The sequence below is a fragment of the Ruditapes philippinarum genome, unplaced genomic scaffold (genome assembly GCF_026571515.1).
Source record: "Ruditapes philippinarum isolate M1 unplaced genomic scaffold, ASM2657151v2 ctg3086_1_1_1_1, whole genome shotgun sequence".
Lineage (NCBI taxonomy): Eukaryota > Metazoa > Mollusca > Bivalvia > Venerida > Veneridae > Ruditapes > Ruditapes philippinarum.
In genome coordinates, this window is record NW_026852345.1 from 1 (window position 1) to 54,883 (window position 54,883).

Below are 54,883 nucleotides of genomic sequence, written 5' to 3' on the forward strand. Positions count from 1 at the left end.
CATTTTAAAATTAAAACTCTCCAATCAACCACAATACAACACATAATTTCCAAACATTTATGTTTTGTTTTCTTTTTATGTCTCATTACTTTTTATCACACCAGTGGCTAAACCGGTCTCTTTGGTGGGGAAAAATCAAAGTTTCTTAACCAGTTTTACTGCTTTGGCCCAGTTTTTTTGCTTTTGGGGCCCGGTGCTACTGTCCAAACAGGCAGTTAAATGGCGTGTTTCTTCTTGTGATAGACCTTTTTTCCCCTTTTTCCATTAATTCTTTCCAATAAGTTCATCATTTAAAAACCTTTCCCTCAAAGTTCCCCAAAATTTCCCCGATAGAGCAGGCATTTAGTTTTGCTTGTAAAAACCAGTTTCTGCATGTAGGTATTCATTCGGTCAGTTGGGAAATGTTTTTTCCGAACAGATTTCAGCTATACCTCCAAAATAAAAGGGGTGAGAAAAGTGTTTTTCTTAATCTTTTAATGATGATCCCCATCCAGCCATAGCTGAACTGTGAAGTGATCAACACTTGCGGAAGTGTAAGAGGAGGGGGTTCATTTTGGAATTGGAGAAAGCACATAGTTTTTCCTTTTCAAAAAGCTTTTCAGCATTTTTCCTCGTTTTCTCCAATTTCTTAAAATGTTATTCCAGGCTTTTGTGTTGATTTTTGTTTTTGGGTGATGGACATTATTGGCCCATTTTCTAAAGTTTCTTCTGCTGCAACCCTTGATATGATGGTTTTCATTTCTATTTTGAATTTTTAACACTTTTTAAAAAAAAATCGACAGACACTAGGCTTTTTGTTGAATTTGTTTTCAAATTTGTTATCAAATCTATAACCTTTTTTCCAATATTTTTTCTCAATTTTTTTCACTATTTGCACAAAAGGACATGAACACTCATTACAACTGTGTTCTGCTCAACACATGTTGGTTTGCACAAAGATTTTGAATCTCTTGAACTGTTTTAGTTCCCAAATGGTAATGTCTGTGATCAAAAGAACGACTTTTTGTTTCGATTGTGTTACCTTTAATGAAAAAGTCGGCCTGGTCTATTGTAAGCATATTTTGTTGTATGGAGATCGAAAAGGGGATCAGCTTGTGTCTGGTAGTCTCCGCCCCTTTTCAAAAAAAAAACAGTTTTTTGCTGGGGGTCTTTTTTTTGCCCTGTAAAAAAAAAATATTATTCTTATATTTGTAAAAAATAATTTGATACTGTAAAAAATCAGATTTTTTATGCAAGACTAAATTTTCAAAATAAACCAAACAAAAATTCTAGGCAATTTTTTTTTTCAAAATTTTTTTTTTGAAAGGGTTTTTTTTTTAATTGTTTTTTAAAAAGTTAAACAAATATTTTAAACCCTTTGTAAAGTTTTGATTTACATAATAAAAAACTTTAAATGATTATAAAATTTTTTTATGAAAAAATACAAAGCAAAAAAAATTTTTTGGAAATTGTCTTTTTTAAAAACTACTTGCCCAACAGGACAACCTGATTCAAAAGTTAATGTCTAGGCCTGCGGAGTTATGTTTTTTTGCACTGCACTTCTATTCAATGAGATCTATCTATCCATAAATATTCCTGATGATATCAGAGTTATGTCCCGGGTAAAATTCAATGTGTAAAAATGAACAAAGGGCACTAACTCGAAAATTAGACCAGGCTTTGTTTAGGTTCTTGAAGCATTGCAGTTCTATCCAATTATATCTAGCTACCTACAACGTTTCATGTTGATTTCTGTAATAGTTTTAAAGTTATGTCCCGGACAAGAGTCAAAAAGTAAAAATAAACAAAGGGCAATAACTTCAAAATGAACAAAGGGGAATAATTCAAAAATTAGGCAATGCAAGTTACGGTTCTTGTGCACTGCACACCTACTCAATGAGATCTATCTACCTACAAAGTTTCATGTTGATACCTCTTATACATTTAAAGTTATGTCCCGGACAAAGTTCAAAGTATAAAAATAACAAAGGGGAATAATTCAAAAATTAGGCAAGGCAGTGTTACGGTTCTTGTTCAATGCACACTTACTTAATGAGATCAATCTACCTACAAAGTTTCATGTTGATACCTCTTATACTTTTAGTGTTATGTCCTGGACAATTCAAAGTGTAAAAATAAACAAAGGGGAATAATTCAAAAATTAGGCAAGACAGAGTTATGGTTCTTGTGCACTGCACACCTACTCAATGAGATCTATCTACCTACAAAGTTTCATGTTAATACCTCTTGTTGAAGGGGATGGACGGACGGACATTCTTATCAGAGCTACATTATGGGGTTTTCTTTTGTTATTTCTTTTTTTTTTAACCCCACAATGCAGAAAATAACCCCACAGAGAAACGGAATGAATGACTTCAAAGACATCCATTGTTATGAGAACAATAGACCAAACCCCATAATGTAGCTCTGGTTTGTATGGACGGACGGACAAGGTTGCTTTTCTAATCATAATCAGTGTGTTGTAACATATAAATAAAATGGGTTGCCTGTATTTGAACATTTTGTTTTACAGGTTTCACTGTATTGATGCACTTCTATTGGTCATGCTTGCAAAGTGAAGGATCAAAAGTATTATAAGTTTTTTTTTGCTCCATTCAAAGTTTTAGTTTGCAAAATTATGTTTCTGCCCATTTCTGGCATTTACTTTGACTTCTTGGCATTGTTTCCTGAAATTTTATTTCTTAGATTGAAGAAGAGCATTAATGTCATTCTTGAAAATTACCTGAATTTTTTCACTGCGTGGTAAACCATTGGCAGGAATGTTGTCCATATTGGTTGAAGTACCTTCAATAGCAGTTGGAGAGGAAGTAATATCAGGAGAAGTGGTACCAATAGAAACGAGGTCGGTACTTATGCTAGTAGGAGTGATACCTCTGTCAGTAGCAATGTTGTTTTCTTCATCAGATGGCCAGACAGACAGAAAGCCTCCTTTCTTGCTTCCCTTGCACTTCTTGATGGCATTGTGAATGGCTAGTGCCCGATGGGTCAGCCCCCAATTTTTGGCATACTTGTTCAGCTCAGCTTTGGTATCTATGATATTAAAAACAATAAGCATCAATAAGCATTATTATGATAGCGTGAACCTGTTTCCAACTGTACTTGATTAAGAAAGGACTGTAGATCTTTGGTGTTCTCAGGGTTTTATAAATATGTACAAATCAAAAAGGACAAAGCCCCTTCACTATTTACGAAAAAAAAAGCCTTGACAAATTTAATGATGATGATGATGAAAACGACAATGCCACTTCCACATTGGAAACAGACAAGCTAAACTAGAAATCTGCAAGTCGGTACATCTGTCGCCTTGTTAACAGTATAGCTGTCACTTGAGATATCAGCATTTTCTTCTTAAATATAGGTTATTTATAAACACCAATCTTCCTATGTACATGTACCTTGAATTTTTGTGGCATTTGAACTGATTGTAACTATCAGGATCAATAAAACTGTTCAAAAAATAAAAATACCATGGAAAAAATTTTACACAGACAGATCAAACAGAGGCTAAGAAAAAAATAATGTAACAAAATAAACAAAGGAAATAACTCAAAAATCATGGAGTACCTATATTTGAGCACTGCACTTCATCTCAGTGAGATATATCATCCTATGAAGTTTTCATGTCCATAGCTTTTATAGTTTATGAGAAATGGCCAGGACAACAAGAGCTGTTGGTAGGACAGCAATGCTCAACTATGCTAGTGCTTGATAGTAAAAGAGCCTTGATAATAAAAAAGTTTTTCTTCAAATCCATGTAACAGTTATAGTCCATGGAGAAAGTCCTACATGTATTATGCTCTCAAAGAAGAGTAGAATAAGAAGATATCTGAAGTGGTATGCAAACTTAAATGAGATATCTGAAGTGGTATGCAAACTTAAATGATAATTCTAAGTGGAAAAGGGGCATAATTCTGTCAAAATGCATAATACAGTTACCACCTCCTGTCCACAGATTGGGGTCATGATGGTGAACAATTGTGCAAAGTTTCAAAGCCAATTGCCAATGGACTTTGAAAACATTTGAGGTATTACAGAAACTTTAACATAGACAGCGACCCTAATGCTCGGGCCACAACAATAGCTCTACCACTTTCTTATTGAATAGTCAAGCTAAAAAATAAGTATGACAAGTGCCATGTCAACATGGCCATCCCTTGCTGAATGTGTTTGCTTATTGAAGAATGTATGTGTAGTAGAGCAGAATAATTCAATTTTAAGAGGTCTTTTTGAAATGAAAACTGATGGCTAAAAATAACAAAGGGCAATAACTGAAAAATTATGCAGGGAGAGTTATTATTCTTGTGTGTTGCACTCCTCCTCAATGAGGTCTATCCACCTATGAAGTTTTATGTTGATACCTCTTACACTTTTTTAGCTATGCTCTGGACAAAAAATAAGCATGAAAAATAACAAAGGGCAATAACTGAAAAATTATGCATCCCCCTCAATATGATCTATACACCTTTTAAAGTAAGTTAATACCGCAAATACTTTTTGAGATAAGCTCCAGACAAAAAGATTTCATTTGAACAAGCTTGGTAGACACTGTCTAGATGATGTTTTATGCCAAATATTTAAGCTCTAATTCTTTTGGTTTTTTAGAATAAGATTTTTTAAAGTTTTTACTATATACATATAAGGAATATCAATAACCACAAGGGCGGGCCAATTTTGACGGTCAGACCCCAGGGATTTTATTGGACAATCTTGGTAGACACTGTCTAGATGATGTTTCATGCCAAATACTTAACCTCTAGCCCTTTTGCTATTTTTTGTTGTTGTTTTTTTTAGAGTTCTGTATGGAATAAAATTCTTTGAATAATTTTTAAGGTGGACTTCCAAAGGAACATTTCTTTAAAGTTTGGATTAAATTGGCTCACATCTGTGGATGTTTCTAAATTCAAAATTTCACCATTTTCGTGTTAAATAATGAATTCTGCTTAAGCCTGTGCTAGGGGGGCTTGGACGGTAACTTGTACTTTCCAGTACCGTCCATGAATAGGCTCAATCAAACCGAGCCTGCAACATTTTCAATTTTGTAGTGTTTGACTTTCTTTAGTGATTTTGTTTTTCTCTATTTTAGCGGTTTAAAGTAAGAGTTTACAAACAGAAGGCAGCCAGACGCCTGACAAAAAGCAAATTACAATAGCTAAAAAAGATATAGTAAATAGCATTTACAGCATCAAAACTTAAATCTGAAATCTGGGCGCAGACACTGACGCAAAAAGGAAGCTCTCCATATTCTTTGTAAATTGTAAAGTGGAGCCTATAAAGTGGTGCTAAATGTGACATTATTTGTCAAGATTAAACAGTCTCAGTTTTATATATCAAAATATGAGTGGATTATGTATCTACTCTTGATTTTCCTGAAACAAATATTGTCACTGATCATTATTGCAAATTATAAAAGGAAATAATGTCACATTTCAATTTACATGTCATTTTTTCAATTTTCAACTTACCAGCAAGCTGGAGAATCTCGACTTTATATGTCTGGCCATTGGTTATTTTCAGCTTACATACTGAAGTCTGTTTGATATTCCCAGTAAGAGATGTGGATTTTTCGATTGACGTAAATCCATCTTCGTCATACAGAATTAAAGCCCAACGCATCACTGTAAGATAAAACACACAATGTTATGAATATTTTGGTCTAGATATGGACTAAATGAATTATTTAAACAAAAGCTGTCGGGAAAGCACGCTAAATATTTTAAATATATGTAAAACAAAACCCTGGACAGTCCATGAATTATTCTAACACGGCCCACAGTTTTCCCTACTGAATATAGAAGAACCGAAATTGTGTGTTATGTTGCAGTTCTATATTTAGATATGTAACATCATCATTAGTACACATTATCATTTTACATGTGACGTAACCTTTAAAAAATCTGAAAAGCTGAAAATAAGTACGGACACAAATCAGGCACAATTTTCATTGAGTATAATTATTGTTAAATGCTGACATATATGAATACATAAAATTGTCTGAAAATGTACAAAGGCCTGTTATTAAGATGTTTTATTGAGTAAATAACTGTTATATTATTACAAATGCATAAAATTGTTCAAAAAAGGCATAAACCCTTCAGTAGTTAAGGAGGTACCAGCTGGCACGCAAAAACTTAACCAAGAATTTCTAAGTCAAAAAAGGGACATATTTATGCAAAAAAGCAACCCAGAGTTATGGGTTTTAAGACGATCATGTGAGATAATCCCACAGAACAAGTGTGTGAAGTTTCAATCCATTCTTTTCAGGAGATACCAGTTTATACGCAAAAACTTAACCACAGGGACGCAGACGCCGACAAATGGATGACTGCATAATAAAATAGCTCGATTATTCTGCGGATAGTCGAGCTAAAACAAAGACTAAACTAGAACTCCGCGAGTCGGATGTGTCGCCTTGTGAACAATGTAGTTTAGGGGAAATGGCCAGGACAAAAATGAAATATGAAAAATAACTAAGGGCAATAACTAAAAAAATAATAAGTGCAGAGCAGCAGTTTCTGTACACTGCACTTCTTATCAATTAGATCTATCATTCTATGATGTTTCAAGTCCATAGCTTTCATACTTGAGGAGAAATGACCAGGACAAAAATAAAGTATGAAAATCAACAAAGGGCAATAACTCAAAAATCAGCAATGCAGAGTATCAGTTCTTATGCACTGCACTTCTTTTTAATGAGATCTATCATCCTATGAAGTTTCAAGTCCATAACTTTTATACTTTCGGAGAAATGGCCTGGACAAAAATTAAGTATGAAAATTAACAAAGGGCCATAACTCAAAAATTAAGAAATGCAGAGTACCGATTCTTGTGCACTGCACTTCTTAATAATGAGATCTATCATCCTATGAAGTTTCAAGTCCATAGCTTTTATACTTAAGGAGAAATGGCCCGGACAAAATTAAAGTATGAAAATAAACAAAGGGCAATAACTCAAAAAAATAAGAAATGCAGAGTACCAGTTTTTGTGCACTGCACTTCTTCTTAATGAGACCTATCATCCTATAAAGTTTCAAGTCCATGGCTTTTATACATTAGGAGAAATGGCCCGGACAAAAATAAAGTATGAAAATTAACAAAGGGCAATAACTCAAAAATTAGGAAGTGCAGAGTACTGGTTCTTGTGCACTGCACTTCTTAATAATGAGATCTATCATCCTATGAAGTTTCAAGTCCATAGCTTTTTTAGTTGAAGAGAAATGGCCCGGACAAAATTAAAGTATGAAAATTAACAAAGGGCAATAACTCAAAAAATAAGAACTGCAGAGTACCGGTCCTTGTGCACTGCACTTCAGGTTATTGAAAGAAGCATGCATACCAAGTTTGAAGTCATTCAGACTTATAGTGACTGAGTTATGCTCCAGACAAGCTTTAGGGGACGCCGACAACGACGCCGACACAGACGCCGCCGACACCGCCGACAAAAGTAACCCCTATATGTCACCTTTTCAAGGCGACACAAAAAGGGTTTTCTTACAAACAAAATGCGCTTTTGATTATATTATTGACATGATAATGATTATCCAACAAAAATCGATCTGCTTGTGTAATATGTTTATGTTTCTTTTTTTCTTTTTGTATTGATTACTTTTTTCCTCCATTTAAGCCTCATTCCATTACGAAATCATAATAAAATTTATTCATTCATTCATAGGGCTAGGAGAGTATCCGAGTACTCTGATAATCACAAATTAAATGAATAATTGAGTAAGAAAAATCGCAAGTCCATATATACATTTACTGTTTCTCGCAATCTTATTTGTTTATATATATACATTTACTGTTTTTAACAGTCTAAAAAAGTCCAAAAAGTTTGAGTATGCATTATGCAATGTTTACCTAAATACAATTTGTCGATTAAAGACGGCAAATAAACAAACCAGTTCCATGATGCTGAGCTAGGAAGTCATTAGTTTCGAAAAAGGAATCACTTTTTCTTAAATGAGCACTATGTTTTTAAGAAAGTAAATAAATATTTTCAGTCGCTATATATAGATTTGTAATAGGGTGACATGTATTGCAGATGGTTTTATTTTTAAGAATAATAATCATTAAAATAATAATAATCCAAAACTTGTGCAACTCAAGGTAATAATTACGTAATACTAAGTGTCACGTCACACAACCTCTCTGCAACAATAGATGAAAAGAGTTGTCCCAATATAAAATTCTACCAACAAAATTTACTTCTAATGTTTTGAAATACTTTTGTATAGGTTTCTGAATTTGAAATATACTCATGCTAAGAATAAAAAACATAAACCTTGTTTATATTTGCATATATGTTTAAGGTTTAGTATTGTTTAAAGAAAAAAACATTAATAAAGGCTGTCTTGCTAACAAAAGATCCGTGGTTAGATTTGTGAATCATTAGTGCTGAATTGTGGTCCGGATCGTCTACTATCCACACCTCTATTCATTCATTCATTCTGGTAAAAATGTGTAAAGCTAAGACAGTGGTCTATTTGGAAGAGCAAATGTCATGGGTAATATGTGGCTGAAATGACTCAAATCCAATTAAAGATGATTTTTTTCTGTTTATACATAAAAATATAGGTGATTATTCTGTCTGACCTTGCAACTGTTCTATGATCTTTTAACCTCATTGCATGTCCCACTTAGTCTCAATAAGACCAACCAATGTTACAAACTAAATTACATAAATGTCAGACTTAACTGAAGGGCAAACATCGTCTATGTAATAATAGGAAGTGGTTAACCATATGGGCCCTTACAACTATACTAAAGTTCAAACTATATGTGAGTCACATACGACTTGCCAGGACACATACGGCTAGCCATATTGTATTGCTAAAAATGCAAACAGGACATTTCGGCCCCAAACAAAATCGGCATATGTGCAAAAATCTGCCCCTAGATGTTTCGGCCCTTTTCCGCAAGACGTTTCGGCCCTTTTTTAATTACATTTAAAAAGGAGTTTTTTACTTAGAATCTTTAAAAAAAATGTAGTATATTGATTGATGGCACACAAACAATATTTATTTTATATTTATGTATGTGTTTTTTTTCAAGGTGTAACAAATTTTTTTTAATCGCTTTAATTATTGCTAATTAGCGATTAGTAAACTAATATCAAAGAAAACTTCAAAAGTTTTTAAACTAATGATTTGTTATAATTTCTTGATAATATTTTAAATTACTATTAAAACATTCTGATTGAAATCTGTCACTTTTATAGTAAAAAAAGTGTTATTTGTTAAAAAATACCTGTTAACAATGTATTGTTTGTTTTATTTCATGAAAGTATTATTTTTTAACTGCTATGTATTTTTTAACTGTTATGTGTTAATTGTTTTGTATTGCTGAAATATTGTTGTTGATAATAAATGTTTGTTTCATGTATTGTACTTTGTATTGTTTTTTAAATGTTAAAGTTTAAAAAAAATGCTTGTTGATAATAAGCAGATGAAAATCCTTTTCAGTGTTTTGTACTATCTTTTGTTTAATTAAGTTTATGTTCTGATCTGTTTGTTTTGATCACTACTACTTTAAAAGCCTCATTCAATTACAAAATTATAAATTTAATTATTTAATTAATTCTTTCATTCCTTTACTTCATTCTTTTTTTGAAATGCTATTAAAATTCTTGCATAAAACACGTAAAGGTAAAACTTATTCTGAACTTAATATAGGGTCGAGTTGGTAAAGGGCTGAAACGACTTGGGTAATTTGAGCCGGATAGGCCTACGTCTTGGGGCAGAAATGACTTGAAATGGTTACAAATTATATGAAAGTCAAAAATATCTTAAAACGCAGATTTTTATCAAGACACTGCCAAAATGGAGAGATGACAACACTAGATATAATTGTTGATCCAGACCTTTCTTAATCTTAGTGAACACTGGGCAGATCCAAGTCTTAACATGATATAAATAAAAAAGATTTTACGAATGTCCTGCACTAACTTCTGTATATTTCATCCATAGAAATTTTAAGGAAAAGAAACATTCTCAGACACCCTTCGTTATAGTATAAAAAGAGGGTGGGTGTTGTGTCCGAAGTGTTTATGTCCGAATAATTATACAGTACTGTTGTACAAAAAATATAATTTTCTTGGGCAATAAAATATCATTAGATTAAAACGGTTAAAATAAGCATTCACGAATAAATTCTACTTACAGAAACGTAACTTTTGCATGACAACAATTTCAGATAAAAAAAAAACAATCTATTTATTTCGACTGACCACAAAAGACGGGGAAAATTGAGCAATGTCAATGGGTTTTTTGAGCAGCCAACGTGGTTGCGCTGACAAAACATCACAAAATCTAATCAGATAAATCAACACGAGTAGATATTTACATCATATTCGAACTTCTACGAACACTTCTGCGCTGATGGCACCATTTTGTCCTTGTTTGAACGGTTTACATGTAAAGATAACAAGAGGATAAAATGCAGATGGGTTGTCCTACCCTAAAAGTATCTAAAGTAATAAAATAAACTTACCTGAGACTGATGTTTTAAATCCAACGGTACTGCAAACAATACTTCGAGTAGATCTATCACTAATAAACACGTATAAAATCAGAAAAGTAATAAACAGATATTTGATATATGACCTTTTATAATGCCTTAATTTCACACTTTCATAGGTCGAAGAACAATAATTTCTCACAGGTGCGCCAGAAAGATGTACCCGCGATGTCAATTAGCGCATTATACACAGATAAAAGACTCCATAAGACCCCCTCGACATTGTTTTCAGAGACACCTTTCTTATTTGTGAAGGGTAATTAACGGCCGCTTTTACTGTTATTGTAAATGTGTGAAATTCAAAGGATCAATTAAACCTGTTACATAAAGATCAATTGTTATATCAATAAAAAATAATAGAAAATATAAATGTTTGATGTTTAACAATCAAGACTATTTTAATTTACTAACTTTATTGTAATAGGTAAAACATTGCTGTTAAACGTTTTGAAACGTTTGGACGAAACGTTTTATTTTGCGTGCGTTTCAAAGCGTTTCGAGAAAGCGTATATCGTTTAGCGTATATCGTTTATCGTTTTTCGTTTTGCGTGCGTCTGCGTATTTCGTTTCGTTTTGCGTGCGTATAACGTGCGTTCGTATAGCGTGTAACGTGCGTTCGTATAGCGTGTAACGTGCGTTTTGCGTGTAAACTGACACGTTCACCCTACTGTACTTACCTTACTTGCGTCTGGTTCGACACTGATAGAGACCGCAGCGGCTACAAATAAAAAAAAGGGTTGAAAAAATAATGTATTTATTCAAACCGTATCTAAACCGTCTCAGACATCATAATACTGTATGGAAATTTTCACGAATAAAATATTATTAACTTAAATGTTACTTTAATACCGTTTGCGTAAAAGGTATGTAAAATGCATGTTTTATATAATAACGATTTTAAGTTAACTTTGATTAATATTTATTTCGTATAATACGAGTCTGTGTAAATATTAGCACTAGTTTAGTGATTTGTTCGATTCATTTTTAAACATAAATCTGAAGTTAGGATTGTACATTGTAAGGATCTTACACTGGCTGTTGGATGCAAGAAACATGTGTGCATCACTTATGTTGTTCTCTTTTATACAATCTTATTATAAATTGATATTGTTTCTTAATATTTAATCATAAGTTTATTGAATGCTGTAAAAGAATTAAATGCTCTAAAAGACTTTTCAACAAATAAAGTAAACTATGAACGATGTACATAAAATGTAGCTGATTTGTAAATCAACCAAGAAACTATTCAAAGCGATCAAAAATTTAAAACGAAACCAGAAAAAGATACACGAAGCTGCCTAAAATGATGATATACATGTATTATTCAAAACATTCCGCACAGTTTGACACTTTTTATGATTGAAATTCATACAATTAATATGATAAGGAATCAATTAAAATTAAATCTTTTAAAAGCATGTAATAACTTACTTTTGAAATACAATACCAGTAAGAAATAAATCAAGTATATCATCGTCCGCATGATATCGATGCTCGCGTATTCACACGTAAGATGGCTTTACTAAATAACAATGCGCAGTCTATATTCGTATTGTAATATATATACAAACATATCTTCAGCTGCATGGCAACAAATGACATGTCATTATCCAAGCCAGATCATGTTGTTAATCAGTAAATATAATGTAAATTTTAACAAATATGTAAATAATTAATATGAATAAGAATGCAGTTGGATAACGTTAATATATGAGCACTGTATTTAAAGTAATTTTTGATGTAAGTATATAAACGTTAAATCTATGACATATTGAATTTAACTTGTATAATGAAATAAAAAAAAAGTCACTATGACATTTGACATTAGTAAGAAACAAATATAGCGACAGGGTTTAAGGTCATTATGAGTTATTAAGATTTCAAACCTCTTATTATTTATTTTTTTCATTTAAATAATATCGTATCTTTAATTGCAACATACTTATTAAATGATTGTTTTCTGAATATTGGGTAGGAAGCCTAAAAGTTTTCTAAAAGAACTCCGTATAATATTTTGTATAATTAAAGTGAAATTTCAATGCTCGTAACTGTGTATTTAGCTAGACAGGTATATACATTTCTGTAGTGTACGCATTTTTGCAAGTATACTGAAACATTCGTAACATCTGCATGAGGGATGCAATATCTAATAGTAGTCTTATGGAATGACATAAAAGAATCTCACAGAATACGTATAAGTTTTGAAATCTATATAATAGATCAACATTTGAACTTATTTTTGAATAGAAAAAAGAAGTATACGATAACATTATTTTACATGTACATGACAATACATTGCATATTTTTGTTGTATATTTTGCACTGATGTCTTTATATAATGTTGATTCCAACACTGTATTAAAATAAATTGTTATATCTACTACTATTTACTTCATCAATTCTGAAATCATTTATTACAGTCCTGGATTAGGGGTTTTTACATTACTATTTGTATAAAATTCGTCCGGTGTAACGAAGTAAAATGACCACATATAATATTGACCCTCCCCCAGCCCTGGTCAAAATTTAACGGCCTCCTTAAACGAAGAAAAGAACACTTGCTAAAATGATGACCCCCTTTTATTTGTTTGTCATGTGTTAAAAGAAAGGTAACCTATTTGATAATAGACGAAAAGTTGATGAAGATTTGCTTAAAATAGAAACATGAAAATTTCCTTTTCAAGTTGATAATGACTGCATAAAGATATATTATTCCTTTTCTCAATTGCAACAGTTGTAGGAGAAAGTATCCTGACTGTAACAGAACAATAATTTTGTCATTTGGTTTGGATTGTTTTAGAAAATCACAACATGTTTTTACTTTGTTAAACAATGTTTAAAAAAACAATTAAAAATAAGTTTTTTTGTTTTATACTATTTATTGATAAAATTAGGGTTTAAGTACATGGGAGACAGAGACATATATATATATTACCAAGTCAATTTCTTAAGGGAAGCGATGGGCGAATGGTAATAGTGTTTTTCACTTACTCCATAGATCATCGGTTCGAGCCTTACTATGGTCACGACTATGGCTCTTCAAATAACGTCAGTGCAGTTTAGTTCAAGGACAAGGACTTATAAGAGGTTCTACGAAGCTTCTTTCTTTTTTTAATTTTATTAATGTCTTAGATTTTATTAGTATGAGTGGGGGGGCATGGTTATAGTTTCAGATAAGGCAGAGGCACATCGTGTCCTTTGTAGAATTTCTTAGTCCAGGTAATTATTTTTCAGGAGGCGTAAGCACGTAACATAGGAAAAGGTAATTAATTAACATATATGTTGTTCAATAATCTTGAAATAAATTTCTTTTGAAATATATTACTAATATAACTGAACTTTACAGCAACAGTGAACATATTGTCACGTATAAATCTATATAAAATATGACTGCATTTGAATTTCTGTTTTTTACTTTATATAAAAAAAGTTTTATGAACATTTACGCGGTGAAACATCTTTTAACGTTGACAGTTGCTTTATTTTGATGTCATTATATAATTATTGTTCAAACATCTGTATTATTATGGCTCTTCATATATATGGTTAAAAACCATTTGAAAATTATTTGTTATACTAAGATGAATAACTTATAACTCATATGTACAGTGACGCACCCGCATTGTTTAAGTTTTAAGTCTTATCTCCACAGCATGTCTTGAGAACAAATATGTACGAGTGTATACTAAAACAGGTTTAACACTGAGTTACGTTGGAAGAGAAAACTAAATATGGTTTTATAGGGTTTTTGACGTATAATATGAAAATGGGACCAGATTTAAAATAAATGTATATAGTTCTTTTGGACATTTTTGTATTAGATAACAAGGCTATAATATAATTTTGTTTAAATCTAAAATTCAAAAAAAATGAAAACAAAGTGAAAGTGTATTGAGCATTTGGAACACCTGGTTAACAAATTAAAAGGCAATTGTAGTGACTCTTTTTAATAAATTGTTTTAATTGCATCTGAAAACATATTTACATATACATTATGCTCGTAATGGTTCATTAAGTGAATTGATAAAAAAGAAAGCCTTTTACATATTTCAATCCAAGTTCAATTTTACTATTTGTAATAATTGTTATCTTCTCTTTAAAGATAAAATCTAACACAACACATTATAGATATATAGTTAATTTGAATTCAAAGAGAAACAAATCTTCTTAATTGTGCAGCTGTATTAAACGTTTATATGTTTTGTTTTATAGCGTCTGTGATTTGCACAGAACCAAAAATGATGCGTTTCCCATGACATCTTGAAACATCTGGTCTTGAAGCCTAACTGAAGTGATAAAATCCAACAATATCCATGTAAAGCTTAAAGTAAAAGCTATCCGATCAGTTCCCATAAATAAATAAGGAAGTGAAATACAAGATCTTCTGCTTGCAATGCATGCATATAAATAATGCCATATATTAAAGGAAGTGGTCACTTCGAAATCCTCTATTTGAAGTAAAATTTTCGGTTCAGTCAAAGACTGTTTAGATATAACTGCATAATCATAAGTTTTGGCAAAAACGACGTCTTTCCTTTGTGTTAGTGTGCCATAAAAGTAAGACCAACAAAAACAACAACAATAACAACAAAAAAAACAAAAACAAAAATCAAATAAGATAACCTCTTTAAATTGTTTGTAAGGCTCCTTTAAAAAATGACAAAAATCCATCCATATAGATGAATTTAGCAAAACAAGGATTTTGAACTGATATACTTTCATTGATATTGAAACAAATACGATTTCAAAACAAACAAAAAAGCCTATCTCGAATTGGTTTTGATTACACTATTTCGAATTGTTCTCATGACATTAAATTATGTTTAAAAATAACAAAAGCATAAACACGAAAAGATCTACTGTTTCACATTTAATTCGGAATCTGTTTTCAGAAATTCTTTAAAAGAAATATAGTCGTAAAGCAATATATCCGAAATAAAGATTAAAAAAAGAAACAACACATTATTTAAAAACCAGAATCTAATGCGTTGTTAAAGATGTCTTGAGTCGACTCATTTGTCTCCGTTACAAAGCGTATGAAATATTTAATCATCGCTTTAACAGGAAACCGTCCGTTTACAGGCTTAAAGGCCAGAAAGAATTCGTCGTCTACTGAAACTTCATTATGCCGACATGCAAACATGTTAGTAAGAAATTCTTCTTTTGAAATGAAATAGTCATCGTTCAAGTCCATTGTTTCGCACCAATCCAAAATAAACTCGCGCATCATCTTAGTAAATACTTTTCTGTCTGCTTCATATTTTTGCTTCAGCATCTTTACAAAGTCGTCTGTAGTGACTTCCATGGTGTTATTTAAAATTATTTTCCTCCATACTCGATTCATTCTTTTTTCGATTTCCTTTAAGTGATCATCACTCAGGTTATCTTGATCTTTGTAATAGTCCCTGTTATAAATAATTATTTCATTGAACGACTTAGGAGCATTGAAATTGTCCTTAAAATATATAATAATTACACTGCTTTTTTAAAGTTTTACTTTTTGAAAGATTAAAATAGTACCATACATTTTGCTTCTGAAAAGATATTTGAAGAAAATAGCATTACTGTCAATCATTGTCATTTGTCATTACGACTCTAATATGAGTGGTTTGATGCCAGGTTAGTTACTAATGCATTGCATATATATCAAAAACTCCAACTTTGTATTGTTTGTTAATATCGAATTAACGAATGAAAAACAAATTGCTTGTATTCGAAGTCTAGTTTTTTTCTAACAGATATATTTCACATCCTTTTTATTAATTATAGAGTTTATTGCTTACTTTCGCTACCTTAAAATTGTGTTGTCATTGTGTTACATTTGGCTCTGTCGATGTGATCAGAACCTGTGTGCTGGACGAGTTCAAAATCTAATTTTTATAAATTGAGTATATTCATTTTTCTGCGTCGTCAATAAATGTTTAAGGTTGAATATTATTTTCTTACTTACTCAAAGAGTATAATGTCATCCATTGACAGAACACCATCATGATTGAAATCATTTGCGTTAGACCACTTTGTCCACTTTTCTATAAGGTATCTGTTTGCCTAAAAAGGAAAGCTATATTTAAAAACAAAGAAGTAATGGAAACATCGATTTCTGACGATTCATTAACATGTGTCAGTGATATAAATAGTTATCAATTTTATAAACAACATTTGTGCTGTAAAATATGATAAATTCATTTTCTTGGTAGACAAATATTTGTAATTAAAACTTTTCAAGTAGATGATTTATCTTAATTTTCCGACACTGAATATAATGTACATGACAGTGCCATTTTTTGTGCAATCAAAAGTCAGAAATTAAGATTATTCAGAAAACTTTCTAGAATGCACTGAGAAAATTAGCTTAAAGATCCACATAAAGAAAACTGATGGCGTTTTATATGATCAGAAAATTGAAACAGAGAAACTTAGTGTTTCTACTAGGCAAAGCTGTCAAAACAAAAAAAATGAACAAACGGTTAAGTATATAGTATAAAAACTGACGTTGTCGGTGCTACGATGGTATGATTTGTGAAACGCCAATAATCGGATTACAGATGAGTACTTGTAAACAACATACACAATTGTATATACTTGTAAGATCATTATTATTCGTGGGGCACGAATTTTCATGTTTTCGTGGGTAGGTCAATCCACGAATTTAAGATCCGAAGAAATTTTATCCCAGCAAATACTTCTTGGCATGTCTCTTTTCAATACATTACAAACATGCATCGGCGCTTTTCTGTCGATTTTTGTGTAATGAATGCCCAGAGGCAAGGATTAAATTTATTGACAAGCGCTGTGTGATACGGAAAGATATGTACATGCGGCAAGTAAAATGCGCGTCGATTAAGTGTAAGATTACTTTACATTAGGATATTTACTTTATTTTTTACAAGAAATTGAAAAAAACACGAATTTAAGAACTCACGAAAATGTGCGTTATGATAAAACCACGAAATTTCATGCCCACGAATATAAGTGAATTCGCAGTATTAGTTTATATACATATATATCTAACTGTATGCGGATGGGTGAGCTGCACATACTTCACAAAGTGATGTTAACAAATTGTAAAAAAGATTTACAATTTAGCAGTTCTATTAAAACATTCATTCAAAGCGAGGAACCAACTGTTTTCGAGTATGTGCCGCAAGTGAGACGGAAATCACTTCTTTTGGTTAATACCTCGGAATTGTTTATAAATACGTATATAATAATCATTTACCTTACTTGTGTCTAGTTCGCCACTGACTGAAACCGCATCGGCTACAAATGTAAAATGAAGGAAGAAAAATTAACAGAAAATAGAAAATCGTACAAAATATATGTTTATGTTTCTAAGACTTCAAAATAAAAGATTTGTATTTATCCGAAACAGTATTTAACTGTCTTAACCAACACAATATTTTATGAAAGTATCTCATAATTATACAACATAATAAAATTATGTCTGAAATGGCATTTATGTGAAAAATTGAAAAATTCATTAATGCATACAAAGATAGATTTAAAGTGATTTGTTATTAAAATTTATTTGGTATAATGTTTCTTGTAACGGTATTACAAAATATCGGTCTGTTCCAAATACAAACAGTTAGTGACCAGTTTGATTCGTATATAAATTTGAAGTCCTTAAAAGGGGTTTACATTGGCCTCGGGTACAGGCCGGGATTTCTAGCTTGAGGGTACTTGTTTACGGTGGTAACGATACTGTGCTGACCTTCCGCTAAATAGTTACCCGGGAACTAGATATTTTTTCCTGTCTGTGACGTCAGATACAAATGATATTTCGAAAAGAAATGAAGAAAACTAATCTTTTCATTTAGGAATCATTTCTTATAGTAGCATATGAATTCACGACGTCCTTAAATAATGACTTCTATGAACGGAATAGAATAAAGTCATTCTTAAACACGCGACTTGTATAACATCGGGGTGCAAGACATTTTTTTCTGGCACGGGAGATAGCCCTGTTTGAAATGCAAGAGACGTGTATGTGTATCATTTATTCCCTTTTTACAATCTAATGAGGCAGAAAAAATAATTATTCTTTATATTTTTGTTTATGAGTGTATTGAATGTTTTAATAAAAATAAATATGTGAAATAAGCTATGTAATGAATGATGTACATGATATAAAGTTTTTTCTGTTAATTTGTAAATAAATAACGAAACTATTCAACATAATCGAAAAATATAAAACAAAACAAATTATATCCTTTAAGGAAAAGAAACACGAAGCTGCCTTAAATGTAAATAAAAGTTTATATATTGTTATTATCAATTCGGCAGGACTTGTAATTTTTCAAAGATATTTGACTTATACAAATTAAATGTTAAGGAATTAAAAGAAATCAAATTAAAACTTTTGAAAACAATATAATGACTTACTATTAAAATACGACACCAGTAAGATATAAACCATGAAGTAAATCATCGTCCGCATTGTAAAGATGCTCGCGTATATAAGTGTTCACGTAAGATGACTTTAGTAAACAACAATGTGCAGTCTATATTAGTTTTTGAATACATATACATACATATCTTCAGCTGCATAGAAATAAATGACATGTGATTATCCGATCCGGATGACTTTATTATGCAGATAAAAGCAAATGAAAACTTTTACAAATTTGTAATATGAATAACAGTAAAGTAGAATTATGCTAATATATAAAAAATTTACGTAAGGCATTTGGTTGATGTTAGTAATATAAACATTACATCAAAAACACAATGAATTTACCTTGTTTTATGAAATAAAGACTGTCTGTCACTATGACATTTGACATTAGTAAAAATAAAAATCAGAGACAAGGGTTCAAATTCATTATGACTTTTTAAACTTTTGTCCTTCTAATAACATTTGATTAATGTAAACAATTTACTATCTATGATTGTGTCATACATATAAAAAATGACTGTCTTCTTAAAATTGATTAGGAAGTTAAATAGGTTGCCTAAACAAAAACCGTTTAATATCTTTAATATTTAATGTTAATTAAATATCAATTTCAATGCTAGTAACTTTGTATATTTGAATTACAAAAAAAAAACGTCAATCTCATAGATTACATCTAAGTTTTTGAAACCCATATAACTAGTCATTATTTGGACTAACTTTAGAAATGAAAGAAAGAGTATTTTGCATGATATTACATTTCATACCCTTAGCAGTACAATGATAAATTATGATTTGGTGGCCTTATATAATTGTTATTCTAACACTGTTTTACCCTGGCCAAAGTATTACGGCTTCCTCCAACGACGAAAATTACACTTCCCTCCAAAATGGTGACCCCCTACATTTTTATCATTTGTTTAAAGAAATGTAACCCTTTTCATCATAAACAATAAGTTTATGAAGATTTGCTTAAAATAGAAGCATTAAAATTTCCTTTTCTAATTAAATAGCGAATAAATATCAAACATATAATAAATCCTCATCTTAAATGCAGCAGCTGTAAGTGAATTTATCTTTACTGTAAGAGAAGAGTTTTTCTCATTTTGTTTGGATGGTATAAAAAAATTACGAAACCAAATCCAAAACAAAAATAAGTTTAATGTTTATACAATAAATTCATTTGATAAAATAATGGGGACAGACATTTCTTTAAGGGAAGCAGTGGGCGAATGGTAGAAGTGTATTTCTTCTACGCCATGGATCATAAATTCGAGCCTTACTTGTGGCACAACTATGTTTCTTCAAATTACAAAATTATCATATAGTTTCGAATAGGTGGGGGAACATCGTGTCCTTTTTTTCAAATTTTTAAGGCCGGGTTATTTTTTTCACAAGGCATAATACGTTACCTAGGGAAAACATTTTTTATGATGTCAGTGTTCTATTTCGTGACAAGCGACTTCGTGACGCATGAAAGGAAGACACGTTAAGCACACCTTCGATGTGTAATGAACACACAAAAGTCATGTTTTTTGCAGCAGTTCAATAGTATTGAACTTAATTTGTTTCTATATGCAAAAATAGTGAATATCTTGACATATATCACTTATTAAACTGAACCTGACAGCAAAAACAAAAACATAACGTCACTTTAAGATAGGCGAAAATCTATATAAAATAGTCTTCAATCGAATTTCTTCTTTTGTTCTTTTTTCTTTACAATAGAAAAAAAAACTACTATGATCATTTACATGATGAAACATCTTTTAACGTTGTTAGTTTATTTTTACTTTGTTGTCTTATGATAATTGTTCCAACAAACCGGTTGGAAATAGATTGTTATACTCTAAAATGAATAACGTATATCTCATCTTTACAATGATGCACCCCGCATTGTTTAAGTTTTGAGTCTAATCTCCAAAGCATGCGTTGAATATGAATATGTTCGAGTAAATACTGCCCCTCACCGCTGTGGGTTCGAATCCCAACAGAGACTTTGGATTCTTTCATGTAAGGAAGCTACCCAGCTTGCTTACGGAACGTCGGTGGTTCTACTCAGGTGCCCGTTTGTGCCTGAAACAATGCACGGAGGGGCACCTGAGGTCTTCCTCCGCCAGTAAAGCTGGAACGTCGCGATATGACATACACTGTATCGATGTAATGTAAAACCCCAAACAAACAAACAAACAAACGAGGAAATTCTATAAACAGGTTTAACGGCAGGTTTGGAGTCTTAGTAACGTAGTATGAGAAAGATAAAAATGTGGTTTATTAGCATTTTTGACGTGTAATATGAAAACGGGACCAGACGAAAATTAATGTAATATGGTTCTTTTGGACATATTTAGAAAATGTGATTAGGGCTTAATTATAACTTTGATTAAATTACATGTTATGAAATGAATGAAATGAATCAGAGAAGGAGGAGATAAAATGCACTAAGAATTGTGTGTAGAATATTGCAGGCAAGATTAAGAATATTTTAATCATAGTTTATTTCTCTTTTTTACAGTAAGAAACAGGATTTGGCAGATAAACAAAGCGTTCTTTGATCCGAGAGACTTAAATCGACATTTTAACTATCCGAGAAATTGTGAAAATTATTTTCAAATAACGTTTTGTTTTTGTTGATGTTATTTTTTGTTTTTTTATTGTTTTTTCTTCAAATAAGGCTGTTTCTATATAACAATATTGAAAGTGATATTGAGCATTTTCCACACCTGTTCAACAATTTAAAAGACTGTTGTAGGGATTATGTTAAATAAATTGTTTTAATTGCAACTGAAAACACATTAAGTTATACATATCGCTTATAATGATTAATAACGTGATTTTGTCAACAAACGAAAGCCTTTTACATGTTTCAATCGAAGGTCAATTTTACTCTTTTGAATAATTGTTATCATTCTTTAAATATAAAATCTAACATAACACATAATAATAGATATATAATTAATAGTTCTAAGACATGTAATATGAATATCAGCTAGCGAACTTACTATAATTGGAATAGTGTATGCATGAAATATTACAATCTAGTTTAATAACTATGTAATGAGTAATGTATACGCATAGCAGGACATAAAACCAAGTTACTTTTCAATTAAACCACAAATAATGACAGTCCATAAGGTGTTATTCATTTTCATGTTGAAATCTAAGAAAAGTTGCATAGCCAATACAGGGTCTCACTTTATCAAAATGCAACGCAGGGTTAGATACTTAGGAAGAATATTCATTCTGTGACAATATTGATGGTACAATTTATGTTTTATTTTGATTGCATTATTGATAACTTGCATATAGACATATTTTAAGACGATATGATTTCAATGTAGCAAACGTTTCTATTTATTTTGTAATGCTCAATCCGACCACCAACAATCCATAAGCTAGCTGGATAGCTTCCTTACATGAGATTATCCAAAGTCCAATACGGAATGTGAACCCTCGACTTTGAGGGGCAAGTGGTTTGATGTCAACGACCTTCACTACTAGGCCACGAACGCCCTATTTTGAAACGTAGTCTTTAGTTCATTGTCAAACGCATTGTTTTTACACCATTATATGTTAACGTAACTATTTTAGGTTATTTAATGTTTGTATAGGAAATCTTTGCTTACCAGCTCTTGTATGAGTTTCTTTTCCTAAATTGAGTATGTTATTCCACGTGGGGCAACATTGGAACTCATATATATTTATCGTACAAAAAGCTGAAATTTTCCGATTTAACTTTCTTCAGTCACACAATTAAGTATACATTAATCTACAATAGCAAACCTATATTTACACGATCAAAAACAAAATTATGTATAACATCAATTTCTTATAAACCCTAACTGTCTCATGTTGTTAGTTTTGTTTGAATTACTTTTTATTTTGTTTTTATTTTAAAGAAATGTTCATGATGGTAGTTAAGTTTGACAATGTTAAATTACATACATGTGTTTTCAACAAAATCTTGACAATTCGGAACTGATAGATTAAAATCTAGGGTTGAATGTATTGCATGAATATTGCTACTTTCATCATTTTTGACGTCTTATCATTTTAAGAATAGTTAAATGGCAAACATATTAGATATTTATTCTCTTCACGGTTAACGTAACTTTTACTAATAACATACGCATCTATGAATTTGACACACAACTGTAAATAAGCACTGCCTTTGTTTCTTTGCAACAAAGTCGTCTTTATTTACTTTTTTACATTTTATACCGTTGCGGATGAATCTGAAGATATCCGAACACAAATGTAATTTGAATAATTAGATATCATGAGAAATCCATCCTCAGTCGAATAAAAAAATCCTCTATTCACAAAATCTAAGTAAAATGATTATGAAGTTATCTACTGTTATTCCAATCATCAAGAGAAAGTTTAATTGAATATTCTAGATGATGCCTTTTTAACTCAATAAGATTTTACAAGTAATGGCTAATATTCGTCATTTAAAGAAATAAGCACATTTGAATAAGTTCCCTTACAAAACGTTTTCATCAATTTAACAATTCTGCTATAAGGTCACAATACATTTTTAATCTAACGCCATGTTCAATCTCTTGTGAACGTACCATCTCATAAAGGGATGTTTGGTCTGCATCATATTTCTTTTTCATTACCTGTACAAACCCATCTTTTGTCATTTCGACTTGTTGTTTAAAACAATTAACCTCCATATTTCATCTATTGTTTCTTCGATATTTTACAGGCGTTTGCCACTCATTTTATATTATAAAATGCCCTGTTATAAATATTTTTGCGATTATTTCTATTAACGGATATAATTGTTAGTCAATATTTTAAGTATTTCTAATTATTTTTAGAATGAATCTTTTTGTTTTTGTTGTTTAGAATAGCAAAAATCAAAATACAAGAATAATTTCGTTAAAATTTGAAAGAAGTAACGTTGACAAATATTTTGGTATGTTATAATTGAATGCGTCGTCAAAAAAGTTTAACACGTCAGAGTTTCTTATACTGGGTAAGTTACAACATAACTGAGAAAAAAAATAGCTATTTCTTTTTCAGATATTGACATATGAACATTATTTCAATTATTCCGCTTTGATTTCATTTATAATAAAGTTTCATTTTTCTCATTAACCTATATCTTACAAATCATTCACCATATAATCATGTCGTTATAGAACACTGTAATATTTTTTTAAATAATTCTAAAATTGATCAGATTGTGCGTACGTGCGTGTGTGTGTGCGTGTGTGTGTGTTTATTTGTGTTTGCTCACTACATAAATTCTAATCATTAATGACCATGTGTCACATTGACGCCTTTTCAATACGATAACTTTTTGCCTGAAGATAAAACAAATGTATCTTAAAAAACAGAAAGTTCATAATATGTAAGCTGCCAATTTACAAGTGATTGAGGTGAATAATTAATGATGTTTACAACCTTATCACAATATTTTTCTTTTTTAAATTATGGAAATAATTACCTATAAGAAAATTACAATAGCCTTAAAATTTTCAGGAAGATTTATCAACTCTCAGACAATAAACATTATACATGTATATTGTGATGTTTAACCGAAACAAATATTGAATATGATAACAGATGAGTATTTTCAGAGAATATACATTTATACAGAATAAAAATGCAAATAATTCCCTTTTTTATAAAGGTTTGCACGCTCTTTGGACGCCGAAGGTTCTGAAGCTGATTACGTGATTTTACATTTTTTGCATAACATGAAAAAAAATAAATAAAAAAGTACGTGTTCGATGAAAAAAATGATCTGAAGCTAGGCAACTATATAGCACAGCAAAAAAAAGCACGATATAACGAAACGACGGCAAACGATAATACGCACATCGTTCCGTCGTGTCATCACAATTTCGTCTCTGCACTTCTACAAATAGATTTGCCGCTTCAGTATATTGTATCTTACATTTCTACACATTGTCTTATCACGTTTACAGTTCTCTTGGTCAATTCAGTACATTGTCTTTTCACTTTGCTTTATTGTTTCATCACTTTTGTATATAGTTGCGTTGTGCTATTGTCCTGTTCCTTCCCTTTGGCGTATCGTGTCGTCGTGTTTTATCTTTTTGCTCAGGAAGACCTCCTAACATTTCGACGTGTCGTCTCTTGGCTTCGGTATATCATTCTTAGATGTTATCTCGATTATTTTGCGAGTCAGCTGATGGCTTCCATCGATAAAATGTCTCATTGTTTTAGCGTTTAGACGCCTACAAAGTTAGTGCATAAAATACTTATGTTGCACATCATTATTACACAGCAATAATTTGACCATTGTAATATAAATACCCATAAGTCGGTTTAAAAATTTCAGTGTGGTCAACGTACAAGGGTCTGTAGTTTCTCTGACTTTTATATTAAGAAAGTCTCTCAAGTAGTTAAAACGTTAGAAAGCGACCACCATTTCTTTAGCTCAATTTTTGTTCTTAAACTGTGATTGCACGTCTGAAGCACCTGCAGTTCATACAGAATTGATAAATATCCCTCATGCGGTTCAGGAATAACAGAACAGACCTTAATCCTTAATCATAAATTGTGATCTTGCAAAAAGGTTTTACAAAAATTGTTGTTGTTTTTTTTCATTCCTCCTGTATGAGCACTTACTATAAGAACAATAACACTTTTTAATGTTATTATCGCAAATTGTGTGTTTTACAAACTTTTTATCAATACGCCCATATTCTTAGAATCGTAACAAATAACAGAAACAACAAAACATGTAAAATTAATATTCTATATTTTCATATACAGTATAATAATGTGTTTGTCCTTTATAAATCACTTTGAACCCTATCAACAATTTCTTTTAAAGAAATATTTTAACCACTTTGATTATTTTACAATACGTGAATGATAAAATAATCAATAATGATGATCTGTTTACTATAGTAAAACATAAAACATAATAAATACAGCAAACAAAGTGATAAAATGAAGCATATCAAAGAACACATTATTCACTCAATAAATGTAGAAGGCATTAAGGATGATATTGTGTTGGATTGTGCAACATAACCTTATCCCGTTGCAACAATAGAAATGAAATAAAGATTACTTGATATACTTTACACAATAAAAAAATAATGATATGACATACATGTATGCACTCCCTTCCTTTTAACTACCACCCTTTTTAATAGAAAAAATGCTAACGTTTTTGGCACATTTCTTTTGCCAATACCCATTGAATTTATATTTCTTAATGAACACTTATCATAACAATTAAGCTTTTCCTTTTTTATCTTATCATTGCAAAAAGTGTAATTTACAAACTTTTCATCATAAACCCCTAATGCTACATTGTCGTTACAAACAAGAAAATCAAACATAATACATGTAATATTAAATTCATTGTTATATTTCAATACATGTATATTTTACTACTGTCTGCGAAAAGTCGCAGTCGTCCGTTAAAATGTATGCGTACGTCTGATACAAACATCATTTTCTTTTTTGTTGGAAAACTACCTTTGAGTTCAAAAGTAAAGATGGTTTTAATATTTAAAATTGAACAATATAACATTGAGTATTTTTAACTGTAACATGAAAAATACTTAAGTGGAACACTATTTTGCGCACTTTAGAGGATGACATACTGTTATCAAATGGCCGACCTATGGTCTACGTCCGGCACATTAAATCGGATTTTGATTGAATATGTTGTTGTTTCCTTTTGTCATACAGCAGAAAATACCTAAATGTTATAGCGTATGTGTATTTTTAGGAGGGTGATTACATTGTTTATTTTCCTTCTGGTTTCAAAGCGTTGAATTTCCTGAACTAAGAGGAGCACAGTGTACCAATCATTCATCAATACTTGGCACTAGCAATTGTTATCTCTTCGTGCAAGTATTTTAAGTCAAACTTGGTATCAATTACTCAGTTTTATAGAAATTAAGGAATCAATATAGTAAAATATGAAGAAAGATCAGACATTTTTATCATGCGTTCTTAAATGTTTCTAAAATTTTACAACTGCACCCTCTATTTTACACTTAGTATCTACATTAACGACTCTAGCTGTACATTAGCTGTATTAACAATTCTTATAATTCACAATTTTATTCTACCTTCTGCAGTAATCTAATTTTTTTTGCACATTTTGATACATACTTTTTGATGAATGTTTTTGAAAATGCCTTATGCCTGCCGAAATATTTATTAAATTTGTATATATATATTTAATAAATATTTCGGCAGGCATAAGGCATTTTCAAATATATATATATGTAACTCGTTCCAAATAAATTGGATCTGGATATCCAAACCTATAAAAATGAAAAGCATGGACTTAAATTTAATTTCTCTAATTTAAGAGTTATCTGCCCCAGAAAATGATTATCATTTTACTCTTTTAAGTCATTTTGAAGGATAGATAATCCAAAAATATGGTATTTAGCAACATATCGATTTTAAATTTGTGTTTGACATGTAGAATGTTAAAAGATGCTTGATTTATCTTAGCCAATAACTTTGATAGCTTTAAAATTTGACAACTGTTGCTGTTACTTTTTTAAATCATCATCATCAATATTATATAAATTAATCATAACTGTTTATTTGATAATGTAGACTTTAAATGTGAATAAGACATTCCTTCTTTATTTTCCTAGCTGACTCATATCAAGAATTTAGAGTATGCTTCGCTAGGTTGAGGTTAATTGAAATAGCCATTCTGACAAACGTTATGTAATTTAAATGTGCCCTATAGAATGTTATCAATCACAATAGTAATAAAAGCAGAGTTTTCAATTTTAACAGCGCCTCTTTGAGTACTTTGTATTTTTTTTAATTAAAAACTTTACATACTGTGCATGAAGTCTTAAATCCGTTTTATGGGGAATGTCATTCTATGTGATAAGACCTTCCTGGCCTGTAATTCTACAGCTACCAATTGTAAACACAAGCTTTCTGTCAAATGCTACTTTCAGGATTTTAGCAATCTTTCTACCTTCTTTGTTGTCAGATAGGAATGCTTGCTTCCGTATACCTTTGTACCATTTGCCTGGATTAGAATGTTCTTCCTAAATAAATCATTTTCAGTAATATTGAAATATGATTTGCTTACCAAAGAAATCCTGGATATTTCAAATTAAGATATTATACTAAAGGCTTACTTTTAATAAAGTGTGTTATTTTAGATTTTACAGAGCGGATGACTATTATTCTGGGTACTACACAATAGAATCTTAATATTCTTAAATGTAAATATATAATGTTTCTTGGAATACCTATTCATATTGATTTGAAATATTCATACATATATGTTTCCTGGGGTTTCTTAACATTATGATTGAATACTAACTTAATCAATCTTTCAATGCTAAACATCAATCTAAATATTTTTTTTCAAAATATATATTCCAAGAAACTTTTTTTCTCAAAAACTATTCTCGACCTAATACTGAAACTAATATTATCTGAAACTGATCCTTCATTTTCTTTTACATTTCAACAATCGCTTATCCTATATTTCTTTTCCTAAAGCACAATTCAAACAACATTCATACGTAATAATTCATTAATCATTTTCTTTATAAATATAGCATCCTTAGTACCAGACATCCGAGATTTTTGTACATAAGAAACTATTAGCTGAAACTTCCCCGACTCATCCTATAATATTTCAAATAAAACGTTAGCTTGAGAGGTCTTTTTAATTTCAGTACCAGATAATTTCCAGGATAACTTTTTATACAGCAAAAAAAAAGAAACTTTACATCATGTAAACCTTAACTTCAGTGTGTACTCATCATGCGTAATAACAAGTCTACCTCATCTAACTGACCTGTTGATATACTTCACAAACAAAAAACATATCGTACAGTTGTATCATGCACGGGAGACTTAAACGCCGATTTCCAGTTTCTTTCATTCAGAGCGCGCCTTAAATAATCTGATGTCATACTGAGTAAATAATATGATAAACAAGATCAACAAGGAAAGGTGGCGTTCAATGAACACAATACACAGTAATACACAATAAAACTTTTTACACATAAACTTTTGCTTTTATTCACAACTTAAAAAAACCCAAACACTATTATTGAATCTTAATACTTTCAGCAGCCATGCCGTGGCTCTCTGAAAAAACAACATATATTGAGATGCTGCAAGTGGGTGCTAGGGTTATGGATCTTGCACAGCATTTTGGCTGCTCTAAGCAAACAATTCATAATTTTAGTACACAATTCGGTAATATTGGATCCATTCATGATCATCCAAGATCTGGTGCAACTAGTGAGACATCACTACACGCACTAAGGGACAACCGAGTCATTAGACTGAACCATCTTCGCAACCGGTTTTTGCCTCCTACAGCTTCTGCTCGGTAGCTTCATATCCGAAATCGCAGTCCATGTTCCAATTTGTGCCCGCAGATCATATACTGGTCAATTACTGATACCCCGCCACAGGGTGCCAATCTATTATGATCGCAGAACTAAACATATCGTACAATGTTGCAACAGGAAAAGGGATAGGTAAATTGTTTGAGGAAGAGTGATGGTATGAGGAGGGATTATGGGGGACCGAAAGACAAAGCTTGTGGCAATCTTACAGCACAGGGCTATGTGCATATTCTGGCAAACACTCTTTGACCATTCTTGCAGGCTCATGGTCCTGGGTTAACTTTTCTGACAGGACAATGCAAGACCACCAAAGCCCATTTAACAACCAATTTTCTCGCTCACAACCATGTTAACGTATTGCCCTGGCCCGCTGTCTCCCCGGATAATTATCCCATTGAACATATATTGGAAAAACTTATGCAAAGAGTGAGGAAAAATCACATGTAGACAATGTAAACGAGCTTGAACGAGTACTGCAGGTGGAATGGCGGAACATGCCTTACGTCTAAATCAAGTGTTATGTTTCTGAATTGTTCTGGTAAACAATATTGTTTTAATTCAAAGACTCAAAATCTCAAAAAATTGGTTTACTATAGACTTTCACTCCTGGATTTTATATTTGGACCCCTATGTCAGAATTTGTAGGTGTACAACTTGTTTCTTTTGGTTAGATCGGCAGAAAAAATATGAGTAAATCAAAGCAAAATCTCAATGTAATAAAATGTAATCAGATCAATCCGTATACACAAAAAAAAATAAAATTTGCTAATTTCAAGTGCATGTTAAGTTTTTTATAAACTCTTAAGACATTATTTTGTTAATAGTGTCACCTCATGATAGCCAGTTGCATGTTGCATCTACCTGTGTAAAATCATTTACAGGGAAAAATGTGTTTTTCATTCAAGGGCCATAACTCAGCCAACAATAATTCAGCCAGAAAATCCTTGTAATATGCTCAAAAATTTGAGCTACCAATCAATCAAGAGAAGCTTTCTTAACACCATTTTTATTCAAAGACAATTACTCATGCTTTTAATGAGTCAAATGATCTTTAAGTAGATTCTGTTCAATTCTTCTTGTATGACAAGCACTAAGTTCTGCAAAAGTTACCGACCGTGCTGCATGCATGCACAGGGGAGACAGAAAATGCCCTTTTCTAAGCATGCCCTACATAATTTTAATCGGCTTAAGGTCTTGCAATCTAGCAGGACAAGGCTGGAGCTAGATTTTTTCTCACGCAAGATTTTTGGTTATGAAGCAGGCAGTGTGTGGTTGAGCACTGTCCTGTATAAGAATAGATGCACCTGCAAATGGTTGTAAATGTAGGTATAATTTAATGACAAAATTTCTAGCCGTTGAATACAAAATGCGTAACAAAAATAAAGGGCGATAACTAAAGAAAATTAAAGATATATTTATAGTAAATATATCAAGTGTGATTATTACGAACACTCTGTCAGGGAAAACGAAACTTAAATCAAACTGTTTATTTGCAAATACAACTATTGCAATTTTAATGATAACATTAGAGCATCTTTCATGCATGTGAACACATTCAAAGACTATAAAAAAGATGACTATGTAATTGACATATGTCACACAAACTGATCAGAAATCATCTGTGCAGCCAAAAAAGGTGGGAATAATTTCTACAGATGAAAGGTGTCAATATAATCAAACGACTTCGACCATCTGTTTTGAAAAAGCTGTTCCGGTAAGGTGGTTTCCTGCTTACATTTGTTAGTGCATGATTAAATGGGAAACCAGCTGCAATCGTGCCAATCGCATCTTTTTGGCCCTTTCCGCCACTCTTCGGTTTAATGATAATAGCCGATGTACTTCCGATTGCAATCGTGACAATTCGGGCGATTCCGTCATACTGCGGAATCAGACGAAGTAATATTACGGAAATCTAAGCTATATTAGTTACTTCGGTAATCCCAGTTTGTTTATATAAATAGGATTTCTATTTTTACTTGATTTATCGGTTTAAACCGTAATAAATTATAAACGAAATTGTTCCGTTTCAATTATTTTTCAAGACGCAAAAGTTAGTTTCTTTTGTAATTGTTTTTGTCTGTATTAGTTTTATACAATAGAGAATGGTTACTGTAGTAGTATTCCGTCTCACTTACCAAATCACACAGAATATTAGTGCATGATCGAGTTATATTTAGATCTAATGAACGCAGTGAGGTAATCTAAAAATAGCCCATGCATATCATTAACTATACCACGTGCTGATCTACAAATAGCGCATCGTATCTGTGGTCGTGTAACATAGTTGATACATGCTTATTAATTGGTACCACGTAACGAAGTATTTTAGTGCATTTACTTGTCCATAAAGATGCTATATAAATGAAATTAGCAACTGCCAAAACGAATGATTTCTCTGCGAAAAAAGTGGAAATTAAATGTGCACACTTGTTTCTTTCAGTATGATAGATAGATCTCCACGTTTGTATTTTTACGATGATTATTTTCTTTATTAGTTTTATAAAATAGAGAATAGATTTTAAATCGTTTTGACAAAAAATATTCGTTTTACAAAAAAAAAAAAAACTAAATAAATCCTTTTTGATATACCAATACCGTAATTCAAAAAAATTGTGATAATAAATTGAAACAAAAAAAAACAATTTTAAAGGGTTGGGATGAAGGCACAACTGTGCAAGCCTTTCCTTTTAAAAGGAAACTTTATTATGGAATGAGCTTGATTATTCTTAATTTTGATTCATATATATTTTGTTTCTTTTAAAAAGTACATAGAGGGGGAATATAACTTTCATTTGACTTTAACACGTCAAGGAAATCGACAAAGCAAGGTTCGACTCATAGTTGTTCTACTGAAAGTCTGTTCTGTAATTGACACTTAATCCGCCCAGTACCATAAGAGAGACCCTCGACCATTTGTACTGTTGAAAATGTAAGCAGATGCAAACCATTCATTTGGTATCCTCTACACTCTTGTTAATTGAATGCTTTCACAAATGTTGAATTGCAAATTTTAAACAAAAGCACAGATATTCAGCAAATATGCCATCAAAATCTTGTTGTTTTTTATTATTAAATTTACGAAGTTCTTGATCTTCGTTTGTTGTCATACTTATAGGAAACAACAATTTAAGTGCATTGCCACGCACAAATTATAAACTTTATTTAGGATATCCCTGCTCATATTACTGGTGCAGTGCCATTGACCATTTAAGAGGCTCAAACTTGATAAAGCAGACAACAAAATAAAACTGACAGACAGACAACAATCGATTTCTCATAGCTTACATGAGCACTGCATGCTCAAGGGAGCTTTAATGGTAGAAAATTTAAATAAAATTACAATCCAAAACGCATTCATACCTGAGGGTTTTCTGAGGCACTTGTCTTATCCATTTCCTTGTCTTTTTGTTCTTGAACATACTTCATGAAAATTTCACATACAAGGCCATGAGCATTCTCTGTCTGGCATACAATTGTATTTCAATTTGTAATGACGCCTTTTAATACGTTTTTGCTTACAGTATTCTAGGTAGCTCTTTAGGAAACAATTTGCAGCAAATTTGACTTCATCATCACTGTTTGATTCTATAGAAAAAGAAAATAACAGCTGGTTAATTTGGCTTAGAAACTATACAGCAGTTTTTTTGTTTTATTTTTTTAAATGTGATATAAAAAGAAAGTAAGTCATGAAAGATTTTACCTATATGCCCAAACATGCATATATAAAATATTTTTCCATAACTACTAAGTATTTACACCAAATTCAATTTTCAGCGGTCAATTGATAAAGATTTTGTATTGAAAGGTATCCAGCAACAAAGTGAAGCAGTCCATTTCATTATAAAACCGAGGTAATATTTATTAAATCATATTTCCTATGTATTAACATACACATTTATAGTGATGTTTAAAACTAAAAACAAGTCCATAGGACACGGGTGCCCTCACAATCCACTGTTTTGTCAATCTTATGACACTAGGTCAAATATTTTTGGGCTACATGTACCGCAAATTAGAAACTAAAAATCTTTTACTAAGTAAATGGCAAGATTTTTACAAATACTGGATAAATCCACAAGCTAACCCCTAAAGTGCATAACTACACATGCTGACCATCATTCTTTTAAATGTTCAGGCCTACACCTATACTTTTTGAGCATGAACAAGTTGATAATTGCCAAATTTACACGAAGTCAAGGCCAATAACTCTAACAAAACTGAACAAAATCCACATGCAAAATCTCAGGTGCATAGCTTCACAGTGATGTTGATTATTACTCCTGTGAAGTTGGTTGATTCTTACTCAAGGAACAAATAACATAACATAATGAAACGGTTTTATTAAGTCAAGGGCAATAACTCTACAAATACAGGATAAATCCACAAGCGAAACTAAAGGTGAACAACTATAAATGCTGATCAACAATCTAGTGAACTTTTAATGACTCTATGTTAAATTCATTTTATTCTTCGCACCACACAAATTGAAAATTGCAAATTTTCACTAAATCTTTTCATTATCGATTTTGACAGGGGCTTTTTGTTATTACGTCTGTTACTGGCTTATATTGTTAAGAACAGTCTATTTTGATGATAAGCTTGATGATATCCCTTTAAAAATGAGTGACTTGTTTTGATTTGCTTGACAGGTTTTTGTATTCATCCGCGGTTATTATAAATAAGTCGTTCAACTAGTTTTTGGTACAGTTTGTATGGCACGTTTTTCATGGAATGTTAAATTTTAATATTAATTTTGGCGGTCTTTACTGTGGCCATTTTGAAAAAATATAATATTTATGTAGTTACTTCGTTTTTCTAGGATACAGTTATATATATTTTACATTTTTCTGAGGAGTTTCCCAGTTAGGAAAAGCTTTTAATGTCGCGTATTTGTTGTTTTTTCTTTTGACTTTTAATACAGAGCTTAATGTGTAACATAAGTTTCTGTTTTGAATGAGTTGTACTAGGGCTAAAAAAGTTATAGACTGCAAAAAATGTCTTCGGGTTTTATTTTTCCGTCAGCGTTACTACGACTAAGCACAGTTTGACAAGTTTGATGGAAGATTCGAGTCTTAAGGTGTCTTTGAAAATTGCGGGCAGTAAAGGTACGGTTGTCACAGTTCTGGACAAGATAAATACGACCAGTGCGATTAAGTCTCATGGGAAAAATATTCCGGGGAAAGAGTGCTCCGCTCCGGTTCCAGTTAAATTGTGTTTACCTGTCGGAGCCTCCGATAAATTAGACAAGGATAAAACTACTGCCTCACCGACTAAGCTTCTCAGCGATGCAAAGGAAAAAAGGAACTGTTGGCTGATCTTGCAGAAGTGGACGAGAAACAGAAGATATTACAAGAGCAGAAAGAGTTGCTCCGTAAACGTGTTAAGGAAGTTGAAGCAGTGGTGGGTGAGTTTAGAGAGGTCGCTGTTAATGCCAAAGACTATTTTAGTGAAGGAAGGTGTGAAGAAGAAGTCTAGTGTGGCTGCTGGGTTTCGGGTGCTTTTGTCTTCTTCTACTCCAGCTGGAAATTCAGATATGGATTTATTAACTATTTAACATTTGAGAGATATGACTGGTTTGAGGAGAAGGGCGAGGAAGGAATTGGCAAAACTTGGTGTTATTAGCTCAGTGTCTTCAAGTATCAGTGTTTCTACTACAGGTAATGAGTCAAATGATTCTGACTCAGATGATGGTGGTTCCGGGCTTCACAGGTCTCCTGGTAGTTTTAAGACGCATAAAAGACATAATAGTAAACATAAGAAATCTGGTACAGTGTAACTTCTGAATTCCGTAGAAACTTCTAAAATCCGAACATTTTACAGGGTCCCGAAATTTATTCTTTTGTTTAATATGTAATAAATACCTCTGAATTCCGGAACTTCTAAATTCTGAATTCCGAACGATTTTTTGGTAAAATTTTATGGTTATATCAATTCAAATTTACTTCCAAAATCCGGAAATTGAAAAAGGTGTGAAGGAATTTTATAATTGAGATTGTAAAGCCTTCAAAATGTCAGTATCTTCCATTTAGCAGAAACCATTTATCTGTATTATAAATATAAATAAGTATATTGTGATGAAAAAAACAAAAACAAAAACAGGTTATTAATTATAGCTGGTACAGCATGAAATCTTGCTTTTGTATCAACATATTAAGTTACATTTACTATACAATGCAGTTATGACTTTTTTATTGTCTAATATTTTTCCATTTTATGAATTTAATAAGGTTCCTAAATTTTTTATCATGGCTTATACAATTGATGTTTAATGTTTCTACCTGTTCAGATAATTCCGAACTTCTGAATTCTGGAAACTTCCAAATACCGAAGGTTTTGGCTAGTCCTACAGGTGTTCGGTTTTCAGAAGTTACACTGTATAACTTTAAAATGATCTGATTCTGTTAGAAATATGAAAGAAACTGCATTTTACTTTAAGGTTTGACTTTGTCTATAGAAATATTACCTTTAAGAAAATAGGTGTTATTTTGTTTGCAGGAGAATTAGAAATTATCTCTTCACCTAAGATAAAGGAAAAAGAAGCAAAAGCTAGATTGGATCTGTTAAAAAGATTGATGTACTTAAAAAGTTCGTTTGATTTTTCTGTTGTTAAGTCACTTTTTGCTGCTATTTTGTGGGAGATTGAATAAGGTCATAGTAACTGGAAAAAGAGTTTTCCATTATGTGGAATCTGCAGTGCTGGCTAGACACAAAGTTAAGAATTTTAGAAATGTAGATTTTGTGTAACTACGTCTCAAACCATCTTTTGATCTTCCCCAGGAAAATTCAACTACTGTTGGAGGTGAAGATTACAAAATTTGGTTTTGTAATAGATATCAAAGGAATAAATGTTCGCAAAAATCATCACATGTTATTGCTTTGAAAGTAGAAAAACCCGGTTTGCAAAGCATATTTGTGCTACATGTTGGCAATCAGATAGAAAAGAGTTGACACACCCGGAATGTAACACTGCTTGCCCTCATGCAAGAGTATGACTTACTAATGGCTTGTGGGCTATGGTCTCAGCTGATAATACATCAGATAATACTTCTTTAGATGGTTTGGCCGATATTTTCTTGCCTAGTTTTTTGTAAATATCAAAACATAGGTTTGTCTTCTAGAGTTATTGAATTCTCTTACGTTGAAAACTCAATTAAAAATTGTGTTTGTAATCATAAAAAGTTGTAAGGTTTGTTTTAGTTTGAAAGAACCATTATCTCTTTCATCTCAAAAGGAAATTGAGATAAGTCGGTAGATTGAATAGGAGGATAAAAAGTTTCTATTTGATAAACCACTTCGTAAAAGAAATTTAGCTGGTGCAACCGCTTTCCCGGATCATATGTTGAATTATTTACAGAAAGAAGCTTCTTTTGATGCTATAATTGGTCCTTTTAGCTCCTGTCCTTTTGAGATGTTATGGTCGTTTCTCCTTTAAATACAGTCCCTAAGTCCAATCCTAATGAGAGACGTATCATTTTAGATTTTAGTTTTCTCAAAGATGGAAAAGGAGTTAATGATTTTGTTTCAGAGGATCAGATGTTGGCTGGTTTATCCTAAAATAGATTATTTTTTTATTATTATTTTATATACCACATTTCTATAGTACTCTTTTCATAAATAATAAATGTTCAAGAGTGCTTTACATAAATCTGATAAAACATACATAATCATAAATATATATAAAACATAAGGTATAATATTAATTAAGTAAACCTATTAAACAATAATGATAATCTAAAACCAGTAAAGGATGGTAAGAAATACAGACACATTTAGTTTAAAATCAAGGCTCAATTATATTATCCTATAAAAGATTTGACCGAAATAAGATTGTTAAAAAAGTAACAAACAAAAGTAAAAAAGAAACGAAGTATAAAGTAAAACCCTAAGACATAAAATCAAACACACAATTTACACTGATAATATAGCAAAAGTAGTACATGTATGTTGTTTTATGAAACTAGCGTCCATAGACCTTTATGAAAAAATATGTTTTGAGAGCTCTCTTAAAACTTGGCAAGGTATTACTGTCTCTAATGCCAGTGGGTAACTCATTCCATAATTTCGCTGCGGCTGTCTGGAAGCACCTGTCACCATATCGTACTGTCCGAGATTTAGGCACAACTAATGTCATTGAGTTATTTAGGGACCTCAGATTCCTGACTTGGATGTACACGTTTATCATGTCTTTTATATAGGCTGGTGATTGATCGATGAGGGATTTATATGTATAAGTCAAAATTTTATATTCGACCCGAATCCAGTGAAGTTCACGTAAGATAGGTGTTATGTGGTCATATTTGAGTGTTTTGGTCGCAAATCTTGCTGCTGTATTTTGAACATGTTGTAACTTGGTCATTGACTGCTTAGAGACTCCATATATAACAGTGCATTACAGTAGTCTAACCTAGAGGTGATATGTGAATTTACTAGAGATTTGGTTGCTTTAACAGTAAGATAGGGTCTGATGTGACTAATTTGTCTTAATTGTGCATAACAGTTCCTACAGACATTATTTACATGTTGTTCCATCCTTATGAAGTAGAGTCAAAAGACAAATTTAAAAACCAGGCCACATATCCTAAGGGTGATTCAACAGTATTCGAGTGGGGAATATTGAAACCACCCAACAAGAAAATAGCCGAATAGAAATAACTAAATTACCACAAGCACAACAATAATGTCGTGCAAAACGATCTTTAAGGATCGGAAATATAGCATCTCTGATTGAATGTACGGGGCGACTTTTTACAGCCTCCACACGGCACAAACAACGCTGACGTGGCGATAAAATAGAGAAAATAAGAATCCCTTAAGAAAGCCCAACACTGCTAAACTGGAAATGTTGCAGGCTCGGTTTGATTGAGCCTGTTCATAAGTTTCATCTTATTTTGTTTATATTTTGGACTTTGTTATTTACCTGCATCTACATCAACTGTACAATTATATGCTCAATTTCTCAGTAGATCTTTTAAATCGGTACAGAGTATTAAGAATTATATAAGTGGAGTGAAGATATTGCATATATGTTTAGGTTATAAGATTGATCTTATTAATACTTATTTACTTAATTTATCACTAAGAGGAATTACTAGGTTAAATCCTTGGGCTGTTCAACTTGCAGAGCCCATTTCGTTAAATATTTTGTTGAGGATTTTTGACAAGTTGGATTTTTCTGTGAAAGATAATATTGTTTATTGGTGTTTTTTAGTCCCCTACCGGTTTACCGGAGGGGACTTTAGGTTTACCCTCCGTCCGTCTGTCCGTCCGTCTGTCCGTCTGTCCGTCCGTCAGTCCGTCCGTCCACAAAACTGGATCCCGCAATAACGCAAAAAGTACTGAAAATATTTTAATGAAACTTGATATATGGATAGATGGCAGTATGGAGATTATGCACGTCTTTTTCTTTTCTTCCTATGTTGAAAATTCTGGTTGCTATGGCAACAAATAGACTGAAAATATGACAAATTTTACACATAAACTGGATCCCGCGATAACGCAAAAAGTACTGAAAATATTTTTATGAAACTTGATATATGGAGAGATGGCAGTATGGAGATTATGCACGTCTTTTTCTTTTCTTCCTTTGTTGAAAATTCTGGTTGCTATGGCAACAAATAGACTGAAAATATGGCAAATTTAACACATAACCTGGATCCAGTGATAACACAAAAAGTACTGAAAATATGTTTATGAAACTTGACATTTGGGTAGATGGCAGTATGGAAATTATTCACATCCTTTTCTTATCTTACTATGTTGAAAATTCTGGTTGCTATGGCAACAAATAGACTGAATTTCAAGATTTCTGATTCTAGTTTTTAAGTTTTTTCACTATAAGTTCTTTATTTCTTAAGGTATTTTCTTCAAACTTTAAATATAAGTTGCTTGTCATCAACCACATCATATGTGACAAGGTTTACAACTCTAGCACAAAATTTATCAGAATTACCTCCCTTGAACTTGAAATTTTCATGGAAAAAACATTGTTTTTTTTTTTAACTTCTTTTTTCTGAATGTATCTACTTCAAACTTCATATAAATGTTTCTTATTGTCACTCAACATTTGTGAGTGTTCAATACTCTAGCAAGACTATTTCCAGAATTATGCCCCTTTTGAACTTAGACTTTTTTTTGAGAAATTGGTAATTTTTACTCCAACTTCTTCAATCATGATAGGATTTTAAAAATGTTATATTTTGATAACAGGGATGTTTAAAAAATAACTGTAGAGTGTCTTTCAGTCTGTCTGTACATAAAAACTATTTCCTGTGATTACTTTTAAAGAACTTTTTCAACAAATTTACTTTGAATAGGAACCTAAGTGAATGGCCAATGGCCCATAGAATGTTGCTTGGGCTCTTACCGGTAGGGGACTTATGGATTGCTTGCAATACTATGATAATTGCTTGTTTCTTTTAGCATTTTTTCTTTGTGCAAGAAAATCAAATTTGGTTCCGACGTCTTTGGATGATTTTGATAAAGGTAAAATTTTGAACTCTAATTGTATACGCCATTGTGTTTATTATATTTAAATACATTTTAATTGGTCAAAAACTATACAATTTGGAGAAAGCGAGGTTATATGAACCTTAGTAAGACTAAATAATAGGAGGTCCTGTAACAGCTTATGACTTGTTTTTAACTTTGAAAATTCGTCAACATCGTCATGTGTTATGTACTTTACCAAATGGTTCAGTGGTTACATATTATTTGTTTCAGAAAAAGTTATGGGAATGTATTCAAATGATTAGTTTGGATTGTGAAACAAATCCAGTCATTTTTAAGACTGGGTTTTGCAACTCTTGCACATAGGTCAAATATCCCCCATGACCGTATTCAATTACTAGGTGATTGTAAATCGGACGCTTACAAGGTTTATTTTGATCTTAATTGGAATGACAAAATTGATATTTTATCTAGAATGTTTGTATTAAAAACCGTATGTATTGAGTTTTAATTTGTTTGTAGGATACCTGTTTGTGAGTGTTTTAACCTACATATTTGATTATCTGTTTTTCTTGTCATTCCAGGTCTGATGGTTTATATTATTTCTAATTCTATTGCCAAGGACGTTGGCGGCATTTGACATACCAAGGTGATTGCCTTCCCTGAGATTAATATAGCTTGTCTCTTAGCTAAGATACAGAATGCTCATTTTTTACTGTCAAAATCTTTCACAATTATTCATGTTGGCACTAATGACATTGATTCTAGGGAGAAATATTCAGTTGATGCGATTGTTAGCCTTTTCAATAATCTTATAACTTTGATTAGGAGTATTAATCCTCACAGTCATATTGTTTTTATCCATTTTGCCTCGCCCTTGTGATTATTTGGATACAAGTGCTAAAGTTAAACAAGTAAATAAGTTAATAGAACGTCAATGTAAAGAAAGGAATTGTCAATTCATTTATTTATTCAGGCCTTTTTGTCAAGTTTGGTAAACCAGTTTGTTCCCTCTTTGCCGTTAAAGACAAAGGTCTTCATTTGAATTTAGAAGACTAATGTTTATTACGTCGTGTTTTCATTAATACTGTATCGCATTTGATTACAGGTAAAGTGGTTCTTGTTCAGCATGTAGCACTGTAAGTTATTTATGTATATATTCATGTTTATATGTTAGCTTATGTTTGCCTCCTCTTTGGGGAACCTCTACGTGGTGAGGATGAGTAACATATGTCCGTTATGGGGATGCACTGTTGTGCGCCTGTATGACGGACATATGGCCAACACCCTGACTGCCTGTTTGCCGTGGGCAATGTCCCGTAACCTAGAAAAGAGGGTCCTGGCAGTTGAAGGATACCCAGGGATCTCCAGTACTCCTAACACACTGCTTTGGCCTCTGATTTAGGGTAGACGGCTTTTTGGTCAATCGGCTGGTCGTGCCTTGCCCTTGGATATAAATTTCTTAATTACTTAAAGATTTCATTGAACTTACACGGTCCCGAAATGAATACAATTCAATGCACATTCATTATTTTAAAATCTTAGTTTAAATTTTGATTCCTACATGTGATTCTAGTATACCTTTAATTCCTACTAAAACTGTAGTGATCGGTGCCGTTATGTTAAAACAAGCTTTCATATTATGCATTATAAATACAGTATAACATATCCAAGAAGGCGGTGGCTAATGGTCTAATTGTGTAAATTGTACATATTTACAATCTATACGAGTATATCTCTCTGGTATCCTTGTTGTGCGGAGACTGGATATTAGTCTCCATCGCACATCCCCATGTTGGGGTCCGAGGTGGCTGGGGAACCCGGGAGACGAATTTTCATACTTTTATCATGGATACACAAACAAAAAAAAACGAAAATCGCAAGAAGATTTAAGTTGTAACATATCAGTTGATGGAAGTTTTCCCCTTTTTCTGATAATCAAATAAAACAGCTCCAAATCACTCACTGAACTTAGGCCCTTCATTATAGAAATACAGCTTTCGGCTTCAATTGGTACGCCTACATCTGTCAAAAAACTCCGCAATGGTGGACTCTCGATAGAGATAGAGCGGAAACAACAAGCAGACATTATTCTGAAATGTACCAGTTTTTTTTCGCCCCCACTTTAGTGGCGGGCATTATTTAGATTTACCCTTGTACGTCCGTCCTTCCGTCCTTCCGTCCGTTCGTTCACTTTTGTGTCGCACGTAACTCAAAAAGTATTTGACCTAGAGTCATGAAACTTTACAGGAATGTTGATCAGCATGTGTAGTTGTGCACCTGGGAATTTTCGTCTGGATATTTATAGTATTTTTAGAGTTATTGCCCTTGACTTAGTAAAATTTTGCAATTTTCAACTTTTGTCGCATGTAACTCAAATTGTTTTTGACCTAGAGTCATAAAACTTTACAGGAATATTGATCAGCATGTGCAGTTGTGCATCAGGTATTTTCATCTGGATTTATTTAGTTTTTTTTAGAGTAATTGCCCTTGACTTAGAAAATTTTTGCAATTTTTAACTTGTGTCGCAAGTTACTCAAAAAGGATTTGACATAGAATCATTAAACCTTATGGGCAGGTTGCTCAGCATATTTAGATTTGCACCTGGGGTTTCACTTGTGGATTTATCTAGTATTTGTAGAGTTATTTCCCTTGACTAAGTAAAAAGATTGACAGAACAGTGGCGCGGTGGGGGCACCAGTGTCCTATGGACACATTTCTAGTTTAACATTGATGTAACTGCCACACCACACCAGTCTCTGAACTCCAGCAAGGGCGTTATCAAATGTTCTGACCTTGCAGGAATGTTAGAGATAGATATTGCTAAAGAGTTAAAATCACAGCAGGTGTCAAATGTCAAGCGCATTCATACTACAAGAGATTGTAATCGAGTGCCAACGAATAGCCTTTTGTAATAGCCTCCGCACCCATTCTCCCATCATCGATTCGAGTAGGTTACCTTAACGTTCGCGTTGCGGTTTACTTTCCAAACCCAATGCAATGTTACAGATGCTTCAAATTTGGTCACCATGAATCAAATTGCGTAAGGCAGACTATTTTCCGCATATGCAGCTCAAACCATGACAAAAATGAGACTTGTTATGTTCCTGTCAAATGTGAAAACTGTGGAGGAGAGCATTACGCCACATACCGGTCATGCCCCTTGTGGTATAAGGAAAAAGAAATTCTTCGTCAGAAGTATACGCAAAATATTTCCTTTCAAGATGCACGAAAGCTTGTTGAATCACAAGGACCAAAACATGTTGTATTCAGCTGTAAAGATGACTCTGCAGTACAAATCAACTTATGCCAATGCCCACCACTTAAGTTAACATTACCATAAAAGCATGCAGCTTCACAAAGTAAACAGTCTACCTCTGTGCATTATCAAAGTCTTCTCCAAAGAAGCAAACTGCAAACATTCAAATAGCATCGTCTGAGACAGTTTATCAAAAACAATCGCCTAAAGAGCGAATTGTCATCACAGATCGGGTGAAAAAAGCAATGCGGAACCCGATCAACACGGAAAATTGGTTCGACCTACTTCTCGACACCGAATGGATGGAGGATGAGGATTTATACCTCTCCCCTCCTCGAACTCCGAATGTCAGAAGTCCAATAAAGTTTCCTACGTAATATAAATATTTTTTTAAAATGGATTATAGAAGTCATTCTATCTTACAATGGAATTGCCGAGGTCTAAAGTCAAATTATAATGATCTACTTCTACTTTTATCAAAATTCTCTCCAAATGTGTAATGTCTTCAGAAGACTATGTTATCTCCTAAAGATAATATCTCTATAAAAGATTATATACTTTATAACCATTTATGCACAAGTAACGCCAGAACATCAGGTGGTACAAGCATTGCTTTCGCAAATTGCGTTCCTCAAAAAGAACTAAAACTTAAAACAAGATTACAAGCTATAGCTGTGCAGGTGACCTTACATTGACCACTAACGATTTGTTCTCTACACCTTCTTCCAAATATAACGGCAACAAGTGATGAAATTTATGAAGTATTATGAAGTATAATGAAGTATTATTCGACAATTACCATCACCTTTCCTTTTCTTAGGCGACTTTAATGCTCATATTCCTATCTGGGGCAGTATATCTACAAATAATAAGGGTAACATAACTGAACAATTGATAGGTAACTTTCAGCTTTGTTTATTAAACAATCGGTCACCTACATATTTACATCAAGCTACAGGTACGTTTTCTTGCATCGACATCCGATTGTCCACTCTGCTAAATACATGGACTTCGATTGGAAAGTTTTAGCTGACTAGTACGGCAGTGATCATTATCCATTGTTACTAACATCAAATGACTCTATACCAGATGAAGGTTTCTTAAATTTAAAAAAGCAGATTGGGAAACATTAAATAGGTTCTATTGATCTAACAAACAATGAATTTGATTTCAGTTCTGCTGATATAGCTGAAACGTTCTCTTCAGCATTACATACGATTGCCTGCAAAGTTATTCCATTAACAAAATATAATAAAAGTAACAAATTAAAAAACCATGGATTAACGATAAATGTAAAAAAGCTGTTCGTATACGTAAAGCTTCACTTAAAAAGTTTGAACATCGCCCTACAAAAGAAAAACTTGAAAATTATAGAATATTTAGAGCCAAAGCTAGAAGATCAATTCGTCAATCTAAACGCCAATCATGGCAATCGTATGTTTCAAATATCAATTCAAATACTCCTTTTAGGAAAGTCTAGGATGCAGTACGAAAAATAAGTGATAAGTACAAAAAGAGTCCAACTGTTCACTTAAAAACTGGTGATGGTCAATATACCAAAAAACAAACAAACGCATATTGCAGAAACTTTGGCTAAAACTTTTGAAAAGAACTCTTCTTCGAACAACCATTCAAATGAATTTCAACAACATAAATGTTAAGCTGAGAAAGAGCAGATAAATTTTACTTCAACAAACGAGGAAGACTATAATTTCCTTTTCTCTATTGATGACTTAATCTATTCAATCAAAACTGCAAAAGATAGTGCTGCAGGCCCTGACGAAATTAACTACCAGTTTCTTAAACATGTACCACCCCAATTTCTTGACTTGCTTCTGGTAAATTTCCCAACACTTGGAAAAATGCGTTGGTTATTCCTATCCCTAAACCTGGAAAAGATTCAACTGACCCTACAAATTATCGTCCAATTTCACTCACAAGTTGCCTCTGCAAAACATTCGAGAGAATGATAAATAATCGGTTAATTTGGTATCTAGAAAATAATGGAATTATCATTAATTTCCAGTCAGGTTTTCGTAAACAGCGAAGTACAAACGAGCATCTTGTACGACTTGAAACTTTTATTAGAATAAACAACACCTGGGTATCAATTTTCTTTGATCTTGAGAAGACGATACTTCTTGGAAATATGGTATCCTAAAAGATCTAAAGGATGCAGGACATAAAGGCAGACTTCCTCTTTTCATTTCTGGATTTCTAAACGATAGGCACTTTAAAGTAAGACCTGGTTCAACTTTTTCTGAGGACCACCAACAAGATGATTTTCTTACCTGCTATCGATCGAAAAGTATGAGAACAATTGAAAGGCAACTTCAACAAAATTAAGATAAAATTCAAAAGAGGGCAATAGAAAATGGTTTTAAACTTTCAAAGTCAAAAACTCAATGTGTTCATTTTTGTCGATTGCGGAAACACCATAATGACCCTGAACTTTACATATCTGGTTCTAAAATTCCAGTAGTCAAGTCATTATACAGAAGTCTTATTCGATCAAAATTAGATTATTGTTCTGTAGTATATGGGTCTGCAAGAAAATCATATCTTCAAATGCTAGATACCATCATCACCAGGGTTTACGTTTAGCTTTAGGTGCTTTTCGCACCTCACCTGTAGAAAGTCTATATGCGGAAGCTGGGGAACCATCGCTTCATCTTCGTCGAAAAAAGCTATCACTTCAATATGCAACTAGAATTTCATCTAATAGCAAAAATCCAGCTAAAAATATTATTTTCAAACCAAGTTAAACTGAAAAATTTGTTAACAAACTAAAGGAAATTAAACTATTAGGTCTTAGTTTAAAAGATGATTTAGATAAACTTAAAATTAATCCAGAGAGTATCCTTCAAAATGACGATGAGGATGTTCCACCTTGGACTTATTATTACCCGAAAATAAATATTAATCTTTCAAATATAAAAAAGTCATCAAATTCACCTGAACATTTCAAAGAGAAGTTTCTAGTAAGTAAGGAAGAACAGGAAGATTTTATACATATTTATACGGACGGATCAAGAAGGTTGCAAGGTAGGTACGGCTGTGTTTGAAAATAATTTTACATCTAGTATGAGGTTACCAGATAATGCATCATTTTTTACTGCTGAAGCAAAAGCTATAGATTTAGCATTGTCTTACATAGTACAGCATACCTATAATAAATTTGTGATATTTTCTGACTCGTTTTCTGTTTTAATATCCATTAAAAATAAGATATCTGACAATATCATAATAAAGAAACTTCTTCTACGATTTCATGATATACTTTAAAAAATCTGTTAAATTATATTGGATTCTTAGTCATGTAGGTATACGAGGAAATGAAAAAGTAGATGCTTTAGCTAAACAATCATTAAATTTTCAAACGTCTGACTTATTGTCACATGCTTGTGATTTTAGACCGGCTATAAATAAACTCGTATCATGCATCTGAATGGAAAGCAAATTGGGACAATGCCGTTTTAAATAAACTTTGCGATATAAACCCATCTCTTGATGTGTCACCATCTCTATCTCTGTCAAACCGCCATGATCTCTTCGATGCCGAATTAAACACACAAAGCCCCTTTCTCTGTAGGTTGTAATGAAATTTTACTGTCAAGCATTTTCTTCTTGAATGTCATGATTTTTCACACGCCCGTAATAGATTTTATTCTGTAAATTCACTCAAAGAACTCTTTAATACAATTCCATCAAAAAACATCATTGATTATTTGAAATATTAAACGTGTATTCTAGGATCTAATTGACTCATCTTTATTGTCATTTAGAAAGTTTTACATAACATTTTAAGCCTATCATAGCATTCGGCACGATATGGCCAGTTATGTGTTGACGTGCCGTAAAAATCCAAACAAGCTTATGTTTGTATATAAGTTTGTTAATTTGATGAATGTAGCTTTGTCAAAATTGTTCATGGTGCTTTATTTTGATTCAGATACATAGTTTTTAAAGGGAGTTATTTTTATTTCCTTAAGACTTACACGTGAATAAGAACAACTTTAAACACTTATTTTCTTAATCAAAACCTCGAAGAAGTGAGAATACCCCCTTAAAAGAAAATAAAGCGTAGTTTGATAGTATCTTTATGTCTTACACGTTTTATTTCCTTTTCTTCGAGGTTAGAAAACTTGTGGTAATGGTTTTCTTGACGTTACTCTAGTCTTGTTGAGATTGATAAAGTTTTGATGTTGTTGCATTCTTTTTATGACTATTAGATTTGTTTAATTTGTATGTTTTTGTCATTGATTTGTATTTTTGTTTTATGTTTTGTTTGGCGGGTTTTGGCGGAATCTGATTAATGTAAGCTCTTTTTTATATTGACTTGGACATTATACATTATCATGGATTATGTTCTATAATGTTAGTGCTTACATTAATCCATTATTAAGTAATATTGAGATTACTTTACTTAAGTGTCATACATTTATCAATAAATATATTTTGGTACATTATTTCCTGGCGTTTTCAGATAATTTGAAGTATTTTTTGTTAAACATAAAATCTTTTAATTATCGATATTGACAGGGGTGTTCATTATATCGTATGTTACCTGGCTTATATAGTAAAGAACAGTCTATTTTGATGATAAGCTTGATCCCTTTGATAATAAGTGACTTGTTTTGATTTGCTTGACTGTTATTTTGTATTCATCCGCTGTTATTATAAGTAAGTCGTTCAACCTGTTGTGGGTACAGTTTGTATGACACGTTTTTCATGGAATGTTAAATTTCCACCCCGCCCGGCCTTAATTTTATGTTTTTTGTTTAGGTACAATGTATATACCTGTTGGTAAGTTTTTTGTTGTTTAAGTAAAATGTCATTTAAGGCAATTTTGTTTATATGTGCTGTTGAATTTATAGCAGAATCTGATTGATGTAAGCCAGTTTTGCTATATTGACTTGGACATTTATAGTTTATCATGGATTATGTTCTATAATGTGCGTTCTTACATTAATTTTATTATTGAGTAACATTGAGTTTACTTAACATAAGTGTCATACATATATCAATAAATATTTTTGGTACATTATTTTCTTGCGTTTGCTTCTAAATTTTGAGAAAAATTCAAGACCATAATTCTGACAAAACACATAAATTTACAAGCGAAAGCCAAGGTGCACAACTCCACATGCTGATCAACATTTCTGTAAAGTTTCATGACTTGTCAAATACTTCTTAAGTTACATGCGACACAAGTTGAAAATTCCAAGGACAATAATTCTACAAATACTTAATTAATCCACATGAAAATACCCAGGTGCATAACTACACATGCTAATCAATATTCCTGTAAAGTTTTATGGCCGTATGTCAAATACTTTTTGAGCTTCGTGCAGCACAAGTTGAAAATTACAAATGTTTATTAAGTCAAGGACAATAACTCTGACAAAAACAGAATAAATCCACAAGCAAAACCCAAGATGCACAGCTTCACATGCAGAGCAACATTCCTGTAAAGTTTCAGGACTCCAGGTTAAATACTTTTTGATCTATATGCGACGCAAGTTGAAAATTGTAAATACAGTCGTTTCTGAGGCACTTGTGTTTTTAAATGTGTCTTACATTATTTATCAGTAATTACAAGAATCATTATTTCCAGAACATTAATAAAATTAAAGATAATAATGAATCATCATTATTAGAGTGACTGCCAGACTTAATTTTGATAATTATATTATGCAATCATAGTAGTCTCCCTTAGAAACTGACATTCTCAAATCAAAAAATGTACTTTCACTTTAGCAGTTTAAATATTTTATATTTCAAGGTAAGAACTATGCTTTATTATTTTCACATTTTACCAAATATTAGTACTTTTTGTAGATTTTCATTCAGACCTAGACTTTGGTGGTGATTTTCAAGCTTAACTGGTGGACAAAACCTTACTGCCTCTCTGTACAGTATGAGAGAAGATAGTCATTTCATTTTTAAAGCTGAATCCTCTATACTTACTTCCTGTAAAGCATTTAAACATTCTACTGAATGCACAAACTGACATCTCATATATACCAGCAGAGTTTTATTTCCTCATTCAGTTGAGAAAATATTTTTATGTACACCTACAAATGTTATATTTGTTAAATGGTATTTACCCCTTTGTTCTTGAAATACAAGCTTTATAGTTTATCTTTATATTTCTATATTTCTTCTAATACATTTTTATTGCAAAATAAAAATAAAAATAAAAATAAATAGTGTTACAGTTATTAGAGCTTACATATAAAATTAATAACATGAATAAACATATTAACATTTTTTAGATATAATTCATCACTGTGATTAAACATTAATCTTGGACAATTATCTCTTTATTATCTATTACCTTTTACAGTTACCTTTTTTGTTTCATTTTTCTTTATTGTTTTTTTTTTCATATTTTAGAACAATTTATCTGATTAGTAAGTTACAGTTTAATTTAAAAGAAAACAAATCTAGAAAACCCTTGAGGAAAGCAGCTTTTAATAATGACTGATACAAACAATGAAAATGTCTTTGCTATTACAGTAAATATGTATTTTGTTTATTGATTGAATACATTCTGTTTATTGATGGAATACAAAGAGTTAAAGCTAAAAATTATATCAAAGTAAGAATAATTTTATACTAAAGATTTTCAAGAAGAAATATCAAAACTTTGTAACACTGATAAATGCATACAAACTGCAGAAAACACATACTAAAATACTGTTTTGATTTTTTATATCAATAATCATTCTAAAACTTGATTTTTTCTAGCTTTCTTGATTTTTTTACAATATTACTCCTGAAATGTCATTTTCTGTCACTCCTTTTGCAGCCAGTTCATCCTTAACTCGTTCCAGATAAGTTGGATCTGGATATCCAAACCTATAAAAATGAAAAGCATATAAAATATAATTTTTACTAATTTTATCTGCCCCTGAAAATAATTTTTGTTGCTCTATAACGTCATTGTCAAAGGTTGATAAGCCAAAACTGTGGCATTTAGCAACAAACTGATTTCAAATTCGAATTTTAGAATCTTAAAAGAGTTTTCATTTATCAAAGTCAGTGACTTTGTTTGGTAATTCTTGATGTTATTTTCATAAGAACTCTACCAGTAAGTCATTAGTATCAACATTTTATAGACAAGATATGTTTGTAAAACATGTATGTCCCCTATCATCAGCCAACTAGTCATGTGCTCAGGTTATTATGACTGACTTTTGACCTAGTGACCAAAAAGTCAATAAAGGTTATCTACTGATCATGACTTGTTACTAGGTTGTGTGCAGCAATTTAATAACAAAGAAATCACAAATCTTACCAAATAATACATTCATGAATTTTATGAATCATATAGGCCGCATTAAAGACAGATAAGACTAAATCACCTGTGAAGTTTGAAGGTAAAGGGTCCATGGGTTGTTTGGATATTGATCAGACAGCATTTTTACCTATAAGGCCAATGTGATTTTGAACTCTGACCCCTTTACCCCAGAATTTCATTGAGGTCATCTTTTGACCAAAGACAATGCATATGTAAAGCTTGAAGGTCAATGGTCCATGGGTTGTTCAGTTATTGATAGAAAACCGTTTTGACATAAAAGGTCAATGTGACCTTGATCTTTGACCCCTGACCCAAAAATCACTACGGGTCATCTACTGGCCAATGCATCTACAAAGTTTGAGAGCCAACAGCCCATAACTTGTCAACTTATTGATCGGAAACCTTTTTAACTACATGGTCAATATAACCTTGACATTTAACCCCTTGACCCAAAAATCTAAAAGGGGACATCTACTGGCCAAGTTTAATGCATCTACGATGTTTGAGGGCAACAGGTTATGGCTTGTCAAGTTATGGATTGGAAACCGTTTTTCCTCCAATATAAATGTGGCATTGACCTTTGACCAAAAAATCAATAAAAATCATTTACTGGTCATAGGCAATCATCATACCAAGTTCGAAATTCCTAGGCCCAAACATTCTTTAGTTATCGAAAACTGTTTTTACCCACAAGGTCAATGTGACCTTGACCTTTGGCTCCTTGACCCTAAAATCTATAGGGGTTATCTACTGGTCATTAACGATCATCATACCAAGTTGGAATTTCCTTTGCCTAAGCGTTCTTTAGTTATTGATCGGAAACATTTTTACTTACAAGGTCAATGTGACCTTTACCTTTGGTCCCTTGATCCTAAAATAGATAGGGGTCATTTACTGATCATATACAATCATCATACCAAGTTTGAAGTTCAAAGGCATATGCATTCTTTCGTTATAAATCAGAAACAGTTTTTACCGACAAGGTCAATGTGACCTTGATCTTTGATCCCTTGACCCCAATATCAATAGGGGTCATCTACTGGTCATGAAGAATCATCAAAGCAAGTTTGTAGTTCCTAGGCCTAAGCAATTTTAAGCTATTGATCGAAAACCGTTTTTACCTACAAGGTCAATGTGACCTTGACCTTTGACCCAAAAATCAATAGGGGTTATCTAATGGTCATGAACAATTATTATACCAAGTTTGAAGATCCTAGGCCTAAATGTTCTTCTATTATTGATCGGAAACCGTTTTTACCAATAAGGTCAAGGTCACCTTGACCCCAAAATCAATACGGGTCATCTATTGGTCATTAGCAATCACAATACCAAGTTTGAAGTTCCCAGGCTTACGCAAACTTTAGTTATTGATTGGAAACCTTTTCTACCTACCAGGTCAATGTGAGCTTGACCTTTGACCCATAGATCCAAAAATCAATAGGGGTCATCTACTCGTCATGAACAATCATCATACTAAGTTTGATGTTCCTAGGCCTAAGCGTTCTTAAGTCATCACTCGGAAACCATTTGGTCTATGACCGACCGACAGACAAATGCAAAGAAATATACCCCCAGTTTTTTGAAGGGCGGCATACTAACTTGATACTGTAGCCATTAATCAGTGTAAGTGTCAATAAGACATTCTTACGTTTTTATCCTAGCTGGCCCATTTTAAATAATAGGAGCATGTTTTATTAGGATAATAATTGAAATAGCCATTCTGACAAATGACATTTGATTTAAATGTTACCCAAAGAATGTTTTAAATCCAAATGTTAATAACAGAATAGCTTACAATTTTAAACAGCTCCTCTATGAGCTCTTTTTATTGTCTCAAAATTATACACTTTACATACTGTGTATGAGGTCTAGAATCCGTTTTATGATGAATGTCATTCCATGTGATAACACCTTCCTGGCCTGTAGTTCTAGAGCTACCAATGGTAAACACAAGCTTCCTTTCAAATGCCACTTTCAGCATTTTAGCAATCTTTCTACCTTCTTTGGTATCAGGTAGGTATGCTCGCGTTTGTATACCTTTGTACCATTTGCCTGGATTAGGATGATTTTCCTGAATAAATATATTTACAATATTGATTTTTTTTGCTAGCCATAGAAAGCCTGAATATTCTAAATTTGAAAAATCTCACTTACTTTTAAAATATGTTATTATTGTACATGTACTTTGGTTTTATAAGCAAAGTGTTTAGCTTGATGTGTTGAAGCAAAATACTCCAACATTTTCATCATTTAAATGCTAAATGTCTGTTATTGCCCAACAATGTTAAGACTGATATTAAGTAATAAAACATCGAGACATTAAAACTGAAACAAGCAAATTCGTTTATTTGTATTCCCCGCCGAGTACTGGTTATTTACTAAAACAAAAACTGGAGACATAAGGCTTTATTTATATATTTATCATGGCATTCACAGTAAAAAAAAACTTCAGTAGGTCAGGTATTTAAACCAGTCTTTGATGAGAAAATTTATCGATTGACGTAGATATGTTGAAATCCATTCAGTTGTTGTAAAAAAATCCAAAAAAATGTTATACTTTGTCCATGAAAAAAAATGCAGGTACATAACAGGAATCATAACTCCGTGTTACATAGTATAATTGGAACAGGCCATGTGATGCTAATTTCCTTTCCAAATTGACGGTTCTCATAAAGTTTTGTTGAAATCAATCCATCAGTTGCAAAGAAATAGCAATATTGCTCTATATGCATACTGCACAACTAATCATGGGCCATAACTTTGTATTGAAGGGTGTGACCAGAACAAGACAACGATGCACATCTCCCCTTGGCATTGATTGTACAAATAAACTTTCATTGAGTTACAGCCTGTAGTTGCAGAGAAATAGCGTGGAAACAGTTATTGCATACTGCATAACTATTCAATGGCCATAGCTTTGTCTTAAAGGGTCTGACCCGAAAAAGGCAACAATATGCACATCTCCCCTTGGTATTGATTGTTCCAATAAAGTTTCATTTAATTCCAGCCAGTACTTGCAAGGAAAAAACTTGAAAACAAAATTCAGACGGACGGATGGACGGACGACCGAACAGTATTCCCATCCAAATCCCATCGGCAGGGGATAACAAGAAATGTGTTCATAGGACACAAATGACCGACATTTCACTGTTTTTGTCAATCTTCAGCAGATCTAACATGACAGCAGAACAGGATCAATGGAATCGATAATTGAGTCTTTTTCATGCAACCCCCTCTCCCCTTGGTATTGAGATAGATGTATTCACGTAACAATTATAACCTCCCTAGCAGCAATATTGAGGGTCTTGTCCAAAAATAATATTATATTCCCAAGAGTAAGATAAGAGAAAAATCTCTCATAATTCATAAATAATGTCATACACCTAAGTTAGATATGAGAAAAATTTCTATCATCTTCATAAAACCTGATAAAAATCAATTGTATATTGGTCTTATAATAATATTTTCCTTCACAAGCATAACAGAATTGATAATTAACTTGTATCTACTGTTTACATAGGTTTTTTCATATTTTGTCAATTTATTATATAAAATATTAACTCGCAAAATGACTGCCACAATTGGTAAGGGAAGTATATATGGTAAAAACCTGGAACTATCTTTCTGCGCTGTACAATAACTTATTATCAAATAATATTTCTAAATAAGTTTGAGAAATAATTCTTAACTGCTATATATAGCATTTTTCTTTTATTTCTGCAACTTTGGGGACAAATCAATATGCTGTTGCTGAGAGGTGTTGCTCGATTTAGAAAAAGAATTATTATGAAATCTTAATTAGGGCATAATTCCCACTACTGATTCAAAAAGTTTATTCTTCTATCATCGGCCATCCTGTAAACTTTAAGGTAGCACACAATATATAAACTCCAGAGCAGTTAAATAGCTATCAAAACCATCAATGTGTAAAAACAAAATAATGTACATATACTACCAGTGCTCAAAAATAAACACAAAAATAAACATAAATTTACCCTTTGTTTACCATCTTGGAAGGTGTATGTTATGACAATGGTGTCACATGAATAATATCCTGAAAGCTGTGGGTAACGTTTTACATAAACATCCATTGTACCATCTGGCTGATCCCCTGTATTTTGAAAAATCAATGTTGATTATTGTGTAAGCAAGATAGATAAGTGCTGGGCTAACAATTATAAATAAACAAGAGCCACCACCAGGCCAGGAGCATCACTTGACTTTTTTTTTTCTCTTCATGCAAACAAATAAAACGTTTAAACAAATTTCTAAAAAGAAAATTAAAGAAAGAATAGGTAGGTTTTGTCACTCTTGTTGTTTTGTCCATGTATGAATCATTACAATAACGTTCAAAGATCTTTTTAACATCCAAAACTGTGCACATGATCAATATTTCATAGCTGTTAATCAAAGGACAAGAAAGTAAGTCACTTCTTCAAATTCTCTAGGTCACCTGATATCAAAGTTTTAATTTTACATCTAAAACTATGCACATTATTCAAATTTCATAGCTGTACATCAAAGCTAAATGTTGGTCACTTCATCAAATTATCTAGGTCAGCTGATATCAAAATTCAATTTTACATCTTAAAGTGTGAACATGAGCTGTA

General features: G+C 32.1%; 2 protein-coding genes and 1 long non-coding RNA gene across 7 annotated transcripts in view; all 3 read right to left on the minus strand.

Moving 5' to 3' along the window:
- Positions 1–2,722: 2,722 nt before the first annotated feature.
- Positions 2,723–10,218, minus strand: LOC132757355 (uncharacterized; the record flags this gene model as incomplete). Its single annotated transcript, XM_060748614.1, is given in 3 exon segments — positions 2,723–3,030; positions 5,463–5,615; positions 10,156–10,218. Coding segments are annotated over 3 exon segments (480 nt in total), but the record flags the coding sequence as incomplete, so codon positions are not given.
- A 4,195-nt stretch (positions 10,219–14,413) lies between these two features.
- LOC132757338 (uncharacterized) lies at positions 14,414–17,810 on the minus strand. The gene is made up of 3 exons (XR_009629438.1): positions 17,732–17,810; positions 16,463–16,560; positions 14,414–15,917 (listed from the first exon to the last, which is right to left on the minus strand). It is a non-coding gene; the product is annotated as an uncharacterized LOC132757338 (long non-coding RNA).
- Positions 17,811–49,263: 31,453 nt separating this feature from the next.
- LOC132757368 (E3 ubiquitin-protein ligase DTX3L-like) overlaps positions 49,264–54,883 on the minus strand; it is a 21,841-nt gene continuing 16,221 nt past the window's right edge. For all 5 annotated transcript variants that reach the window (XM_060748651.1, XM_060748642.1, XM_060748625.1 and 2 more), the window contains 3 exons: positions 54,269–54,384; positions 52,130–52,344; positions 49,264–49,831 (listed from right to left, as the gene is read on the minus strand). In XM_060748651.1, the coding sequence (XP_060604634.1) occupies positions 49,735–49,831; positions 52,130–52,344; positions 54,269–54,384 (428 nt within the window). In that variant the 3' untranslated portion in view covers positions 49,264–49,734. The remainder of the gene's footprint in view (positions 49,832–52,129; positions 52,345–54,268; positions 54,385–54,883) is intronic.